This window comes from Aquarana catesbeiana, linkage group LG10 (genome assembly GCF_042186555.1).
Source record: "Aquarana catesbeiana isolate 2022-GZ linkage group LG10, ASM4218655v1, whole genome shotgun sequence".
Lineage (NCBI taxonomy): Eukaryota > Metazoa > Chordata > Amphibia > Anura > Ranidae > Aquarana > Aquarana catesbeiana.
Genome location: NC_133333.1, coordinates 204,034,861 through 204,092,042, shown reverse-complemented (window position 1 = coordinate 204,092,042; position 57,182 = coordinate 204,034,861). Strand labels below are relative to the sequence as shown.

General features: G+C 45.4%; 1 long non-coding RNA gene across 1 annotated transcript; it reads left to right on the top strand.

Annotated features, from left to right (window-relative positions):
* Window positions 1–37,810: 37,810 nt before the first annotated feature.
* On the top strand, window positions 37,811–46,123 carry LOC141111130 (uncharacterized). The gene is made up of 3 exons (XR_012236385.1): window positions 37,811–37,932; window positions 38,478–38,551; window positions 46,050–46,123. It is a non-coding gene; the product is annotated as an uncharacterized lncRNA (long non-coding RNA).
* Window positions 46,124–57,182: the final 11,059 nt, after the last annotated feature.

Below are 57,182 nucleotides of genomic sequence, written 5' to 3'. Positions count from 1 at the left end.
GCCAAATCACGAGGTACAGCCATTGCATTCCACAAGTCTTGCCCATTTCAACTCTCAGAGAGCCGAGTTGACCCACAGGGTAGATACGTCTTTGTGAAGGGGGTCTTGGCCAACACAAAATTTACATTTGCGACTCTCTACGCACCCAATGCCCAACAACTCTCTTTTATTGACTCTGTGCTAGATAAGCTGAACGAATTCAGGGAGGGACACTTAATTCTAGGAGGGGACTTTAACGTGAGCCCAGACCCGCTCGTGGACACATCCCGGGGCCGCCCCACCCACTCCCAAGCCTTCCTCAAGCATTTTCGCAAATCACTGCAGAACAGCTTCCTTATAGACACGTGGAGAGCTCTTCATGCCTCGGAGAGGGACTACAGCTACTACTCGGGGGTGCATGACGTATATACGCGCATAGATTTTATGTGTGTGGGCCACGACACCCTTGAGCTGTTGCAGTCAGCTGAAATGGGCAATATCACTATTTCAGATCATGCTCCAGTGTGGGCCGTTTTACGAATCCCAGATGAAACACAGAGGGTCTGGTCTTGGAGGCTTAATTAAAACCTCCTGGATGATGCTTCGGTAGTAGCTAAGGTCTCTGAGACCATTACACACTATTTTACAGAGAATGTGTCTGAGGATATGGCAGACGGAGTGGTGTGGGAAAGCCATAAGGCGGTACTCAGGGGTGAGCTGATCTCCCTGGGTTCTAAACTTAAAAGGGAAAGACAGATAGACTTCAAGAGGGTACTGACAGCTTTGCAGGAAGAGGAACTTAAACACAAACGTCAGGGAGATGCTCAGGCCCGCGATCGGTTGATTGAACTGAGGGAACTGTTCTCACGCCTCCTTGACCGCCGCGCGCGCAGGCAACTACGCTACCTTTCACATAAATACTACGAACAGGGAAATAAGTGCGGCAGAATGCTCGCTAGAGCGATTCGGAAGAAAAGACTGACAGCTCACGTGCACTCGCTCCGGTCCCCTAACGGTACGGCTACATTACACTCCTCCGGGATTGCCTCTATCTTTAGAGATTATTATGCAGATTTATATCACCTAGATAAGGATATATCCCACACAGGGCGGACAGCAAAAATGAAAGCTATTGGCGACTACCTCGCCTCAGCTGGACTTCCCTCCCTAACACCCGAATAGCAGCTAGACCTCGACGCCCCCGTCTCCCCTCAGGAGATCATCTCGACAGTGAAGGACCTACCTAATGGGAAGAGCCCTGGCCCGGATGGATATTCCAAAGCGTATTATGTAAAATTTCTCCCGTTACTACAAAACCATATGTGTAGGTATTTTAATTCCTTAGCCACAAATCACCAGATTCCCCCTGAGGCATTATTAGCCCACATCACTGTACTCCCGAAGGAGGGCAAGGACCCCACTCTCCCACAAAGCTATCGACCAATATCACTTCTTAACGTCGATATAAAAATCTTTGCTAAGATCATGGCAAATCGACTTAAATTTGTCTTGCCCGCCTTTATACACCCCGATCAAACGGGATTTATACCAGGTAGAGAAGCTAGGGATAATTCCATCCGGGCTATGCAGCTCATACAATGGGCATGTTCCCATAGGAATTCCACCCCCTACCTTATTCTGTCCATGGATGCCGAAAAGGCTTTTGACAGAATAGATTGGTCATACCTTAAGGCGGTTCTGGAGGCTTGGGGACTAGGCCCTCACATGCTCAGATGGATCATGGCTCTTTACACGACCCCCAGTGCGAGGGTCAAGGTAAATGGCCACCTATCACTAGGGTTCCCCATACGGAATGGCACGAGGCAGGGGTGCCCCCTCTCCCCCCTCCTGTTCGCTCTGGCTATGGAGCCACTGCTTCGAACAATACGGGCAAACGCTGATATCAGAGGGGTGACGGTGGGGTCAATGGAACACAAACTGTCGGCCTACGCTGACGACGTGCTCTTCCACTTGACTCAGCCCTTGGTGTCACTGCCAAACCTTATGAGGGAACTAAAAACTTTTGGTCAGGTGTCCAACTTTAAAATACATTTTTCAACATCTGAAATCCTGCCCATTACCATCCCTGTGAAGATGGCCACTGACTTACAACAAGCTTTCCCATTTAGTTGGGCTAAAACATCTATTAAGTATTTGGGTATCCAACTTACAAATCGATTCGATATTATTTATTCAGCTAATTTTCCCACCCTTATGAGCATGGTGCGTAGAGACTTACAGAACTGGGCCAAGACCTCCTTTACATGGCTGGGCAAACTTAGCATACTCAAGATGAACATCCTTCCTAGGGTGCTTTTTTATTTACAAATGCTGCCAGTCCCCATCCCCAGGAGCTTCTTTATACAGCTTCAAAGCTTAATGATTAATTTCATTTGGCATGGTAAAAAGCCAAGACTGGCTGCATCTTTATTATAGAAGACCAAGAAAATGGGAGGCCTGGGCCTCCCGGATATAAGGCGATACTACAGAGCCATTGCGATCCAACATATCCTTAACTGGCGTCATCACGGGGGCACAAAAATGTGGGTCTCCTTAGAAAAGAGCTTGGCTGGCCGCGACTTGTCATATGCACCTTGGCTACCTCGTGAATTTAGAGGACTCTCACAAACGTCCTCCCCACTAACCACTCACATTCTGCGGGTCTGGGACCGCACGAATGCCCTATATGCTTTGGTGCCCCTGGGCTCCCCACTGGCACCGCTGGGGGGGTTTAGTTGGTTCCCTCCAGGGGAGCAGAGAACCTTTTTTGGTACTTGGGTTACAGACGGCAATTATAGCTGCGGCAAATTTGTAGATAGGGGTAGTTTGATACCCCTAGATGTCTTGCGGAATAGTCATGGCAGATTCCCCATGGATTGGTGGAGACACCAGCAGCTCCAACACTTCATTGCGACAGAAGGGGCCTCGATGAGAGGGCTAGACTCCATTACCACATTAGAAAGACTTTTCATAGAAGAAGAACCAACTCCTCATCTGATTTCTGAGTTATATAGACTACTGGGTTCAGTTTGTGCCGCTGGCAAGCCAGCTTTCATAAGGGAGTGGGAACGGGACCTAGGGATGGAGTTCACGCCAGAACAGCGTCTACACATGTATAAATTAGCACACTCTAGCTCCATAGAGTCCAGAACGCAGGAAACTAATTACAAGCTTCTAACTCGTTGGTACCGTGTACCAGCTGTCATAGTGCTTATTTACCCCTCGGTTTCTGACCGATGCTGGCGAGAATGCGGTCAGAAAGGCACCCTCCTTCACGTATGGTGGGAATGCCCAGTAATCAGGCCGTTCTGGACTGAAGTACAGACTACCATTAAAAATGCCTTGCAGATTGAGATCCCGCTCACCCCGGAGCACTTTCTCCTGCACCTCCCCACCCTTCCTCTGAGCCACTACAAAAAAAGCGCCCTTCCTCATCTATTAAATGCCGCTAAAAGGCTTGTACCTCTCCATTGGAAGAGTCCACGGATTCCTAACTTAAAAGAATGGTTACAGAAGGTGGAGGATATCAGAGAGGCGGAGGAGTGGGTGGCGAGGTGCAAGGATAGGAGTGAGCGCTTTGATAACATCTGGGCCCAGTGGCGGAGATTCACCATCGACACTAATCCTGTGTCCTCTAGCCTGGAGGTCGCGTTGTTGGAGTTAGCGGAGCCCTCCTTGAAGCTAAGGAGGCCGGTGTACGGTGATGCGCATGCCTGAATGACTTGTTGTTTTTGTCTAAATGTCTAGATCTGCACTGTAAGAATTGCACTGTTTTTTTGGTAAGACTGACCATGGACTATATGTTTGTATGTTCCCTTTAATATATAAAATATAACAAAGATTAAAAAAATAAAAAATAAAAAAACCATAACAGCACAAGTAAAAATGTTATCAGCACAAACGTAGCACTAACCAACGAGACCAGTTTCGTGTAATTTGGGTGTTGTAGGGGGGCTGACTGACCTTTGGTGACCTTTAATAAATCATTAATAACGCAAAAACGATAAAAGATAAAACGGAATTTTTAGCAGCACAAACGTAGCACTAACCAACGAGACCAGTTTTGTGTCATTTGGGTGTTTTTAGGGGAGCTGAGTGACCTTCGGTGACCTTTAATAAATCATTAATAACGCAAAAACGATAAAAGGTAGAACGGAAATTTTAGCAGCACAAAACAGCACAAATGTAGCACTAAAAAAACACACTTGAGTTTTTATTTGTGCAGATTGTAGTGTGGGCAAAGTGAGTGGGGTTTGAAAAAAAAAAAAAAACTGTTATAACTTAAAAACCATAACAGCACAAATAAAAAATTTATCAGCACAAACCAGCACAAACGTAGCACTAACCAACGAGACCAGTTTCGTGTCAGTTGGGCGTTGTAGGGGGGCTGAGTGACCTTTGGTGACCTTTAATAAATCATTAATAACGCAAAAACGATAAAAGATAGAACAGAATTTTTAGCAGCACAAAACAGCACAAACGTAGCACTAACCAACGAGACCAGTTTTGTGTCATTTGGACGTTGTAGGGGGGCTAGGTGATGTCATGGTCTGGAAAAAACAGTTGCTAATATCTTAAAAATAAAAGCAGCACAAATGTAAATTTTTACGGCACAAAACAGCACAAACGTAGCACTAAGACTCGGTTCACACAGGGGCGACTTGTCAGGCGACCTAGTCGCCTGACAAGTCGCCTCCCGTTCTGTACAATGGAACCGTTCTAATCGGAGCGACGCAAGTCACTCCGACTTAGAAAAAGGTTCCTGTACTACTTTGGGGGTGACTTGGGGTGACTTGCATAGACTTCTATACAGAAGTCGTTTTGCAAGTCGCCGTGGCAGTCGTGTGCAGGTCGCCTCGGTGAGGCGACCTGCAAGTCGTGCCGCCCCTGTGTGAACCGAGTCTAAAGAAACACACTTGAGTTTTTATTTGTGCTGATTGTAGGGGGGGCCAGCTTCGCTGAGCTCTTCTGTGGAGCGACTTCTCTTCTCTCTGGGCAGCCTGCCAAGTCTGACAAAAGAAACTAAAAAGATACAATGTTTCCACTTGTCAATGAACTGAACTCCATGTGTAGGAGTTCTCAGTTTAACCATTTAAAGACTAAGAGGGTCATTTACTATAGCGCCACGGCGCTAATTTGCGCAAATTGCAGCAAATTAGCGCTAATTCGCGGCAATTTATCGCGAATTAGCGCTACTAGTACTAATTCGCACTAAAACGGTATTCACTATAGCGCTGGTGAGAAAATACTGCCAAAATCGAATTTACTATAGTTCCCTGAAACCAAATAGCGCCCAAACCCTTACTCTGCTAAAACCTGGAGAATTGCACATGGAAATAATGTTTAGATCATGATATAATTGCCTAAATGGTACTGAAATATGCGGTATATTATTTAAAGATAATCTGCTTTTAAACTGTGTGAAAAAGTGATTTCTACACTGAAATATCTTTAAAAGTCTGAAAAGTGAAAAATTCCCCGTTTTGGACAACTAGGTGCCAACACAACTGAGCATGCTCAGACCTGAAAATAACTCTCATTTTAACTCAAGTGTCTTTTTTTAGCCGGTGTTCTGCCGAGAAAGTTTCGCTCGGCGGATAAGTTCCCCCCTCTACTGCGCTGCGCTGCGCCTGCGCAGTAGGATCCGGCGGAAATAACCGAAGCGGAATAGCTGAAAATCAACTGTACACGGTGCCTGTAAGAGGGCCCCTCGCGGGCTCGCTTCGCTCGCCACGCTTCGGGCACGGCCTCGCTTCGCTCGGCTCTTTTAGATTCCCCCTCTAGGTTCACTTGGATGGTGGGGAAGGAACCTGGACCTAGGGCGCAGGCGCCGTGTACAGCTGATTGAAGAGTTTGAGCTTCGGCTATCTCCGGCGGCTGACAGTGGTTCGTACTGCGCAGGTGCTGCGCCTGCACAGTACAGGGGGGAACTTATCCGCCGAGGGAACTTTCTCGGCAAGACACCGGCGCTATAGTAAATACCAAAATGAGAGCTAATTAGAGAGAATTTTTTTTAAAATGAAAATCTGCTCTAATTTAGTCAAAAATGAAGTTTCAGCCATTGATTCTAATGGAACAATTCTAACTTTCACAAAAAAAACCTTTTAATGTTGAGATGAAATGTATCTTTCTGTGAAATAAATTTTCCTTTGCAACATTGTTGCTTCTACTTAAAATATTTTGTTTTTAAGAATGCTACAATGTGGAATGTTTTGATGTTTTGGTAAAATATATTTTTCTCTGTCACTTTCACTTGTTACTCTCCATCTCACAACAATCTTTACCCAAACTCACACAGGTGTCTTTATAATCCACAAACAATACCATTGCTGATGCAAATTTAAAATGAATCACAATTTTTTTTTGCTTTTTATTATTTCCAAATATTCATAATTTGAGCCCAAAAAATGTGTACCAACATCAGAAAGCAAAATGTAATTAGTTAGTTTGCCTGAGAAGGTCAGGTTTTTTTGCTGTGATTTGTGGGGGAGAAGGAATGATATTGGGAGATTTGATGAAATTCTTGTGCATTTTTTCAATCAAAAGTGGGTTTATGTGGCCATGTTGTCAATGTTGTGTGTGTATTGTTCCTGTCTGATCATGCAAACATCGTTTGGAAGCATCTGCTGACCTACTCTTTGATCTCGTTTAATCGTGTACACTGAAATGCAGCTTCCAGCAGAACATGGTCACCAATGTGGTGGGTGTTTTGAATAAGTCTTTTAATATTATGTTGGAATGCTTTGTAAGAATGACTGTTAAGTATGTTTCTATAATCTTGCAGATAAAAATGTGATGTGTTGCCCGTTATACATGAAATTAAATCTGTGTCCACTCTAAGGTTTTGTCAAATTTTAGATTGTAAGCTCCTATGAGCAGGGCCCTTAAAATCCCATTGCTAAATGTAGCACTGTATATCCTGTCCAAATGTTTTTGAAGCTAGTAAATGAATGTAAATTTTTTTTTTTTTTCTGCTGGTAAAATCAAAGTACATTATTGAACTTTGTTGTGGTGTTTTGTTTTTTTTTTCTTGTACTTTTCTTTCTCTTTAGTTTTTGTGGGTGGTGGGTTTGGGAAAATGCAATATCTCATATTTTATTTCAATATGTAGTTGTGCACCAAAAAACAAATCTCTTTGCCCTGGTTCACATTGATGCTACTTTGCAATTGTGCTACTTCACTTGAAGTAGCACGATTTCAAAGTAGCAAGGTCAGCATGATTTCAGGTGCGACTTGATAGACATCCGTGTGGCTTCATACACAAATGTCTATTGAAGTTGTACCTGAAATCGGCAAAAGTAGTGCAGGAACTACTTTAGCAAATTGGTGCTGCGCCACAAAAAAAATGTGGCATCGATTGGAACAGTGCCCTTGCTGCCAATAGTCATGCGATTTGATCTCTCAAAGCGCATGACAAATCGCTCCAATGTAAACCTAGGCTTCTGCACACCTGCAAGTTAATGATAAAGGTGGAATCTTTATATTTAACAGCTGTGGAGAATTGCAGGTAATTCAGCTGGTGGATAGGCAGTGTTGTATGTGTCAGCTTTAGTTCAAATCGGTGGGATTTGACATGTCAAAGCGGTGACAATTGCACTGTTTTAATTGGTGTGACTTTGGGGTGCAATTTGTATTGATATCAGTGCAGAAACCTGCACAGATGTCTCTGAAATTCCCCCTGCAGTTGGCACTGACATGTGGGAATGAAAGTGTGTGATTTCAGCTGAATGACTTCCTCCCTCTGTCAGTGTGAACTAGGGCTCAAACTGGGCTAACCCAGGGACACCATTTCTTATCGAACGCCTTTAAAAATCATAAGTGGAAATACAAATTTGCATATCTGCAAATAAACAAAAATAATAAAATTCTAATAGTGGTTGCGATCAAATATTCGCAGCAGCAATCAAAAGAGTGTGGTTTCGCCTTCTGACCCAGAAATAAGTCATTGTAATCACTCGGAAGTTCCTGTGCTGGTCAGGCTCTCCATTTAGGTGGACATGGTGAGGTCCCTCTTTAGCAAAGAGGAGGTGCTGCTCATTTTCCATATAAGGTTATGATATGTACTTGTGCTTACTCAATGTGGGGGTGGATGTGGTAGTTAGATTTGGTGTAGGTGGGGTTCATTGATTTGTTTGGCATCCCCACACATTTGCTTCTGGCCCATGTGCACACATCACTTCCTGCATTTGTTCTGCTGATGTAAATGCAAGTATAAATGAGAGCTCCTTTCTATTAAAATATCTATGACTTGTTTCACAGTTGGGCGACTTTGGACCTCCGAGTTGCTTGACAAGTTGTACCCCATGATTCTCAATGATAACTAGGGATGGGCCGAACATCCTCCCTGTTCGGTTTGCAGCAGAACATGCGAACAGACAAAAAATTTGTGTGAACACCGTTAAAGTCTATGGGACACGAACATGAATAATCAAAAGTGCTAATTTTAAAGGTTAATATGCAAGTTATTGTCATAAAAAGTGTTTGCAAAAAAGTTTTAAAAATGGCTGTTTTTTTGGGAGCAGTGATTTTAATAATGCTTAAAGTGAAACAATAAAAAATGCTTAAAGTGAAACAATAACATTTCGTACCTGGGGGGTGTCTATAGTATGCCTGTAAAGGGGCTCATGTTTCCCGTGTTTAGAACAGTCTGACAGCAAAATGACATTTCAAAGGAAAAAAAGTTATTTAAAACTACTCACGGCTATTAATGAATTGTCTGTCCGACAATACACATAAAAGTTCATTGATAAAAATGGCATGGGAATTCCCCAGAAGGGAACCCCGAACCAAAATGTAAAAAAAATGGCGTGGGGGGTCCCCCTAAATTCCATACCAGGCCCTTCAGGTCTGTTATGGATATTAAGGGGAACCCCGGCCAAAATCTTTTTAAAAAATGGCGTGGGGCCCCCCCAAAAATCCATACCAGACCCTTATCCGCAACCTGGCAGGCCACAGGAAAAGAGGGGGGGACTAGAGAGCGCCCCCACCCCCCCTTTTGAACCGTACCAGGCCACATGCCCTCAACATTGGGAGGGTGCTTTTGGGGTAGCAAGGGCCTCATCCCCACAACCCTTGCCCGGTGGTTGTGAGGGTCTGCAGGCAGGGGGCTTATCGGAATCTAGAAGCCCCCTTTAACAAGGGGACCCCCAGATCCCGGCCCTCCCCCCTGTGTGAAATGGTAACGGGGTACAATTGTACCCATACCATCTCACAAAAAAAGTGTTAAAAATGACGAGTTTTTGACAATTCCTTTATTTAAATGCTTCTTCTTTCTTCTATCTTCCTTCGGTTTCTTCCTCCATCTTCTTTTTCTTCTGGTTCTTCCTCCGGTGTTCTCGTCCGGCATCTTCCTCCGCGGCGTCTCTTTCCCTTCTTCTCCTCGGGCCGCTCCGCATCCATGATGGCATGGTGGGAGGCTCCCGCTGTGTGATGCTTCTCGTCTTCTGACGGTTCTTAAATAACGGAGGGCGGGGCCACTCGGTGACCCCGCCCCCTCTGACATCACGGGGAATGCCACAGGGAAGTCCCCGTGTGTCAGAGGGGCGGGGTCACCGGGTGGCCCCGCCCTCTGTTATTTAAGAACCGTCAGAAGAGGAGAAGCGTCACACAGCGGGAGCCTCCCATCATGCCATCATGGATGCGAGGGGTGGGAGGAGAAGGGAAGAAGATGCCACGGAGGAGATGCTGGATGAGAAAACCGGATGAAGAACCAGAAGAAGATGGAGGAAGAAACCGAAGGAAGATAGAAGATAGGAGAAAGAAGAAGAATTTAAATAAAGGAATTGTCAAAAACTGTCTCTTGTAATTTTTAACATTTTTGACACTTTTTTGTGAAATGGTAGGGGTACTTTTGTACCCCATTACCATTTCACACAGGGGGAGGGCCGGGATCTGGGGGTCCCCTTGTTAAAGGGGGTTTCCAGATTCTGATAAGCCCCCCACCCTCGGACCCCCACAACCACCGGGCAAGGGTTGTGGGGATGAGGCCCTTGTCCCCATCAACATGGGGACAAGGTGTTTTGGGGGCTACCCCAAAGCACCCTCCCAATGTTGAGGGCATGTGGCCTGGTACAGTTCAGGAGGGGGGGGCGCTCTCTCATCCCCCCTCTTTTTCTGCGGGCTGCTGTGTTGCGTGCTCGGATAAGGGTCTGGTATGGATTTTTGGGGGGACCCCACGCCATTTTTTAAAAAATTTTGGCGCGGGGTTCCCCTTAAAATCCATACAAGACCTGAAGGGTCTGGTATAGCTTTTGAGGGGGACCCCACGCCATTTTTTTTTTAAATTTTGGCGTGGGGTTCCCCTTAATACCCATACCAGACCTGAAGGGGGACCCCCCCACAGCATTTTTTTTAAATTTTGGTTCGGGGTTCCCCTGTGGGGAATTCCCATGTCGTTTTTATCAATTAACTGTTATGTGTATTGTCGGACCGGCAATTCATTAATAGCCGTGAGTAGTTTTAAATGACTTTTTTCCTTTGAAATGTCATTTTGCTGTCAGACTGTTCTAAACACGGGAAACATGCGCCCCTTTACAGGCATACTATGGACACCCCCCAGGTACAAAATTTAAAGGAATATTACACTTTTATTGTTTCACTCAAAGCATTATTAAAATCACTGCTCCCGAAAAAACGGCCATTTTTTAAAAAATTTTTGGCATTGATCCATGTTCCCTGGGGCAGGACCTGGGTCTCCAAACACTTTTTATGGCAAAGAACTTGCATATATGCTTTCAGTGAGAACTTTGGATTTTGCAGGTTCGAGCCCCATTGACTTCCACTATTCCAGCATATGTGATCTGACAGGCATTATTGCCGCAATAGCGCTGCTTTCCATTTGCATTAGCGCTGACTTTCTGAGAGTTGAAGTCTTTCAGGCCTTTTTTTTATTTTTTGGTACTGCAGGAGAATTTTTTGGCGCTATAGTAAATGACCCCCTATTCCTTTACTTTGCAGGGAAGAAGAAAGGAAGCCCATCAGAAAGCCCATCAAAAACCCATCAGGGTTTACTTCCTCTTTAAAGATTAGCAAGCTGTAAAAAAATCTGTGTTTATGTAACCTTTAACCTGTATCAGAAAAAACAATGGCTGCTGCCATGTATCAAATATCATAAGGTGATTTTTTTTAAACCTACCTCCTTCCCCATCAGTAGGATTGTGCCAAAGCCTCTCAAATACCTGATACTTTTGACATATATGTACAGCACTGGTTGTTGCTTCAGTGGCAAAGTCTAGGGACCATGATCCTTTACATTAGGGGGAAGGAAAAGATTGTAAGGATTTTATTTTTATTAAACAAATATGTTATACTTACCTGCTCTGTGCAATGGTTTTTTACAGAACAACTCAGATCCTCCTCTTTGGTCCCCCTTGGCGCTTTTGGTTCCACCCCAAGCCAAGTGCCCCCATAGCAAGTTACACACAGAGTGAAGCTTGGCCCCACTCCCTCATCATGTTCTGATTGACAGCAGGAGCCAATGGCCAGATCCAGATCGCTGGATCGAGATCAGCTCATGTATGTATTTAGGGGGGCTGCGGGGGGGGGGGGAGCTGCATGCAGAAGGTTTTTTACCTTACTGCATAGAAACATCCTCTAGATAGGCTGCTGGGTACATTGAGTTTTTGGCTCCATTGTACTGAGTGAAGCAGTAATTGATTCTTTTAGTCTCGGGGTTTCCTGAGCTGAGAGTTTTATTGCTTCCCCTGCCTCTGAAAGAAGTTTCCAGAGCATTGGGCTGGGAGATTCAAATAATAAGTTGAATATTTATAATGCCACAGCCAATCCTTAGAAGGAGGCCTCCAGAGGGTGGCTGTGGAGGTGATACTGTAAATGTGCAGGAGGCCTGAGAAAAATGTTCTTTCCTCTCCATGGAAGGTTCCTGGTGCACCTGGGAGATAGCTGGAGACACAAGAAGCTGCAGCCTGGGCCTCAGCAACTGCTGGGCTGAGGGCCTAGAGAAGATTGCCCGAGGTTTACATATGCTGGAGGACAGTGCACTGAATGGGGCTGGAGAAGGATCTAGTTAATTTATCTCACTAATAATCTGTCTGTGGATGCTAAGTGGCAGACAGCTCCTGAGAAACTGAGTGAGTAAACACTTTGCTGTAGACTGCTAGCTAGTTGTACAAATGCCATAAGAGAACTAAGTGTCAGAAGTTGCTGTATGTTCTGCTGCAGTGGGGTCCTAGATATAGTGGCCATTCCATGCTACCTCCAGAAGAGTTTATATTTGAAGATTAGTGAGAAGTTTGTCCTTGCATTATTGCTATTGATTGCTTTGGAGTATCCTGTGACCCTAAAACCCTTTCCTGTTAAAGTTCTTCAACAATAAATCCTAAAATGACATCCCTCAGACTGAACCTGAATTGTTGGTGTGTGTGGGTCTGTGCTTGTGTAACTGGCAGCCTCTGTACGATACTGAGAGATCTGTCTAGAGTCTCAATGGCCTTTCAGGGGTAAGTACTATACGTGGGGGCTCGTCCTTGGATTATCCCTGCAGTACGTACTGCTATTGCCAATAGCAACTGACAGAAGATTGAGAAGTTGGGGTGTTTCCATGGACTGTTCGGCATATGCATAACAGGAGAGCGCTGCTACAGTGCCTATTAGCTGGGAGGAACAAAGTTTGCCTGAAAAATAGCTGAAGGGCGGAGCTGCCAACCACAAACCAAGGGGCCATAGCTTAGCCGCGAGACTGTGCATGTGGAGCTTTCCAAGATGGCACATTACTGCTGCTTTAGCAGGTATTGTGGTGAACCTCAACTGAACTTGCTGTCAAGTGATCCTAAACCCCTCTCCTATTAAAGTTCTTCAGTAATAAATCCTGAAAAGACATCCCCTATATCAGGAGTGTCAAACTCAATTTCATCACGGGCCGCATCAGCATTAAGGTTGCCCTCAAAGGGCCAGTTGTATCTGTAAAATTAGATGTCCAGAGCACTTTCCCACTCCTTATATCAGATGTCAAGAGCCCCCCACCATCAGAAGACAAGAGTCCTCCACCCTCCCTCATATAACATGTGCTGCTGCCGGGAAGAAGCTGGGGGTGGAAATGGGAAGCAGGAATTGTAGGGTCTGGAGTAGGGATGAGCTTCATGTTCGACTCAAACATTGTCTGTTCGGCCGTTCACTGAATTTCGAACATTATGGGCCGTTCGCGTAAAATTCGAGTGGCGCATCACGGTCCATAATCCACTGCGGCATCGCAGTGCATTGCTGGCTGATGATTGGACAAGCATGCACTATGACCCGCATGCTTTGGCCAATCACAGCGCCGTCAGCACAGAGATATATAATTGGCCAAAGGAAGGGTGCCTTTGGCCAATCATGGCTCAGGGGAGTAGGTACACGCCCCACACTATATAAGGCCGCCTGCGTGTCGGCCTTGTGTAGTGTGTTGTGGCGTGTGAGAGAGATAGAGAGAGAGTCAGAGTGTCATTTCATTTCAATTAGATAGAGCAGGCAGGTGATTCAGGTAGCTGCAGTCAGTGTATTTAGTATATATATGCATCCCAGGAGTTGTGTATATATATATACACTGTATTCAGTTTAGCTAGATCTCACTTCAGAGTGTTCCTGTTATTCTCGCTGCAGTTTATTAAGTTAGTGTACTGTATACTGGGCTCAGTGTGCAGGTAAAGCTGACTGCAGACTATTCCTGTTCTATTCCTAATAATGCAGGCAGTTGATTGAGCTAAGCTGCAGTTTATTAAGTCAGTGTACTGTATACTGGGCACAGTTTGCAGCTAAAGCTGACTGCAGACAATTCCTGTTCTATTCCTAATAATACAGGCAGTTGATTGAGCTAAGCTGCAGTTAATTAAGTCAGTGTACTGTATACTGGGCTTAGTGTGCAGGCAGAGGCGGCTATAGGCTTTGTGAGGCCTTAGGCAAAATCTAGACATAAGGCCCCACTCACGCCCATAATGGGAAAAATAATTCAAACGATAAAAATGAACTGTATATATTGTATATATTAAGAGCCTTAAACACTATGAACTATAATTTCACAGTTTCTAGAATTTTCTCTAGCAAATTTTCATTAAACATATATATATTACATGCACACAAATATAAATACAATTTGTGCAGCTGCTACTAGTAATGTGTAGTAGTAGTAGTAGTAGAATAAAAGTCGAAAATCATATTTCTTCATTCACATGAAGCTCAGGTTAATATAACCCAGCACAGAGTTCCCCCTTACATCAGAGTCTGCAAGATTTCCCCTTACAGTGCAAGGGGAAATTTGATGTAAGGGGCAATGCTGCAGACTGGAGTAAGGGGGAACTCTAAAGTAAGGGGGGCTCTGGTGACCAGAGATCACCTTATACCAGAGTGCACAGCATTCCCATTTACATCAGAGTTCCCCTTTTTATCAGGGTCCGTGGAGTTCCAACTTGCATGTAAAATGAGAACTCCAATGTGGGGGATATGCTGGTGACCACAGACCACCCGCAGAGTGAATGCACTAAGGTAAAAGGGCAGGGTTACTAATATAAGGGGGAACCTTTATATCAGTGCCCCCTTACCTTACTGTATTCACTCCCCCCTTACATCACTGACCCCCATCAGACTATCCTTGCAGTGCTGTCACTGACCTCCTCTCAGGTGCACCATGCAGGGCTCAGCCAGATGGTCCTCTCTGGGCTCCAGCTTGGTGGCTCTAGTTCCATCCTATATTATCCTCTCCACAGTCCACACAAGTCCAACTCCTTATGTGACCCCCATCCTAGCAGCGCTCCAGCTCTTGACTCCTCTGTAGCCTCCCCCCCTAGAGACTGCAGACACAATAAAGAAGATGGTCAGAGACTGTGCAGACATGATACAGAAAAAGGTCTGAGACTGTGCAGACATGATACAATGATACAAGAGATGGTCAGAGACTGCAGACATGATACAAGAGATGGTCATAGACTGCAGACATGATACAAGAGATGGTCAGAGACTGAAGATATGATGCAAGAGATGGTCAGAGACTGTGGACATGATACAAGAGATGGTCAGAGACTGCGGCATGATACAAGAGATGGTCAGAGACTGCGGAAATTATACAATAGATGGTCAGAAACTGCGAACATGATACAAGAGATGGTCGGAGACTGCAGACAGGATACAAGAGATGGTCAGAGACTGAAGATATGATAAAAGAGATGGTCAGAGACTGCAGATATGATACAAGAGATGGTCAGAGAGTGCGGAAATGATACAATAGATGGTCAGACTGCAAACATGATACAAGAGATGGTCAAAGACTGCAGACATGATACAAGAGATGGTAAGAGACTGTGCAGACATGATACAAGAGATGGTCAGAGAATGCAGACATGATACAAGAGATGGTCAGAGACTTCAGACATGATACAAGAGATGGTCAGAGACTGCAGACATGATACAAGAGATGGTCAGACTGCAGAAATGATACAATAGCTGGCCAGAGACTGAAGATATGATACAAGAGATGGTCAGAGACTGCAGACATGATACAAGAGATGGTCAGAGACTGTGCAGACATGATACAATAGAGGGTCAGAGACTGCAGACATGATACAAGAGATGGTCAGAGACTGCAGGCATGATACAAGAGATGGTCAGAGACTGCAGACATGATGCAGGAGATGGTCAGAGAATGCAGACATGATACAGGAGATGGTCAGAGTCTGCAGACATGATACAGGAGATGGTCAGAGAATGCAGACATGATACAGGAGATGATCAGAGACTGCAGACATGATACAGGAGATGGTCAGAGACTGCAGACATGATACAGTAGATGGTCAGAGACTGCAGACATAGAAACAGGAGACGGTCAGAGATTGCAGACTTAGAAACAGGAGATAGTAAGAGATTGCAGAGATAGAAACAGGAGACGGTAAGAAATTGCAGAGATAAAAACAGGAGACAGTCAGAGATTGCAGAGGTAAAAACAGGAGACGGTCAGAGATTGCAGGGATGAAAACAGGAGACATTCAGAGATTGCAGAGGTAAAAACAGGAGACGGTCAGAGATTGCAGGGATGGAAACAGGAGACGGTCAGAGATTGCAGAGATGAAAACAGGAGACGGTCCGAGATTGCAGAGATAAATATAGGAGACGGTCAGAGATTGCAGAGATGGGAAACAGGAGACATTCAGAGATTGCAGAGGTAAAAACAGGAGATGGTCAGAGATTGCAGAGGTGAAAACAGGAGATGGTGAGAGATTGCAGAGATAAAAACAGGAGACCGTCAGAGATTGCAGAGATAAAAACAGTCGACGGTCAGAGATTGCAGAGGTAAAAACAGGAGACGGTCAGAGATTGCAGAGGTGAGAACAGGAGATGGTCAGAGATTGCAGAGATGAAAACAGGAGGCGGTCAGAGATTGCAGAGATGAAAACAGTAGGCGGTCAGAGATTGCAGAGATAAAAACAGGAGACGGTCAGAGATTGCAGAGGTGAAAACAGGAGACGGTCAGAGATTTCAGAGATTAAAACAGGAGACGGTCAGAGATTGCAGATGTAGGAACAGTCGACGGTCAGAGATTGCAGAGGTAAAAACAGGAGACGGTCAGAGATTGCAAAGATAAAAACAGGAGGCGGTCAGAGATTGCAGAGATGAGAACAAGAGACGGTCAGAAATTGCAGAGATGAGAACAGGAGGCAGTCAGAGATTGCAGAGATGAAAACAGGAGACAGTCAGAGATTGTAGAGATAAAAACAGGAGACGGTCAGAGATTGCAGAGATGAGAACAAGAGACGGTCAGAGATTGCAGAGATGGGAACAAGAGACGGTCAGAGATTGCAGAGATGAGAACAAGAGCAGGTCAGAGATTGCAGAGATAAGAACAGGAATCGGTCAGAGACTGCAGAGATAGAAACAGGAGACGGTCAGAGATTGCAGAGATAAAAACAGGAGACGGTCAGAGATTGCAGAGCTGTAAACAGGAGATGGTCAGAGATTGCAGAGATAGGAACAAGAGACGGTCAGAGATTGCAGAGATAGGAACAGGAATCGGCCAGAGGTTGAAGAGGTGAAAACAGGAGATGGTCAGAGATACTGAGATAAAAACAGGAGACGATTGCAGAGATAAAAACAGGAGGCGGTCAGAGATTGCAGAGGTGGAAACAGGAGACGGTCAGAGATTGCAGAGGTCGAGACAGGAGACGGTCAGAGATCACAGAGATGAGAACAGGAGACGGTCAGAGATTGCAGAGATAGGAACAAGAGACGGTCAGAGATTGCAGAGATAAGAACAGGAATCGGTCAGAGATTGCAAAGATAAGAACAGGAATCGGTCAGGGATTGCAGAGGTGAAAACTGGAGACGGTCAGAGATTGCAGAGATAAAAACAGGAGGCGGTCAGAGATTGCAGAGGTGGAAACAGGAGACGGTCAGAGATTGCAGAGGTGGAGACAGGAGACGGTCAGAGATCGCAGAGATGAGAACAGGAGACGGTCAGAGATTGCAGAGATAGGAACAAGAGACGGTCAGAGATTGCAGAGATAAGAACAGGAATCGGTCAGAGATTGCAGAGATGAGAACAGGAATCGGTCAGAGATTGCAGAGGTGAAAACAGGAGACGTCAGAGATTGCAGAGATGAAAACAGGAGACGGTCAGAGATTGCAGACATAAAAACAGGAGGCGGTCAGAGATTGCAGAGATGAGAACAAGAGACGGTCAGAGATTGCAGAGATGGGAACAAGAGATGGTCAGAGATTGCAGAGGTGAAAACAGGAGACGGTCAGAGATTGCAGAGATAAAAACAGGAGACGGTCAGAGATTGCAGGGGCAAAAACAGGAGGCGGTCAGAGATTGCAGAGATGAGAACAAGAGACGGTCAGAAATTGCAGAGATGAGAACAGGAGGTGGTCAGAGATTGCAGAGATGAAAACAGGAGACAGTCAGAGATTGTAGAGATAAAAACAGGAGACAGTCAGAGATTGCAGAGATGAGAACAAGAGACAGTCAGAGATTGCAGAGATGAGAACAAGAGACGGTCAGAAATTGCAGAGATGGGAACAAGAGCAGGTCAGAGATTGCAGAGATAAGAACAGGAATCGGTCAGAGACTGCAGAGATAGAAACAGGAGACGGTCAGAGATTGCAGAGATAAAAACAGGAGACGGTCAGAGATTGTAGAGCTGTAAACAGGAGATGGTCAGAGATTGCAGAGATAGGAACAAGAGACGGTCAGAGATTGCAGAGATAAAAACAGGAGGCGGTCAGAGATTGCAGAGGTGGAAACAGGAGACGGTCAGAGATTGCAGAGGTCGAGACAGGAGACGGTCAGAGATCACAGAGATGAGAACAGGAGACGGTCAGAGATTGCAGAGATAGGAACAAGAGACGGTCAGAGATTGCAGAGATAGGAACAGGAATCGGCCAGAGATTGCAGAGGTGAAAACAGGAGACGGTCAGAGATTGCAGAGATAAAAACAGGAGACGGTCAGAGATTGCAGAGATGAAAACAGGAGGCGGTCAGAGATTGCAGAGGTGGAAACAGGAGACGGTCAGAGATTGCAGAGGTCGAGACAGGAGACGGTCAGAGATTGCAGAGATAGGAACAAGAGACGGTCAGAGATTGCAGAGATAAGAACAGGAATCGGTCAGAGATTGCAGAGATAAGAACAGGATTCGGTCAGAGATTGCAGAGGTGAAAACAGGAGACGGTCAGAGATTGCAGAGATAAAAATAGGAGACGGTCAGAGATTGCAGATATAGAAACAGGAGGCGGTCAGAGATTGCAGAGGTGGAAACAGGAGACGGTCAGAGATTGCAGAGGTGGGGACAGGAGACGGTCAGAGATCGCAGAGATGAGAACAGGAGACGGTCAGAGATTGCAGAGATAGGAACAAGAGACGGTCAGAGATTGCAGAGATGAGAACAGGAATCGGTCAGAGATTGCAGAGATGAGAACAGGAATCGGTCAGAGATTGCAGAGGTGAAAACAGGAGACGGTCAGAGATTGCAGAGATAAAAACAGGAGACGGTCAGAGATTGCAGAGATAAAAACAGGAGACGGTCAGAGATTGCAGAGATAAAAACAGGAGACGGTCAGAGATTGCAGGGATAAAAACAGGAGACGGTCAGAGATTGCAGAGATGAAAACAGGAATCGGTCAGAGATTGCAAAGATAAGAACAGGAATCGGTCAGAGATTGCAGAGGTGAAAACTGGAGACGGTCAGAGATTGCAGAGATAAAAACAGGAGGCGGTCAGAGATTGCAGAGGTGGAAACAGGAGACGGTCAGAGATTGCAGAGGTGGAGACAGGAGACGGTCAGAGATCGCAGAGATGAGAACAGGAGACGGTCAGAGATTGCAGAGATAGGAACAAGAGACGGTCAGAGATTGCAGAGATGAGAACAGGAATCGGTCAGAGATTGCAGAGGTGAAAACAGGAGACGTCAGAGATTGCAGAGATGAAAACAGGAGACGGTCAGAGATTGCAGAGATAAAAACAGGAGGCGGTCAGAGATTGCAGAGATGAGAACAAGAGACGGTCAGAGATTGCAGAGATGAGAACAAGAGATGGTCAGAGATTGCAGAGGTGAAAACAGGAGACGGTCAGAGATTGCAGAGATAAAAACAGGAGACGGTCAGAGATTGCAGAGATAAAAACAGGAGGCGGTCAGAGATTGCAGAGATGAGAACAAGAGACGGTCAGAAATTGCAGAGATGAGAACAGGAGGTGGTCAGAGATTGCAGAGATGAAAACAGGAGACAGTCAGAGATTGTAGAGATAAAAACAGGAGACAGTCAGAGATTGCAGAGATGAGAACAAGAGACAGTCAGAGATTGCAGAGATGAGAACAAGAGACGGTCAGAGATTGCAGAGATGGGAACAAGAGCAGGTCAGAGATTGCAGAGATAAGAACAGGAATCGGTCAGAGACTGCAGAGATAGAAACAGGAGACGGTCAGAGATTGCAGAGATAAAAACAGGAGACGGTCAGAGATTGTAGAGCTGTAAACAGGAGATGGTCAGAGATTGCAGAGATAGGAACAAGAGACGGTCAGAGATTGCAGAGATAAAAACAGGAGGCGGTCAGAGATTGCAGAGGTCGAGACAGGAGACGGTCAGAGATCACAGAGATGAGAACAGGAGACGGTCAGAGATTGCAGAGATAGGAACAAGAGACGGTCAGAGATTGCAGAGATAGGAACAGGAATCGGCCAGAGATTGCAGAGGTGAAAACAGGAGACGGTCAGAGATTGCAGAGATAAAAACAGGAGACGGTCAGAGATTGCAGAGATGAAAACAGGAGGCGGTCAGAGATTGCAGAGGTGGAAACAGGAGACGGTCAGAGATTGCAGAGATCGAGACAGGAGACGGTCAGAGATTGCAGAGATAGGAACAAGAGACGGTCAGAGATTGCAGAGATAAGAACAGGAATCGGTCAGAGATTGCAAAGATAAGAACAGGAATCGGTCAGAGATTGCAGAGGTGAAAACAGGAGACGGTCAGAGATTGCAGAGGTAAAAACAGGAGACGGTCAGAGATTGCAGATATAGAAACAGGAGGCGGTCAGAGATTGCAGAGGTGGAAACAGGAGACGGTCAGAGATTGCAGAGGTGGGGACAGGAGACGGTCAGAGATCGCAGAGATGAGAACAGGAGACGGTCAGAGATTGCAGAGATAGGAACAAGAGACGGTCAGAGATTGCAGAGATGAGAACAGGAATCGGTCAGAGATTGCAGAGATGAGAACAGGAATCGGTCAGAGATTGCAGAGGTGAAAACAGGAGACGGTCAGAGATTGCAGAGATAAAAACAGGAGACGGTCAGAGATTGCAGAGATAAAAACAGGAGACGGTCAGAGATTGCAGAGATAAAAACAGGAGACGGTCAGAGATTGCAGAGATAAAAACAGGAGACGGTCAGAGATTGCAGGGATAAAAACAGGAGACGGTCAGAGATTGCAGAGGTAAAAACAGGAGGCGGTCAGAGATTGCAGAGATGAGAACAAGAGACGGTCAGAGATTGCAGAGATGAGAACAAGAGATGGTCAGAGATTGCAGAGGGGAAAACAGGAGACGGTCAGAGATTGCAGACATAGGAACAAGAGACGGCCAGAAATTGGTAATGACAAGCAGACTCCTCTCACATTGCTGCAGCAGCCACCAAACACTACAGCCACAAACAGCATCTCTTTGATTGGGGGGGGATGATATGTGATAGGGGGTTCTTTGGGAGGGGGATGGATTTCATATCCATCCCCCCTTGTAGCACCAAGTCTTCTACAATCCTAAAGTGCCCATATATAATCTCCCCCAAACCATTTCAAGTGTACTGTATGTTTACCACCCCCCCTCCCCGCAAGTCTCACTTTTAGCCCATTAATAAAGACCTCAGATCAGTGCTGTCCCGCAGAGCTGCATGGCGGTGCTTCCTCCCCGCCTCCTCCTCTGTGTCCAGGAAAACATCACAGCAGGAGGAGGAGGGGGCGGGGTCAGTGCGCAGAGCTCCGTATGTGTGTGTCAGCCGGGGAGAGATGCCACTTTGCGGCTGCCATACGAAGCGTTGCTCGTGGGAACCAAGACACCCCGCGGGTATTCCGGGACTCACCAGGACTATCCTGGGGACGTTGAGCTACAGGCAAAATTAGGCTTTTGCGAGGCCCCTGGGATTGCGAGGCCTTAGGCAAACGTCTAATTTGCCTAATTAGAGAGCCGCCTCTGTGTGCAGGTAAAGCTGACTGCATACAATTCCTGTTCTATTCCTAATAATACAGGCAGTTGATTGAGCTAAGCTGCAGTTTATTAAGTCAGTGTACTGTATACTGGGCACAGTGTGCACCTAAAGCTGACTGCAGACAATTCCTGTTCTATTCCTAATAATACAGGCAGTTGATTGAGCTAAGCTGCAGTTTATTAAGTCAGTGTACTGTATACTGGGCTCAGTGTGGAGGTAAAGCTGACTGCCGACTATTCCTGTTCTATTCCTAATAATACAGGCAGTTGATTGAGCTAAGCTGCAGTTTATTAAGTCAGTGTACTGTATACTGGGCACAGTGTGCAACTAAAGCTGACTGCAGACAATTCCTGTTCTATTCCTAATAATACAGGCAGTTGATTGAGCTAAGCTGCAGTTTATTAAGTCAGTGTACTGTATACTGGGCTCAGTGTGGAGGTAAAGCTGACTGCCGACTATTCCTGTTCTATTCCTAATAATACAGGCAGTTGATTGAGCTAAGCTGCAGTATATTAAGTCAGTGTACTGTATACTGGGCACAGTGTGCAGCTAAAGCTGACTGCAGACTATTCCTGTTCTATTCCTAATAATACAGGCAGTTGATTGAGCTAAGCTGCAGTTTATTAAGTCAGTGTACTGTATACTGGGCTCAGTGTGCAGGTAAAGCTGACTGCAGACTATTCCTGTTCTGTTCCTAATAATACAGGCAGTTGATTGAGCTAAGCTGCAGTTTATTAAGTCAGTGTACTGTATACTGGGCTCAGTGTGCAGCTAAAGCTGACTGCAGACAATTCCTGTTCTATTCCTAATAATACAGGCAGTTGATTGAGCTAAGCTGCAGTTTATTAAAAGGGAAGTAAACCCTGATGGGTTTTACTTCCTCTTTGCTTCCCTGCAAACGTAAAGCATAATGGGCTACTATGCATCGCATAGTAGCCCATTATGTGTCACTTACCTGCCACAGCAGCCTGCGATGTCACCGCTGTCCCCTCTTCCACGAAGCGTCCATCTTCCTTCCGGGTATCGCGGCTCCGGCACTGTGATTGGCCGCAGCCACAATGAGGTCACTCCCGCGCATGCGCGCGTGAGCCACCACTAACGGCACGATCGCCGTTAGAAACGGCGCGCTCAGTGCGCCTGCGCACCATTGTCTATGGCACATGCGCCGTAGACATAGGTGCCTGTCTTTTGTCCCTGTCCATGTAGGTTTAGGAGATATTTCTTGCACCTACATTTAAGCTTTAATCTAGGCTTACCTGCAGGTAAAAGTGGTCTGTAAGGGTTTACAACCACTTTAAGTCAGTGTACTGTATACTGGGCACAGTGTGCAGCTAAAGCTGACTGCAGACTATTCCTGTTCTATTCCTAATAATACAGGCAGTTGATTGAGCTAAGCTGCAGTTTATTAAGTCAGTGTACTGTATACAGGGCACAGTGTGCATCTAAAGCTGACTGCAGACAATTCCTTGTGTACCTATTCCAATACATCAAAGACAGTATGTCTGGAAGGCCAACAAGGAGAGGCACACACATGCCAATAAAAGAGGGCAAGCAGGCTCTGTGTCTAGAGGCAACAGTGCTGGTCGTAGACACGGTGCATCCTCATCAGCACGTGGCCCTGGGGCACGCTTGTCCTTTTTTTCGGCAGCTGGCCGTGTTGAGCCGCAAAATGCAGAAGAGTTGGTAGAGTGGATGACCAAGCTGTCCTCATCCTCTCTCACCCAGGCTCAGGGTACTTTGTCTGCCAAAGCAGCTGCCAAAGAGGCCTCTTCCCTCGGCTCAATGGCATCAGTCACTCCTTCCCTAGCCCCACCATGCCCTCCTGAGGAGTCCCCCGAACTGTTTGACCACAGTGTTGAGTACATGCTGCAGGAGGATGCGCAGCGTTTTGAGGGCTCCGATGATGGTACCCAGCTTGAGTAAGGCAGTTACATGAGCCCAGAGAGAGGGGGTGCCCAAGAAGGACAGCAAACTGGCAGTCATGTTCCCCCAGCTGCAGCATACTGCCAGGTTTGCTACAGTGATGAGGAGGGAGGGGATGATGAGGTCACTGACTCTACATGGGTGCCTTATAGGAGAGAGGAGGAGGAGGAGGCACATCTCCAATGAGGCAGGATGCCCTCCAGGGGCCAGCTTAAAGGCAGCCAACTGACTGCATCACACCGCAGAGCTCCGCATATGCAGGGTGCTGCTGTCTCTGCGCGTTATTCCAAAAGTTCTTTGGTGTTGGCCTTTTTTGAGACATGTGTAGCAGATCGCACCATTGCTATTTGCAACATATGTCTGAAGCGTATCTCGCGTGGCCAAAACAGCAGCCGCTTGGGCACCACATGCTTGACCAGACATATGTCGACCTGCCATGCAGTCCGTTGGCAAGCATACATAAAAGACCCACACCAAAGAACAAAGCGGACCTCTCCTTGCTCCTCATCAGCTGGGACCTCCAACCCCACTATACCTTCAGTCCTCTCAGAAACCTGCATTGAGAGGAATGAAGGTGTAGAATTAGCTGTGTCACTGCTAAGTACTTGCGGGCAATCTGCTATCGGTACACCAACGTCCGATTGTACCAGGCAAATTTCCCTGCCCCAGCTGCTGCACCGTCGAAAGAAGTTCGCTCCCAGCCATCCACATGCCCAGCGGTTGATGCTAGCTTGGCTAAATTGCTAGCACTTCAACTGCTGCCTTTTCAGTTGGTAGACTCTGCCCCCTTCCCTGAGTTTGTGGAATGTGGCAGGTTCCCAAACGCCACTTTTTTTCACGGAAGGCAATTCCGGCTCTCTACCGGCATGTGGAAGGCAATGTCTTGGCCTCGCTGGACAGGGCAGTCAGCAGTAAGGTGCATATTACCACTGACTCATGGTCCAGCAGGCATGGACAGGGACGTTACCTATCTTTCATGGCCCACTGGGTGACTCTGCTGGCAGCTGGGAAGGATGCAGGACAGGGTGCAGTAGTGTTGGAGGTTGTTCCACCACCATGCCTCCAAAATGCTACTAGTGGTGATTCTGACACACCTCTCTCCTCCACCCCCTCCTCTTCTTCTTCCTCCATGGCCTCTTCCTGTGCTGATTTGTCCTCGGAACCAGTGGTGCTCCGTAGGCGTTCAAGGGGCTATGCAAGTACGCAGGCAAAAAGATGCCATGCGGTGCTTGAGCTGGTGTGCTTGGGGCACAGGAGCCATACTGGGGCAGAGATTCTGTCAGCTCTGCAGGGGCAGGCTCAGAGGTGGTTGACGCCATGCCACCTTAAGCCAGGAATGGTGGTTTGCGACAATGGCACCAACCTCCTCTCCGCCCTCCGACAGGGACACCTGACCCATGTGCCCTGTTTGGCTCACATCCTTAACTTGGTGGTGCAGTGGTTCTTGGGCAGGTACCCGGGCTTACAGTCTGTGTGCATTTCCGCCGGTCATATAATGCCGGTGCTCGGCTGGCTGACCTCCAAAAGGAATTTAACCTGCCCAAGAACCGCCTAAACTGCGACATGCCCACCAGGTGGAACTCAACGTTGGCCATGCTGCAGCGGCTGCATACGCAGCAGAAGGCTATCAATGAGTACCTGTGCGACTATGGCACCAGGACAAAGTCAGGGGACCTTGTTTTTTTTCCCCACACCAGTGGGTCATGATCAGGGATGCATGCACTGTCCTGTCACCAATTGAGGTGGCCACGAGGATGGTGAGCAGTGACAGTGCATGCATCGGTGACACTGTCCCTTTTGTCCACCTGTTGGAGCACACACTGCGTGGAATAATGGACAGAGCACTTGACGCAGAACAGAGGGAGGAAGAGGAGGACTTCCTTACCTCTCAAGGCCCCTTTATCCAGACAGTGTTCCTGCTGGCCCGCCGATCACACAAGAAGAGGAGGAGGAGGATTGTGTTAGCATGGAGGTGGAGCCTAGCACTCAGCATCAGCAGCAGTCTTCAAGGGATCATTTACAGTCCCAAGAAACCCATGGACTTGTACGTGGCTGGGAGGAGGTGGCTGCGGATCATGTCGCCCTTAGTGACCCAGAGGTCTCCGGACCGAATGCCTCAGCAAACCTACCCTGCATGGCCTCCCTGATCCCGCAAAGCATGTGGAAGGAACCTCGTATCCGTGGTATCAAGGAGAGGGATCATTACTGACTGGCAACCCTCCTTGATCCACGTTACAAGGGTAAGGTTGTGGACCTTATCTTGCCGTCGCAGAGGGAGCAGAGGATGAAACATCTTCGGGAGGCCTTGCAGAAAGGTTTGTGCAACGCGTTTCCAGAGCCTGGGAGAATACAAATTCCTGGTCCTGGACAACGTGTTGCTGAGGCTTCGGTCAGTCACAGAAGGAGCGGTGGGGAAGGTGGCCGTCTGACCGATGCGTTCAGACAATTTTTTAGTCCGCAGCCCTAAGGTATTATCGGTTCCAGCAACCATCGCCAGCGTCTGATTCACATGGTGCAGGAATACCTAGAGGGAAGATCAGACTTGGACACCTTTCCCATCGAAAATCCTCTGGGTTACTGGGTCTTGAGGATGGATCACTGGACAGAGCTTGCACAGTATGCAATTGAGCTACTGGCCTGTCCTGCGTCCAGCGTTCTTTCGGAACGCACATTCAGTGCTGCTGGAGGCTTTGTAACCGATCACAGGGTGTGCCTGTCCACCGAATCGGCCGATCGGCTGACCTTCATAAAAAATGATTCAGTCTTGGATCACCAGCTACCAAGCACCTGATCCTGATGTAACCGCATAATTTGTTTTTTAATGTGAGATCCCTTCAAGACTGCCTATGCTGATGCTGAGTGACTATCCTGTTATGCTGAGTGACTATCCTCTTCCTCCTCAATTTTCATGCTGATAGCTTGTAAGAACATTTTTGGTTCTGGGCACCACCATCAGTGGCTAAGGCCCAATTTTTCTGCGCCTGTTTAACAGGGGCGTGCAATTACAATTTTTGATGCAATACTTTGCAGCAGGGCTCATTCCTGTGCTCCAACTAGAGTATCTGTGAGGGGTTGCAGTGTTGTGGCACCAGCACCAGTGCCTAAGGCCCAATTTTTCAGCCCCTGTTTAACAGGGGCGTATAATTAAAATTTTTGCTGCAATAATTTGCAGCAGGGCTCATTCATGCGCTCCAACTAGAGTTTCTGTGAGGGGTTGCAGTGTTGTGGCACCAGCACCTGTGCCTAAGGCCCAATTTTTCTGCCCCTGTTCAACAGGGACATGTAATTACAATTCTTGATCTAATATTACACCAAGAGTAACTGTGAGGCCTTACAGTGTTGTGGCAGCACCAACATCTAAGGCCCAAATTTCTGCAGAGAATATAGGGTAGGCCCCTACTTTCAAACATCCAACTTACAAACGACTCCTACTTTCAAACAGGAGACAACAGGAAGTGAGAGGAAATCTACCCCTAGGAAGGGAAATTCTCTCCTGCAAGAGTTCCTTGTTTCACTAAAACCCCCAAATTTCAAAATCCAATTGTCATTGGGACAGAAAGTGAGGTGAAATCTTCTGAACAGGTGCACAGACAGCAAAACAAAGGTTACAGGGGTGATAACCCTTCCCTATGTTTTCCAAAAAGCTTAAAAATAGATTTTTTGGCTGGAGCTACACTTTAAAAATGTACCAGTTCAAAATTACAAACAGATTCTACTTAAGAACAAACCTACAGTCCCTGTCTTGTTTGGACTGCCTGTATACTGCTGTTCAGAGTACATAGGGCCTGGGGGCCCCACGCCTTTCCTTTTTTTAATTTGGGTGCGGGGTTTCCCTTAATATCCATACAAGACCCCCAGGGGCTGGTAATGGGCTGGGGGGTACCCATGCCTTTTTACTCAATGATTTTCATCCATATTGCCGGGACCCGACATTACATTAAAGCCGCAAGCAGTTTTAAATGACTTTTATTCCTTTAGAAATGTCATTTTGTGCAGGGACTGTTCTAAACACGGGAAACACGCGTCACTTTACAGGCATACAATAGACACCCCCCAGGTACGATATTTAAAGAAATGTTTCACTTTTATTTTTTCACTTTAAGCATCATTAAAATCACTGCTCCCGAAAAAGCGTCCGTTTTTATAACTTTTTTTTGCATTGAGACATGTCCCCTGGGGCAGTGCCCGGGTCCCCAAACCCTTTTTAGGACAATAACTTGCATATTAGCCTTTAATATTTGCACTTTTGATTTTTCACGTTCGAGTCCCATAGACTTTAACGGGGTTCTAATGTTCGCACGAACTATCGGTCCATTCGCAAGTTCTGGTGCGATCTGAACCGGGGGTGTTCATCTCATCCCTAGTCTGGAGGAGGACCAGAGGAGGGCTGAAATCAAATGCTGGAGTCTACTGAATGCAGGGACAAGGGGGTGCTATGGCTGCACAGGATCTGTAGAAGGGAGTTCCGTCCTCATCTCTGCTGCTGATTGCTGAGACAGGAGGATGGCAGAGACGAGCCTCTCCACAGCTGCATGGGGAAGCACAGGATCTGTAGGAGGAGTTCTGCCCTCCTCCCTGCTGCTGACTGCTGAGACAAGGTGGAGACAGAGATGAGAGGGGTTCCACAGCTGCAGGAGAGGTGTGAGGGCCACATGGAATGGCCTGGCAGGCCGCATTCAGCCTGCGGGCCTTGTGTTTGTCACGTGTGCCCTCGATTAAGCCTGAATTGCAGTGGGTCTTTGCTTGTGTGACTGCCAGCCTCTGTTCTATATTGGGAGACCTGGGTACACCCTTATGCCGCGTACACACGAGCGGACTTTACGGCAGACTTTGCCCGGCGGAATTTTCGACGGACTTTATGACGGACTTTCTGAATGAACGGACTTGCCTACACACAATCCACCAAAGTCCGTTGAATTCGTACGTGATGACGTACGACCGGACTAAAACAAGGAAGTTCATAGCCAGTAGCCAATAGCTGCCCTAGCGTGGCTTTTTGTCCATCGAACTAGCATACAGACGAGCAGACTTTTCGACCAGACTCGAGTTCGACGGATTGATTTAAAACATGTCTCGAATCTAAGTCCGTCCAACTTTTGAGAAAACAAAGTCCGCTGGAGCCCACACATGATCGAATTGTCCGACGAAATCCTGTCCGCCGGGCAAAGTCTGCCGTAAAGTCCGCTCGTGTGTACGCGGCATAAGGTGCCACTTTGATATACTCAATTACTGGAAGACTTTTGTAAGGAAGAATGGGCAAAGATACCTCAAACAAGAATTGAAAGACTCTTGGCTGTCTGTCACGCACTGGGCTGTCTGGGCTGGGGGTTGAGGTCAGGACTCTGTGCAGGCCAGTCAAGTTCCTCCACCCCAAACTCGCTCATCCATGTCTTTACAGACCTTGCTTGTGTACCTTACCTACACTGCCCTGTTGCTATGTTCATCCATCAGGTGTGAGCAGAAAGCCCCATGTAAGCTGAGTGTTGCCAGTAGCTCAGACAAAGCATGGACTTCCCAATGAGAGCACTGACTGGTCCATCATTGGGCACATACGTATTCCACATAAGTGGAAGTACCAGGTGTCTCCATGTTTGCTCTAAGGTGGACCTAAATTATCGTAAAACCCTTATGCCCTGTACACACGATCGGACATTGATCGGACAAGGATTAGGAGTGTGTCTGACCATTCTTCCAGAAGTGCATTTGTGACGCCAGGCACCGATGTTGGACAAGAAGGCCTGGCTCTCAATCTCCGCTCTAATTCATCCCAAAGGTGTTCTATCGGGTTGAGGTCAGGACTCTGTGCAGGCCAGTCAAGTTCCTCCACCCCAAACTCGCTCATCCATGTCTTTATGGACCTTGCTTTGTGCACTGGTTCAAATTATTTGGTGGAGGGGGGATTATGGTGTGGGGTTGTTTTTTCAGGGATTGGGCTTGGCCCCTTAGTTCCAGTAAAGGGAACTCTTAAGGCGTCAGCATACCAAGACATTTTGGACAATTTCATGCTCCCAGCTTTGCAGGAACAGTTTGGGGATGGCCCCTTCCTGTTCCAACATGACTGCATATCAGTGCACAAAGCAAGGTCCATAAAGACATGGATGAGTGAGTTTGGGGTGGAGGAACTTGACTGGCCTGTACAGAGTCCTGACCTCAACCTGATAGAAGACTTTTTGGATGAATTAGAGCTGAGACTTAGAGCCAGGCCTTCTCATCCAACATCAGTGCCTGACCTCACAAATGCACTTCTGGAAGAATGGTCAAACATTCCTATAGACCAGGGGTCTTCAAACTTTCTAAAGAAAGGGCCAGTTTACAGACTTTAGGGGGGACAGACTGTGCCCAGTGGGAGTAAACAATGCCCGATATTTGGCATTAGGGAAGAAATAGTTGGTGTCATTGGGAGGACTAGTGCCCTATATTTTTTGTCAGTGGAAGGAATCATGCCCCATCGTTGGTGTCAGTGGAGGGAATAGTGTCCCAAGGGCCGGATAAAGGCAAGCAAAGGAACATATCCGGCCACAGGGCCGCAGTTTGGAGACCACTGCCATAGACACTCTCCTAAACCTTGTGGACAGCCTTCCCAGAAGAGTCGAAGCTGTTATAGCTGCAAAGGGTGGGCCAACTCAATATTGCTCTTGGCACAGTGACCAGCGGCTCACGGAAAGTTCCCGATCGCCGTTTGCGATCTGGACTTTTCTGATCATATGACCACCGTGACAGCCAATCACAACTGTCATAAGCCCCACCTCGGGGTTTCGTTAAAGGGCCAGGGGCAGCTGGCGCCAAGAGGTTAAAGTGATTGTAAATGAATGGGTGTAAAAACAACCTATTCAGTTTAAAATAGAAATGAAAGGCAAAACATTTTTTGTATAGCTATAAAAATACATTATAAATACCTTTTTTTTATAAGTAATCACATTCCCTCTGTTCTCAGCTGCATAAGAGCTGAGGGGAGAAGAAGCAGCAGCACACTGAGCTTCCCAGTGAATGGCTGTGCAGCAGAGTCATGTCAGGACAGGTCTGCTCATTTGAGAGCAGGTTGAGTTCCCAGCATAGCTAGAAAACTTACTACGGTGTGCCCTAATGCCTAGGTTGGTCAGTTTTTAATAGGAGGAAAGCGAGGGGACTGACAGGGGGACTGGCAGGAACATCAGTGATTTCACACAAAGGAAGCAAAACAAAGAGAACAGGATACTTTCTCATAGTTACATGGTACAACAGGCACATATCAGGAATAAGAAGTGTTGAGGTAAAGAATGCTTTAAGTTTCACTTCTTAAGAAATGAAAGTTGGGTTGTGGACATTGTCACTGAACAGGTTTCTATACTTATAAATAGTAACGTGTTGCGCTGTCATGTATGGTATACGTGATACAATGCCTTATCTAGGATTAGGCAAACAAAAGTCTATCTTTAGAATAGATGTATAAACATATAAAAAATTATATAAAAAGTAAAGTCCAAAACCAATTGCAGATCCAAAAAGTGGAAGTGAAAAGTGTCCTTACAATTTCGATCGGTGCAAACACCCAGTGCTCCACACAGGATGGATAGTGCAAATATATCTGCTTACCAAATCTTAAAGTGGTCTTCCGCCAAAAAAAAAAAAATTAAAAGCCAGCAGCTACACATACTGCAGCTGCTGGCTTTTAACAATAGGAATAAAAAAATTATTTTGCGCTAGCAATAATGTGATTAAGGAAAAGATGCCTAGAAGACACAATGTGTGTGTGAATCACAGCGAAAAAAAAATAAATAAAAATGACAGGTGTATGAAATCCTTTATCAAGGATCCAACAAAATATTTACATATTCTAAATATAAATTATAAATAATCACACATCCAAATAACACCTATAATCAGTCCATAAGTAGGTTCAACTAATAAGGTAGAGAGAAAAAGTCCATTTGATATATCTCATCACAAAATCAGGAAAATAATGAGCTGAAGGGACTATTTCCGGATACACATTGATTGCAGGAAAAGGAGTAATAGATGTGCGCTTACCCCAATCGTTGGACCTCCTCTGTGGCAAGGTCGTATGGGCTTGCAGATATAGCCCTCTGCAGGGACAGATGGGAAGTTGATGTCCGGGTCTTGTCAGCGTGTGCCACCAACTCCAATATGGTCCGGTCAATCTAACTGCTCCAACATCAGAGGGGGGACTCAGAATGGAAGAGTCTGACCCCAATCCTTCTCCGTCCGGTGTTCTATTGAGAAGTGAGGAAGGAGTAAACACTTCTCAATAGAACACCGGACATCAACTTCCCATCTGTCCCTGCAGAGGGCTATATCTGCAAGCCCATACGACCTTGCCACAGAGGAGGTCCAACGATTGGGGTAAGCGCACATCTATTACTCCTTTTCCTGCAATCAATGTGTATCCGGAAATAGTCCCTTCAGCTCATTATTTTCCTGATTTTGTGATGAGATATATCAAATGGACTTTTTCTCTCTACCTTATTAGTTGAACCTACTTATGGACTGATTATAGGTGTTATTTGGATGTGTGATTATTTATAATTTATATTTAGAATATGTAAATATTTTGTTGGATCCTTGATAAAGGATTTCATACACCTGTCATTTTTATTTATTTTTTTTTTTTTTCGCTGTGATTCACACACACATTGTGTCTTCTAGGCATCTTTTCCTTAATCACATTATTGCTAGCGCAAAATAATTTTTTTATTTATATGTTTATCACTTCATGGATATTTGGAGTTTTTTTTTTTTTTTTGCAGCTGCATCTTTGTGAATTTAATCTTTTATCACGTTTGGCTCATTAGCGCAGGTTTCTTCCACTATTTCTTAAGTTTTAACAATAGGACACTTACCTGTCCTGGAGTCCCGCGATGTCGGCATTGCAGCTGATGTTTACATTAGCTGTCGGGTGCTGCCGCCACCATTGCAGGTAAGGGAACCCGGCAATATAGCCTTACGGCTTCACGCCGGGAACCCTATTGTGCATGTGTGAGGCCCCCGCTCCTCTCTCCCACTGGCCCAACGACAGGGGGAGGAGGAGGGAGCCCCGCGGTGATGTCACGGGCTGCAGCCCAGACTCACGGAAGTGGGAGCAGGATACCTGTCGAAGCGTCTACAAACTATGATATATAATTTATATATAATTTTATTTATTTTTTTTTTTTTACTAGTAATGGCGGTGATCAGCGACTTATAGCGGGACTACGATATTGCGGAGGACAAATCGGGTACTAACTGACACCTTTGACACTTTTTGGGGACCAGTGACACTAATACAGTGATCAGTGCTAAAAAATGTGCACTGCCACTATACTAATGACACTGGCTGGGAAGGGGTTAACATCAGCGGAGATCAAAGGGTTAAATGTTTGCCTAGGTTGTGCTTACTCACTGTGGGGGAGGTGCTTTACTGGGGAAAGGCAAAGGTCCCTGTTCCTGCTTTGCAGAAACACAGGATCAATACTTTCCCTGCTGACAAAACGACAGTCTGCCTTGTTTACATAGGCAGATCTCTGTTGTGCCTGTGTCCTGTGTAATCGGCGGGCACCGGCAGACATCGAGTCCGCTGTACCCACCCCTGGGCTCCCGCTGTGTATAATCAGGCATGCAGTATTTCACATGACAAATACTTTGCATTGGATGAAGTGCCTAAAAAGATCACATGAATCCTATGAAGTTTTGTATTGTTAGTGAAAGGGCATAGTCTAAAAAATTCAAACAGCCACAATACAGGAAAGAAAACTAAAACCACCAGATGAGATCCACTTATAGAATTTGAAATGCAGATAACCAGATTACAGACTGAATAAATCCGGTTCCTTTTTTTTTTTTAGTCTGTGGTATGTGAAGGGGGATTTCCAATTGTGAACATAATTCCAATACACCGATAATTTAGTATATAATGTGTTAAGTCATTTTAAAAGTGAACACTTTGCTCTAAGCTAGGTAAAAGAACAAAGAATTCTTGTATAACAAGATGACAAGGTACTGGTAAGAAATGCATGGACTTTGTAGAGTATTACAATAAAACAACATACACCAGAAGCCACACTATATTCAACATTTTAACTACTTTAGTACTGGGCACTTACACCCCCTTCCTGCCCAGGCCAATTTTCAGCTTTCAGCGCTGTCGCTGTTTAAATGACAATTGCGCGGTCATTCTACACTGTACACAAACTAAATTTTTATCATTTTGTTCCCACAAATAGAGCTTTCTTTTGGTGGTATTTGATCACCTCTGCGTTTTTTATTTTTTTGCTAAACAAATAAAGAGACCTAAAATTTTGAAAAAAAAAAAGTTTTTCTTTTGTTTTTGTTATAAAATTTTGCAAATAAGTACGTTTTCTCCTTCACTGATAAGGCGGCACAGATAAGGTGGCACTGACGATGGGCACTGGTAGGCGGCACTGATGGGTGGCACTGATATGCAGCACTGATGGGCATTGATAGGCGGCACTGATGGGCACTCAAGGGTGGCACTGATGGGCACTGATAGGCGACACTGATGGGCACTGAAAGGCTGCAATGATGGGTACTTATGGGTGGCACTGATAGGCAGCACTGATAATAGGCGGCACTGCTGGGAACTAATACCTGGCACTGATGGGCACTGATATGCGGCACTGATAGATGGCATTGATAGGCATCACTGATGGCAATGGCACCGGCAGGCATTGGGGATTGGCACTGATTGGCAGCTGCCTGGGCACTGATTGGAATTTTCCTTGTGGTCTAGGGTGGCATACCTGGTGGTCCAGTGTGGTGGCAATCCCTGGTGTTCCTGGTGGCACCCTGGTGGTCCTGGGTGGGCATCCGAGGGGGGGGGGCTGCACTGATAAACAATCAGCACAGACCCCCCCTGTCGGGAGAGCAGCCAATCGACTCTCTTCTACTCGGGTCTGCGAGTGAGGAAAAGCCGATCAAGGGCTCTCCCTGTTTACATTGTGATCAGCTGTGATTGGACACTGCTGATCACGTGGTAAAGAGCCTCCGTCAGAGGCTCTTTACCGAGATTGGTGTAGCGGTGTGTCAGACTGATGCGCGCCCCCACGGGCGCGTGAGAGCAGTCATTCTGGAGGGCCGTCACATGACGTCCACCCAAAACGAGAGCCGCGTCGCCAGCCGTCATTTGACGGCCGGCGGGCGGGAAGTGGTTAAAGTGGTAGTAAAGTCCACTTTTTTGATTTATACCTACAGGAAAGACTATAATAAAGCTCACCTGTAGGTACAGTAAATATCTCCCAAACATGCACCGTTGAGGAGATATTTACTTTAGTAGCACCTGGGGACATCACCGGTGCATGCGCACTCCGCTCTAAATGGACTATGCCATCCAGTCAGAGATCTGTGTGGTTGGCTGTGACACTTGTGATGAAGCCCGCAAACCCAGAAGATAGACCAGGTGAAGACGAAAGCCCCAGCAGCATTGACAGCGCACTGCTGGAGGTCTTCTTTTTAAGGTACACTATATTACTAAAAGTATTGGGACACCTGCCTTAGACACACAAGAACTTTAGAACATTAATAGCATCCCAGTCTTATGCCCCGTACACACGGTCGGATTTTCCGATGGAAAATGTCCGATCGGAGCGTGTTGTCGGAAATTCCGACCGTGTGTAGGCTCCATCGGACATTTTCCATCGGATTTTCTGACACACAAAGTTTGAGAGCTTGCTATAAAATTTTCCGACAACAAAATCCATTGTCGGAAATTCCGATCGTGTGTACACAAATCCGACACACAAAGTGCCACGCATGCTCAGAATAAATAAAGAGATGAAAGCTATTGGCCACTGCCCCGTTTATAGTCCCGACGTACGTGTTTTACGTCACCGCGTTTAGAACGATCGGATTTTCTGACAACTTTGTGTGACCGTGTGTATGCAAGACAAGTTTGAGCCAACATCCGTCGGAAAAAATCCTAGGATTTTGTTGTTGGAATGTCCGAACAAAGTCCGACCGTGTGTACGGGGCATTAGTCTGTAGGGTTCAATATTGACTTGGCCCACCCTTTGCAGCTATACCAGCTTCAAACCTTGTGGGAAGGCTGTCCACAAGGTTTAGGAGTGTGTCTCTGGGAATGTTTGACCATTCTACCAGAAGCGCATTTGTGAGGTCAGGCACTGATGTTGAACGAGAAGGCCTGGCTCGCAGTCTCCACTCTAATTGATCCCAAAGGTGTTCTATCGGGTTAAGGTCAGGACTCTGTGCAGGCCAGTCAAGTTCCTCCATCCCAAACTTGCTCATCCATGTCTTTATGGACCTTGCTTTGTGCACTGGTGTGCAGTCATGTTGGAACAGAAAAGGGCCATCCCCAAACTGTTCCCACAAAGTTGGGAGCATGAAATTGTCCAAAATGTGCTGGTATGCTGACGCCTTAAGAGTTCCCATCACTGGAACTAAGGGGCAAGCCTAACCACTGGAAAATAACCCCACACCATAATCCCTCCTCCACTAAATGATTTGGACCAGTGCACAAAGCAAGGTCCATAAAGACATGGATGAGCGAGTTTGGGGTGGAGGAAATTGACTGGCCTGTATAGAGTCCTGACCTCAACCTGATAGAACACCTTTGGGATGAATTAGATTTAAGACTGCAAGCCAGGCCTTCTCGTCCAACATCAGTGCCTGACCTCACAAATGCGCTTCTAGAAGAAAGGTCAAACATTCCCATAGACACACTCCTAAACCTTGTGGACAGCCTTCCCAGAAGAGTTGAAGCTGTTATAGCTGCAAAGGGGGGGCCAACTCAATATTGAACCTTACAGACTTAAGCCTCATAGACACGAATGGACTTTCCGACGGGAAATGTTCTATGACAGGCTGTTGGCGGAAAATCCGACCGTGTGTATGCTCCTTCGGACAATTGTTGTCGGACTTTCCGCAGAAAAATGTTGGATCGCAGGTTTTTAAATTTTCCGCGAACAAATGTCTGTTGTCGGATTTTCCGTGTGTGTGTACACAAGTCCATCGGACAAAAGTCCAAAGTACAAACATGCATACTCGGAAGCAAGGACGAGGCAGAAGCGGTCGGTCTTGTAAACTAGCGTTCGTAATGGAGAATTAACATTCGTGACGCGGCAAATTATGAAATCTGGAAATGCAGCGCACAATTCTCTTCTTCTTTAATGGGATAATAATGAAGCTGCTTTGCTGGTGATACTGATGGAGTTTTTGCAAACGAATTTTCAAAGGCTTTTTTTTTCTAGTGATATCAAGAATAATATTATTATGCTTTTTTTTTATTTGGGCAAGTTACCACAACACCATTATCCCGTAGTTTTTAAGATCAAAGATACAATTATGTTGGTGTCCCTTGTCAATTTTACATGTACATGTATTTTTTTAAATGTAACTGCCTACTCCCAAATTGTCATTTGAAGTAAAACACATAGCCAAGTATTATTCTACACAATTTTTTTTTATTGTAGATTAAAAAAAGAAAAGAAATAAAATTAGACATGCTATCTGCCAATAGAACTAAAGCAAAAAGTGAATTCTATGCATCCAAAAATATAGAAAATATACCAAATCAAATCATTATTCAACCAAAAAAATAATGTCAAAGCAATAACTCCAAGGTCAATAATAAATAACATGTTATCTCCTCCGATTCCGCAACATGTCTGGTTGACGAACGGCTGTTCAGAAACAAACTGAAAAGCGCAAATTGAAAAGTGTGAAATGAAAAGCGCGAATCAACAATCACCAAACTTCAACTAACACGAATTTAGCAGAAGGAGCCCAAAGGGTGGCGCTAAAGAGCTGAAAAACATCGTCACTACGTTCGTAATTGTTGGCCAACAATTGTGTGGCCGTGTGTATGCAAGACAAGTTTGGACCAACGCCCTTTCGGACAAAATTCCACGGTTTTGTTGGCCAACAATCCGATCGTGTGTATGAGGCTTAAGACTAGGATGCCATTAAAGTTCATGTGCGTGTAAAGGCAGGCGTCCCAATACTTTTCGCAATATAGTGTATGTAATGTATTTACTTCCACTGACCACCAAACCTTGTTTATTCTTATTGAATCCAGGACATTTTCTACCCTATCCGGCCACAATCTGGCTCCCCTAAAGTCTGAAGGCAAGTAAACAGGCCCTTTGGTTTAGAAAGTTTGGAGACCCCAGTTGTAGACAATAGGTAACTACAAGATTCATTTTTTGCTGTTTCCATTCATCTTCTTTTACAGTATGTGCTATTTATTAAAAGATAACCAAGCAATTGATTACTGTGTTTTCTTTAAGAGAAAAAAAAAGGTGCTTTAAAAACATATAACACGACAGATGTAAAAACGGAAACTGAAACTAATCAGAGACCTTATAAAAGTCAGAGACATCTGGAAAGTATGCATACACTAGAGTCTTCAACCGCCAGGTAAGTTCCTACTTGGAGTAACTTGAGTTTATTTCTACTTAGAGACTTTTTGAGAATCATTTTTTTCAAAATGTGTGACCCCATTGTATACATTACTTTCTGTTATTTAGTTATTTACAAATTTGCTCTTACCGTAATTTTCATATACAATGGAGTTTATCATGTTAATTACGAATGTACCATGGATGTCCTACAGCAGTTACCTGGTAGGCACATGCCCATGGCTAGAAATGCAGGGATCTCTGTGAAAGAGAACCATTGCCTGCATTTTTTAAAAAATGTTTTGCAATGATTGCTGTAATGATGTAACAGTGTTAAAAAAAAAAAAGGTTACATTGTAGTTAATGTCACCTAAGTGAACTATTTTTTACTCAGTTCGTTATCATAGCATATCATATATTTCAAGCATAGTATAATAGTTTCTATAGTACATTTGGGGGAAATTGGATGTAGTAATACTAAATAATCTGATTTCACTCCATTTGGAATTTTCTTTGTGTCCTGTTTTACTGTTCATTCTTTTTTTTTTTGATCATGTATTCTAGCCTTGTACCAAAGGAAGGAGCTGTTGTAGTGAAGAACGGTGCTGTCATAAAGTGATATCTAATCCAAATTCTAGGTAAAGTAATTTTCAGAATTCATCTTTTATCAAAATATTTTAATTACTCTCTTTTGTGAAATAAGCACACAAGGAAGGCGCGTTCTATGATTTTCAACTGTGAACTATTTTGTGGAATATTAACTGGAGTACAAAGAACAGGTAGTCAGGCAATACTCCTTCTGGGTAATTCCATAGCTTACATGGCAGGTGTGCAAGTAAACACCTCACCCACAGGTAGGTGTTCTTGTTCAGGGGTGACTTAAAGGACAACTGTACTTTTGGTACAAGTTGTTCTTTATTATACGCAGTCCTACAGTTGGCGCTATTCTAACCTTCTTCCCCAATCCAGTGATATTTTCATTCCTACAGGTAGCTGTACTCATGGTGGTCTCCAGCTGTCCTGCAGAGTGCAGCTCTTCCCATAGGAATGAACATCACACATGTCCAGACTGAAATGGACCCAGAGAGGACATTTTAAGAAGCAAAGCCATGCAGTGCTTCTGGGATCCACACAGACAGTGAGGATTGCTAGATAGAGGATGAAGGTGAGTATAGAACCAGGTGGACTACACTCCGGAGGATACACTATATTACCAGAAGTATTGTGATGCCTGCCTCTACACACACACACAAACTTTACTGACATTCCAGTCTTAGTCCGTAGGGTTCAATATTGAGTTGGCCCACCCTTTTCAGCTATAACAGCTTCAACTCCTCTGGGAAGGCTGTCCACAAGGTTTAGGAGTGTGTTTATGGGAATGTTTGACCATTCTTCCAGAAGCGCATTTGTGAAGTCAGGCACTGATGTTGGACGAGAAAGCCACCCCAAACTCGCTCATCCATGTCTTTACAGACCTTACTTGTGTACCTTACCTACACTGACCTGTTGCTATGTTTAGCCATTAGGTGTGAGAAGAAAGCCCCATGTAAGCTGAGGGTTGCCAGTGTTGCCAGTAGCTCAGACAAAGCATGGACTTCCCAATGAGAGCACCGACTGGTCCATCATAGGGCACATGCTTATGCCATATACCTGGAAGTACCAGGTGTCTCCGTGTTTGCTCTAAGGTGGACCTAAATTATCGTAAAACCCTTAGTTATTCTATGTCCTTCCACCTGCTGCTCTTTACCCTAAACAAACCCAAATACCACAATACTTCCCATTTTGGAGCTTCAGTCTTCTCTGGTGTTTTTAAGACACAACCATGGTGAAGTGATGGGATCTGTTTTTAGCCAAAGCCCCTGCTTGACCAGCCATTAAGTACCTCTGCCTACATACTGATTTTGCGTTTCTGTGGTTGTAGCCCTGAACCTGGCCTACAAAAACCTGAAGGAAGACTACTCAGAAAAGGTAAGTATTACAATGGTGTTCAGGTTAGTTTAAAGAGAAGCAGGTATGTGGAAAAATAGGGATGAGCCCAATGTTCAACTCGAACATCGGGTGTTCGCCTGTTCGCCGAATAGTGAACAATTTCGGGTGTTTGCGGCAAATTCAAAAGCTGCGGAACACCCTTTAAAAGTCTATGGGAGAAATCTAAAGTGCTAATTTTAAAGGTTAATATGCAAGTTATTGTCATAAAAAGTGTTTGGGGACCTGGGTCCTGCCCCAGGGGACATGGATCAATGCAAAAAAAAGTTTTAAAAACGTCAGTTTTTTCGGGAGCAGTGATTTTAATAATGCCTAAAGTGAAACAATAAAAGTGAAATATTCCTTTAAATTTCGTACCTGGGGGGGTGTCTATAGTATGCCTGTAAAGTGGTGCATTTTTCCAGTGTTTAGAACAGTCCCTGCACAACATGACATTTCTAAAGAAAAAAGTCATTTAAAACTACTCGTGGCTATAATTAATTGTCTATGGGAGAAATCAAAAGTGCTCATTTTAAGGGTTAATATGCAAGTTATTGTCATAAAAAGTGTTTGGGGACCCGGGTCCTGCCCCAGGGGACATGAATCAATGCAAAGAAAAGTTTTAAAAACAGCCGCTTTTTCAGGAGCAGTGATTTTAATAATGCTTGAAGTAAAACAATAAAAGTGAAATATTCATTTAAATTTCGTACCTGGGGGGTATCTATAGTATGCCTGTAAAGTGGCGCATTTTTCCCATGTTTACAATAGTCCCTGCACAAAATGACATTTTTAAAGGGAAAAAAAGTAATTTAAAAGTAATAGCGGCTATAGTGAATTGTCAGGTCTCGGCAATACAGATAAAAGTCATTGAAAAAAACGGCATGGGATCCCCCCCAGTCCATTACCAGGTCCTTTGGGTCTGGTATAAATATTAAGGGGAACCCCGAACCAAAATTTTTAAAAAATTGTGTGGGGTTCCCCCCAAATTCCATACCAGGCCCTTCAGGTTTGGTATGGATATTAAGGGGAACCCTGCGCCAAATTTAAAAAAAAAAATGCCATAGGGGTCCCCCTCAAAATCCATACCAAACTCTTCAGGTCTCGTGTGGATTTTAAGGGGAACCCCGCACCAAAATGTAAAAAAAAATGGTGTGGGGTCTCCGCAAAAATCCATACCAGACCCTTATAGGAGCACGCAACCTGGCAGGCCGCAGGAAAAGAGGGGGGGTGAGAGAGCACCCCCCCTGAACCATACCAGGCCACATGCCCCCATGTTGATGGGGACAAGGGTATCATCCCCACAACCCTTGTCCAGTGGTTGTGGGGGTCTGCGGGTGGAGGGCTTATCAGAATCTGGAAGCCCCCTTTAGCAAGGGGACCCCCAGATCCCGGTCTCCCCCCGTGTGAAATGGTAACGGGGTACAAATGTACCCCGTTACCATTTCACCAAAAAAGTGTCAAAATAGTACAAAAGACCAGACGCAGCTTGGGGACAAGTCCTTTATTAAAAAATAAAAAAATTAAAATATCCCACGAATTCCATTCATCTTCTTCTCTCGCTCTGCCGACGGACCGAAAAAGAAAGAAAAAACAAAGCCGCGACCGACCCGCCTCTACGGGAGGCACCTGCCGTATGACGCGTCTTCGCTTTGACAGTTCTTATATAACTGAGGGCGGGGCCACACGGTGATGTTCCCGGGTAGACCCACCCCCCTCTGACGCACGGGGACTTCCCCATGGCTTTCCCGTTGCATCAGAGGGGGTGGGGTCACCCGTATACGTCACTGGGAAACCCGGCGTTTCTCCTTGTCAGAGGGGGACAGGGTCACGTGACGGGTGGCCCTGCCCTCAGCTACATGAGAGCTGTCAAGCTGGCACCGCGTCATTGCATGGGTGCCTCTGGTGGAGGCAGGATCCTGTGCGTGTTTGTCGCTGGAGATCATCCATCGCTGGAGATCGAGAATTTGATTACATCGCTGGAGTAGGAGCATGGATTTATTGGATTACATTGCTGGAATCTCTTTTTTATTTTTTATTTTTTTTATTCTTAATAAAGGACTTGTCCCAAGCCTTCTGGTGTGGTTTTTTAACAATTGGACACTTTTTTTTGTGAAATGGTAGGGGTACAATGTACCCCTTACCAATTCACATGGGGGGGCCGGGATCTGGGTGTCCCCTTTATTAAAGGGGGCTTCCAGATTCGAATAAGCCCCCCGCCCGCAGACCCCCACAACCCCCGGCCAACAGTTGTGGGGATGAGGCCCTTGTCCCCATCAACATGGGGACATCCACCCCATGTTGAGGGCATGTGGCCTGGTAAGGTTCAGGAGGGGGGGCTCTTTCTTCCCCCCCTCGTTTCCTGCAGCCTGCCAGGTTGCGTGCTCGGATAAGGGTCTTGTATGGATTTTTGGGGGGAACCCCACGCCATTTTTTTTTATTTTGGCGCGGAGTTACCCTTAATATCCATACAAGACCTGAAGGGCCTGGTAATAGCATTTTGGGGGACCCGCACGCATGGCACTTTTAAATGACTTTTTTTTCCTTTAGAAATATAATTTTGCTCTCGGACTGTTATAAACACAAGAAACATGCTCTACTTTACAGGCATACTATAGACACCCCCCAGGTACGAAATTTAAAGGAATATTTCACTTTTATTGTTTCACTTTAAGCATTAATAAAATCACTGCTCCCGAAAAAACGTCCGTTTTTAAAACTTTTTTTTGCATTGATACATGTCCCCTGGGGCAGGACCCAGGTCCCCAAACACTTTTTATGACAATAACTTGCATATTAACCTTTAAAATTAGCACTTTAGATTTCTTCCATAGACTTTTAAAGGGTGTTCCGCGGCTTTTCGAATTTGCCGTGAACACCCCAAATTGTTCGCTGTTCGGCGAACAGGCGAACAGCCAATGTTCGAGTCCAACTCATGTTCGACTGGAACAGATATCCCTATTCATGAGTACTACTCATTTCCTGGAGAAGAGGATGTGGCAGAGGATGTGAAGTTGTAAGCGCCGAGGCGTTTTATATGCAATGTATCAGTACAGCTAGGCGGGTTATTGTTAAAGGGGCAAAATAAACAAAAAAAAAAATTTTTAAATAAAAAATGTATTTATTGTACAGAATTTCTTTTTAAAATAATAGGTGTTGCCATCACATACATCACACATCCAGGGTGATTATTTCTCAATTACAAAGGAATTTTGGTCAAAAGTTTTTCAATAAAATGTTGGAAGTGTGACGGGGTCATTTAAAATATGGGCTGTTGGGCTTTCGCATTCTATTTTTTTTTTATGTTCTGATATCCTTTCTATGCTGGCCAGCAAAAATTCCCTTTTTCTTCAGTCTGTCTCCCAGCATCACAAGTTAAAACGTTTTACTTTTTAAGTTCCAGCATCTAAAGGGTTACCAACTCTCGCTCAAGTTTCTGCTCATTAAGCAGGCTATTTTTTAGAAAGTTTTACATCTCTTACGGGTTTTTGAGTAGGATATCTTTGCTTTATACTCATGTGTATGTATATTAAATGGTAAATATTGCATAAATGATGTTGAATCTATAAATAATTGGAGTCTATTCAAATCACACTGCTCTGCTGCCATGCATTTAACATTTTTATCTGCGTTGCCTTTCCAATGCTTCTTGCTGCAGTGACCAGTTACAGGTGGGGGCAGTAACCACTTGTTTGTACTATGAATTATATTGGCCAATAAGGATGAGTTTAGGTGTGTTCACAACTCCACGTGCCCGCCAGGAAGCTGACACTGCGCAGCGCTAATCACAGACAGTGAGACCTTTCCCGAACCCCCGGCTGCACAGATCGGGAAATGTCTCACTGTGATTAGCGCTGTGCAGTGTCAGCTTCCTGGCGGGCGCGGGCACGTGGAGTTGTGAACACGGCTGAGCCCATCCTTATTGGCGAGGCACCGCACGCTGCCATAGTGCTGTAGGCTGGGTATTCAGTGTGTTCCTGTGCCTTTAAGAAGGGGTGGGCTCCCTTCAGGTTTATCTTCCCTACACCTGTCCATCTAAGGCCTGATTCACACCTATGCATATCTAGTGCTTTATACATTTTCCAGATTTGCACTACAGTCCATTTGACCGCTTGCCAACCAGCCGCAGCAATTTTACTGCCGCAGGTTGGCACGATCCCGCAAAACGTCGTAGCTATATGTCGGCACGCGCCCGCTGCACTACTGGGGTGCCGATGAAACACACGGAGGGAACACAGTTAACCCCTTGATCGCCCCTAGTGTTAACCCCTTCCCTGCCAGTGACATTTTTACATTAATCACTGCATTTTAATAGCACTGATCGCTGTATAAATGACAATGGTCCCAAAAATGTGTCAAAAGTGTCTGATGTGTCCTCTGATCCAGTTCACCTAGACAGAGGGGCGTGAACCCCTTTGTTTTTTTTAGCAGACCAGGTCAGATAGGAGGTAGGCGGGTGTAAATAGACACAAGTCTGTTTACACCCTCCGGTCCCCATAAGGATACATGGACCATGCAATCAGGTCCACATGAAAAACTGACAGGCAGACCCAATTGGATCGCCCATGTGAAAGGGGTCTAAATCTTAATGCTCTGTGTAACACCTCCAAAAATGATAAGACCTAGTTGCTGCAAGCTTCTGTAGCCGGGAAATGGAAACAAACACACAGTACTGCAACAGCGAACTGAGCAAAGATAATCTAATTTTTGTTGGCACCTTTAAAGCTACTAAAATCCCAAATTAGTTGAATTAAGACACCCCAAACATTTAATGACTATCATTATTTTTAATTATTATAAGCATTTGAATGACAGTTTCCTTAGTACAATAAGAAAAACATCAGGCAGTACCAGCCGCCACCATTATACTGCGACAGGTTTGCATGGCTGCGCGAATTGCCTTATGTGTATGTCGGCTGCTTTAAGAGCTCTAGGAGGCGGCCGCGATGTCCGCCAGCCACCCGCGATCGCTCTACAGAACGGGGATCTGTCAATGTAAACAGACAGATCCCCGTTCTGTCAGGGAAGTAGAGAGAGATCTGCTGTTCCTAGTGATCAGGAACATTGATCTCTGTCTACTCACAGTCAGTACACTCCCCCCCCCCCACAGTTAGAAACACCTCCCTAGGAAACACTTAACCCCCTTGATCGCCCCCCTAGTGTTAACCCCTTCCCTGCCATTGACATTTATACAGTAATTAGTGGCTATTTTTAGCTCTGATCACTGTATAAATGTTAATGGTCCCTAAAAAGTGTCAAAAGTGTCCGATCTGTCCGCCACAATGTTGCAGTCCTGCTAAAAATTGCTGATCACTGCCATTACTAGTAAAAAAAAAAAAATTATAATAAAAATGCCATAAATATATCCCCTATTTTGTACACGCTATAACTCTTGTATAAATCAATCAATATACGCTTATTGTGATTTTTTTTTTACCAAAAATATGTAGAAGAATACATATTTGCCTAAACTGATGAAGAAATTTGTTTGTTTTTTTTGTTGGATATTTATTATGGCAAAAAGTAAAAAATATTGGGTTTTTTTCAAAATTGTCGCTATTTTTTTCTTATAACGCAAAAAATAAAAACCGCAGAGGTGATCAAATACCACGAAAAAAAATTCTATTTGCTGGAAAAAAAAGGACATAAATTTTGTTTGTGTACAACGTTGCATAACCGCGCAATTGTCAGTTAAAGCGACGCTGTGCCGTATTGCAAAGAATGTCCTGGTCATTAGGGGGTAAATCCTTCTGGTCCTTAAGTGGTTAAGTGATCTGATTTCATAGGTGTGCACAACCTATTGCATTAGAAAGTGTGCACCCCAAAGCGTAAACACATATGTGTTGTGTGAGCATGTGTATATACGCTGCTGATGTCAGTAGTGCAGAGATTGGTGTCAGTAGAGCAGTGGACGGTGTTAGTAGTTTTTATTATTTTTTTTTATTATTATTTTTGACAAATTTTTTTTTGACAATTTTGTTTAGGAGCCCCGCTAGGGGGCTTTGGTGAATAATCGGGGGTCTAAACAGGGGGGATCTGCGTCATACGGGTGATTAGGGTGTGCCCAGGCACACCCTGTGTGCGCACACCTATGTCTGATTTTAATTCTTTATGGACATTTCTGTTTGTCCTATTTCAATGTTCCCATCCTGTTTTTTTTTTCATGTATTCCAGCCTTTTTCCAAAGGAAGGAGCTGTTGGAGTGAAGAACAGTGCTGTCATATACTGATTTCTACTCCTAATCCTAGGTAAAGTGGTCTTCAGAGTTCATATTTTATCAAAATATTTCAATTACTCTGTTTTGTGAAATGAGCATGCAAGAAAGGAATGTTGAAAAACAAAAAAACATTTAACACTGGTTGTGAACAAATTTGGAATGTATCAACTTAGTGTGTATATACATGAGTCTAAACCAAGGGTCTCCAAACTTTTTAAACACAGGGCCTGTTAAATGTCCTTCTAACTTTAGAGGGGCCAATCTGTGGTCAGTGGGAGTGATAAAATGACATGTGGTCAGTAGGAAAGGGAATTGTGCCCCATAATGGGAATAAAAGGCCCATCATTGGTGTCAGTGAGAGGAATAGTGCCTCATCATTGGTGTCAGTGGAAGGAATAGTGCCCCATCATTGGTGTCATTGGAAGGAATAGTGCCTCATCATCGGTGTCAGTGGAAGGAATAGTGCCCCATCATTGGTGTCAGTGGAAGGAATAGTGCCCCATCATTGGTGTTAGTGGGAGAAATAGGGCCCCATGGTTGGTGTCAGTGGGAGGAATAGTGCCCCATCATTGGTGTCCGTGGGAGAAATAACACTTTATATCTGTGGAAAACTCCCTAAGGGCCAGATAAAAGCAAGCAGAGGGCCGTATCCAGCCCGCGGGCCACTGTTTGGAGACCGCTGGTCTAAACCAATGTGTTGAATCACTTCACTTATTATACAAAAAACATATAAACATCACAAATTCAAATTGTCTAAAATAAATCTCCACATAGCTCAGTCAGAATCTGAGTGCTCTCAAAAATACTGTGTGATCTTAATAACACATGTTATACCCGGCGGACCCAGGAATTACCCATTTTGGCCTAAAGTGCTTGTAAATATTGTAAATGTAGTTCCTTCTCGTGGATCCATTTGTTCAAAAAAGAGCAATCCCTCTGCACAGTGTACTGTTATGCTGTAGCAAAAAGAGATGACATTTATTGCTTCGCTTTGACATAGGACAAAGATCATCTAAACTGGAGCTAGTGGAGGGATATATGCCATCCTGACTTGTTTCACCGGTTCTCCCGGCTGTATCAGGTACAGCTGTTTTGTAATGCCGCGTACACACGATCAGAAATGCTGCCAGCAAAACTCTGATGAGAGCTTTTGGTCGGAAAATGCGACCGTGTGTATGCTCCATCGGACTTTTGCTGGCGGAATTCCAGCCAGCAAAAGATTGAGAGCATGTTCTCAATTTTTCAGTCGGAAAAAGTTCCGATCGGAAATTCCGATCGTCTGTACCAATTCCAACGCGCAAAATTCCTACGCATGCTCGTAAACAATTTGACGCATGCTCGGAAGCATTGAACTTCATTTTCTCGGCTCGTCGTAGTGTTGTACGTCACCGCGTTCTTGACGGTCGAAAGTTCAGCGAACTTTTGTGTGACCGTGTATATGCAAGCCAAGCTTGAGCGGAATTCCGTCGGAAAAACAATCCAAGATGGAAAACCAAGATTTTTCCGACGGAAATTCCGCTCGTGTGTACGCGGCATTAGTGTATCAATCATCTCCTATCATTCTCTGCTTCTGGACGGGATTTGCTGTGCAATATAAGCCTTCACATTGCTAAATTGGATGTGAACACAATATATGAAAAACGCAAGTCCTATGTCAAAGCGAAGCAATACATGTCGTCTCTTTTTGCTACACTATACCAGTACACTGTGCAGAGGGATTGCTCCTTTTTGAACAATTGGATCCATGAGAAGGAACTCATACAGTATTTATAATATTTACAAGCACTTTAGGCCAAAGTGGGTGATTCCTGGGTCCGCCGGGTATAAGGTGATATTAAGATCATACAGTATTTTTTAAGAGCACTCAGATTCTGACTGAGCTATAAGAAGGTTTATTTTAGACAATTTTAAATTGTGATGTTTATATGTTTTGTGTATAATAAAGTGTTAAAGAGAATTGGACAGACTGAGCGGACTTTACCGGTACCAGAGAAGGACCAATACTACATAATAAAAACGAAATCTCTTACAAAAATTATTTTACAATAAAATTATTAGATTAAAACATGTGTTAGTACACTATAAAAACAAATGGATGCTGCTATCTATTTAATGGAAGTGGTGTGGCCGAACGATCTGATGTAGATGTGAAGAGGATTGGTGGCCATATAACATACATATTTACTGTATATCTATTTGGATCCCTGGAAACTGGTCTGTTGACCCCACTCAACAGAAGATTCTGGTAAAAGATATCAAGTCCCCGTTGAATATCTTTATTGATTGCCACCTCAATATTTTTGAGATTCTCTAGGGCTCATGCTGAGACATTAGGCAGGAGGAATATTGCAGCAAGAGAATAGCTTGCTGACTCCTCTCTCTTTACTTTCTTTTTTGGGGTCCGGTACCCAGACCATTTGGTCAATTCTATCTGTTGGTTTATCCATCTTTAGAAGACACATGTTTGTCAACCGCTTTTGGATGACACTAGGCACGCCACCTTTATGAGTGCTCTTCTCCACCTGATCTCTGTCTATAGTCAAGGGAATAAGGTCCTGAGGAAGCATAAAGCGAAACGTCGACCTCTTTTGACCTAGTAGTAACAGAGATCTATTATGATATCTAATAAGTGGTCATATTAATGACAGCTCTATTCTTTTTGTTTTTATAGTGTACTAACACATGTTTTAATCTAATAATTTTCTTGTAAAATTATTTTTGTAATAAAGAGATTTAGTATTATTATGTAGTGTTGGTCTATCTCTGGTACCGGTAAAGTCTGCTCAATCTGTCCAATTTGATTTAAATCTTTATATGGATGAGGTACCCTCTTAGCCGATACATTATATATATATATATATATATATATATATATATATTTATATTAAAGTGATGTGATTCAACACATTGGTTTAGACTTATATATATATATATATATATATATATATATACACACACACACACACACACATACATTAAGGTGACCCATTCCAGATTTTGTTGAGTCTACATCTAGTGTGAAATTTTTTTTGGTTATTCATGTAGTGATGGCTAGGGACTCCCAGATCATTTTCTGATGTCAGATACTGACTATTTGTGGAGGTAACTTATAAAGTGGGCTTTGAGGGCATTTTGTGTGTCTCAGGAACGTAGTTTTCCACGATCTTCTAACTGAAGTATTTTGTGGCTAAAATTAAGTGAAGTACAAAGAACAGGTAATGAAAATATTTTCCGGCGATGCTCCTTCTGGGTAATGCCATGGCTTACATGGCAGATCTGCAACTGATCATCTCACCCACAGGTAGGTGTTCTGATTTGGAGGTGTCTTAAAGGACAACTGTGTCTTTTGTAAAAAAAAAGCTGTAATTTATTGAATTCAGCTCCAAAGTTCAGTCCACCTGGTCCTATATTCACCTTCCTGATCCAGCACTATTCACTCTGTGGCCCCCATTTATTCCTATGAGCAGCTCTACTCATTGTGGCCTCCAGGGGTCCTTCAGTGTACAACTCTGCCCCATAGGGATGAATAGGGAGCAGCATGTATGTGCAGAGTGAAAAGGGCCCATCAAGGGCATTTTAAGAAGAAAGGCCATGCAGTGCATCAAGAGTAGGGATGAACTTCGTGTTCGAGTCAAACCCATGTTCGACTCGAACATCGTCTGTTCGCCCGTTCGCCGAATTGCGAACGATATAGGCCTTTCGCGCCAAATTCGTGTGGAGCGTCACAGGCCATAATTCACCGCGGCATCGCAGTGCATTGCTGGCTGATAATTGGCCAAGCATGCGCTATGACTCGCATGCTTGGCCAATCACAGCGCCGTCTGTAGAGAGAGCTGTAATTGGCCAAAGCCAGGGTGGCTTTGGTCAATTATGGCTCAGGGGGTTTAGTACACGCCCCACACTACATAAGGCCGCCTGCACGGCGGCCCTGTGTAGTGTGTTCCGGCGTTGAGAGACAGAGACAGAGACACAGTGTCATTTGATTTAAGTTAGATTAGGCAGGACAGTCAGTCAGTTACATGCACTTACAGTGTATTGTGTATATATATATGCATCCCAGGTGTTGTGTGTGTGTGTGTGTGTGTGTGTGTATATGTATATATATACTGTATTCAGTTTAGCTAGATCCGTTCCTGTTACTATCTTCCTACTGACAGGCAGGCAGGTGTTGTTAAATTACAGCTACCTGAAGAAAATTGCTGGTGTTCTTCTGATCATATTAGTACCACAGTCAGGCCGCTACACTATTTACAGTTAGTGTAGTGCGTCCTCCTCAGTGTTCAGCTAAAGCTACAAGTTAGTGTAGTGCACAGTGTTCAGCTAAAGCTACAAGTTAGTGTAGTGCGTCTTCCTCACAGTGTTCAGCTAAAGCTACAAGTTAGTGTAGTGCGACCTCCGCACAGTGTTCAGCTAAAGCTACAAGTTAGTGTAGTGCATCCTCTGAACAGTGTTCAGCTAAAGCTACAAGTTAGTGTAGTGCACAGTGTTCAGCTAAAGCTACAAGTTAGTGTAGTGCGTCCTCTGAATAGTGTTCAGCTAAAGCTACAAGTTAGTGTAGTGCGACCTCTGCACAGTGTTCAGCTAAAGCTACAAGTTAGTGTAGTGCGTCCTCTTCACAGTGTTCGGCTAAAGCTATAAGTTAGTGTAGTGCGACCTCTGCACAGTGTTCAGCTAAAGCTACAAGTTAGTGTAGTGCACAGTGTTCATCTAAAGCTACAAGTTACTGTAGTGTGTCCTCCTCACAGTGTTCAGCTAAAGCTATAAGTTAGTGTAGTGCGACCTCTGCACAGTGTTCAGCTAAAGCTACAAGTTAGTGTAGTGCGTCCTCTGAACAGTGTTCAGCTAAAGCTACAAGTTAGTGTAGTGCGACCTCTGCACAGTGTTCAGCTAAAGCTACAAGTTAGTGTAGTGCATCCTCTGAACAGTGTTCAGCTAAAGCTACAAGTTAGTGTAGTGTGTCCTCCTCACAGTGTTCAGCTAAAGCTACAAGTTAGTGTAGTGCAACCTCTGCACAGTGTTCAGCTAAAGCTACAAGTTAGTGTAGTGCACAGTGTTCATCTAAAGCTACAAGTTACTGTAGTGTGTCCTCCTCACAGTGTTCAGCTAAAGCTACAAGTTAGTGTAGTGCATCCTCCTCACAGTGTTCAGCTAAAGCTTCATGTTAGTGTAGTGCGACCTCTGCACAGTGTTCAGCTAGAGCTACAAGTTAGTGTAGTGCACAGTGTTCAGCTAAAGCTACAAGTTAGTGTACGGCGACCTCTGCACAGTATTCAGCTAAAGCTACAAGTTAGTGTAGTGCGTCCTCCTCACAGTGTTCAGCTAAAGCTACAAGTTAGTGTAGTGCGACCTCTGCACAGTGTTCAGCTAAAGCTACAAGTTAGTGTAGTGCATCCTCTGAACAGTGTACAGCTAAAGCTACAAGTTAGTGTAGTGCGTCCTCCTCACAGTGTTCAGCTAAAGCTACAAGTTAGTGTAGTGCGACCTCCGCACAGTGTTCAGCTAAAGCTACAAGTTAGTGTAATGCATAGTGTTCAGCTAAAGCTGCAAGTTACTGTAGTGTGTCCTCCTCACAGTGTTCAGCTAAAGCTACAAGTTAGTGTAGTGCATCCTCCTCACAGTGTTCAGCTAAAGCTTCAAGTTAGTGTAGTGCGACCTCTGCACAGTGTTCAGCTAAAGCTACAAGTTAGTGTAGTGCACAGTGTTCAGCTAAAGCTACAAGTTAGTGTACGGCAACCTCTGCACAGTGTTCAGCTAAAGCTACAAGTTAGTGTAGTGCGTCCTCTGAACAGTGTTCAGCTAAAGCTACAAGTTAGTGTAGTGCACAGTGTTCAGCTAAAGCTACAAGTTAGTGTAGTGCGACCTCTGCACAGTGTTCAGCTAAAGCTACAAGTTAGTGTAGTGCGACTTCTGCACAGTGTTCAGCTAAAGCTACAAGTTAGTGTAGTGCACAGTGTTCAGCTAAAGCTACAAGTTAGTGTAGTGCGACCTCTGCACAGTGTTCAGCTAAAGCTACCTGTAGAAGGTTGGTGGTGTTTTCCTGATCCTATCACTACCGCAGGCAGCTAAATTATTTACACGTTAGTGTAGTGCATCCTCTGAACAGTGTTCAGCTAAAGCTACAAGTTAGTGTAGTGCGTCCTCCTCACAGTGTTCAGCTAAAGCTACAAGTTAGTGTAGTGCGACCTCTGCACAGTGTTCAGCTAAAGCTACAAGTTAGTGTAGTGCACAGTGTTCAGCTAAAGCTGCAAGTTACTGTAGTGTGTCCTCCTCACAGTGTTCAGCTAAAGCTACAAGTTAGTGTAGTGCATCCTCCTCACAGTGTTCAGCTAAAGCTTCAAGTAAGTGTAGTGCTACCTCTGCACAGTGTCCAGCTAAAGCTACAAGTTAGTGTAGTGCACAGTGTTCAGCTAAAGCTACAAGTTAGTGTAGTGCGACCTCTGCACAGTGTTCAGCTAAAGCTACAAGTTAGTGTAGTGCGACCTCTGCACAGTGTTCAGCTAAAGCTACAAGTTAGTGTAGTGCACAGTGTTCAGCTAAAGCTACAAGTTAGTGTAGTGCGACCTCTGCACAGTGTTCTGCTAAAGCTACCTGTAGAAGGTTGGTGGTGTTTTCCTGATCCTATCACTACCGCAGGCAGCTAAATTATTTACACGTTAGTGTAGTGCGACCTCTGCACAGTGTTCAGCTAAAGCTACCTGTAGAATGTTGGTGGTGTTTTCCTGATCTTATCACTACCGCAGGCAGCTACATTATTTACACTTAAGTGTAGTGCGACCTCTGCACTGTGTTCAGCTTAAGCTACCTGTAGGAAGGTTGGTGGTGTTTTCCTGATCCTATCACTACCGCAGGCAGCTACATTATTTACACGTTAGTGTAGTGCGACCTCTGCACAGTGTTCAGCAAAAGCTACCTGTAGAAGGTTGGTGGTGTTTTCCTGATCCTATCACTACCGCAGGCAGCTACATTATTTACACATTAGTGTAGTGCGACCTCTGCACAGTGTTCAGCTAAAGCTACCTGTAGAAGGTTGGTGGTGTTTTCTTGGATCCTATCACTACCGCAGGCAGCTACATTATTTACACTTAAGTGTAGTGCGACCTCTGCACTGTGTTTAGCTTAAGCTACCTGTAGGAAGGTTGGTGGTGTTTTCCTGATCCTATCACTACCGCAGGCAGCTAAATTATTTACACGTTAGTGTAGTGCATCCTCTGAACAGTGTTCAGCTAAAGCTACAAGTTAGTGTAGTGCGTCCTCCTCACAGTGTTCAGCTAAAGCTACAAGTTAGTGTAGTGCGACCTCTGCACAGTGTTCAGCTAAAGCTACCTGTAGAAGGTTGGTGGTGTTTTCCTGATCCTATCACTACCGCAGGCAGCTAAATAAGCTACAAGTTATTTTTTTGCGAGCTCTGCACAGTGTTCACCTAAAGCTACCTGTAGAAGGTTGGTGGTGTTTTCCTGATCCTATCGCTACCTCAGGCAGCTACATTATTTACACGTTAGTGTAGTGCGACCTCTGCACAGTGTTCAGCTAAAGCTACCTGTAAAAGGTTGGTGGTGTTTTCCTGATCCTATCACTACTGCAGGCAGCTACATTATTTACATGTTAGTGTAGTGCGACCTCTCCACAGTGTTCAGTTAAAGCTACCTGTAGATGGTTGGTGGTGTTTTCCTGATCCTATCACTACCGCAGGCAGCTACATTATTTACTCATTAGTGTATTGCGACCTCTGCACAGTGTTCAGCTAAAGCTACCTGTAGAAGGTTGTTGGTGTTTTCCTGATCCTATCACTACCGCAGGCAGCTACATTATTTACACGTTAGTGTAGTGCGACCTCTGCACAGTGTTCAGCTAAAGCTACCTGTAAAAGGTTGGTGGTGTTTTCCTGATCCTATCACTACCGCAGGGAGCTAAATAAGCTACAAGTTAGTTTTTTGCGAGCTCTGCACAGTGTTCAGCTAAAGCTACCTGTAGAAGGTTGGTGGTGTTCTCATACTACAGGCAGGCAGTTGGTTTTGCTAGCTGCAGTATCAGTATATATATATATATATATATATATATATATATATATATATATATATATCCCAGCTTAGTGCAGCTACAGGCCATTAGTATGTCTGGAAGGCCAACAAGGAGAGGCAGACAGTCACAAGCCAATAAAAGAGGGCAAGCAGGCTCTGTGTCTAGAGGCAACAGTGCTGGTCGTGGAGACGGTGCATCCTCATCAGCACGTGGCCGTGGGACACGCTTGGCCTTTTTTTCGGCAGCTGGCCGCGTTGAGCCGCAACATGTGGAAGACTTGGTCAAGTGGATGACCAAGCCGTCCTCATCCTCCTCATCCTCTCTCACCCATGCTACTTTGTCTGGCAAAGCAGCTGCCAACGCAGCCTCTTCCCTCGGCTCAATGGCATCAGTGACTCTTTCCCTAGCCCCACCTTGTCCTCCTGAGGAATCCCTCAAACTGTTTGACCACAGTGTTAGGTATATGCTCCAGGAGGATGCCCAGCGTTTAGAAGGCTCTGATGATGATACTGAGCTAGATGAAGGCAGTAACGTGAGCATGGACAGAGGGGGTGCCAAAGAAGGACAGCAATCTGGCAGTCATGCTCCCCCTGCTGCAGCATACTGCCAGATTTGCTCCAGTGATGAGGAGGGAGGGGATGATGAGGTTACTGACTCAACGTGGGTGCCTGATAGGAGAGAGGAGGAGGAGGAGGAGGAGGAGGCACATTACCAACGAGGCAGGATGCCCTCCAGGGGCCAGCCTAAGGGCAGCACACTGACTGCTTCACACCCCAAAGCTCCGCATGTGCAGGGCGCTGCTGTCTCTGCGCATTATTCCAAAAGTTCTTTGGTGTGGGCCTTTTTTGAGACGAGTGCATCAGATCGCACCGCTGCTATTTGCAACATATGTCTCAAGCGTATCTCGCGTGGCCAAAACATCTCCTGCTTGGGCACCACATGCTTGACCAGACATATGTTGACCTGCCATGCAGTTCGTTGGCAAGCGTATCTAAAAGACCCACACCAAAGAACAAAGAGGACCTCTCCTTGCTCCTCATCAGCTGAGATCTCCAACCCCACTATACCTTCAGTCCTCTCTGAGACCTGCATTGAGAGGAATGAAGGTGTAGAATTAGGTGTGTCACGGCCAAGTACTTGTGGGCAATCTGCTTTCGGTACACCGACGTCAGATTGTAACAGGCAAATTTCCCTGCCCCAGCTGCTGCACCGCCGAAAGAAGTTTGCTCCCAGCCATCCACATGCCCAGCGGTTGAATGCTAGCTTGGCAAAATTGCTAGCACTTCAACTGCTGCCTTTTCAGTTGGTAGACTCTGCCCCCTTCCGTGAGTTTGTGGAATGTGCGGTTCCTCAGTGGCAGGTACCCAAACGCCACTTTTTCTCACGGAAGGCGATTCCGGCTCTCTACCGGCATGTGGAAGGCAATGTCCATGCCTCGCTGGACAAGGTGGTCAGCGGTAAGGTGCATATTACCGCTGACTCATGGTCCAGCAGGCATGGACAGGGACGTTACCTAAGTTTCACAGTGCATTGGGTGACTCTGCTGGCAGCTGGGAAGGATGCAGGACAAGGTGCAGTAGTGTTGGAGGTTGTTCCGCCACCACGCCTCCAAAATGCCACTACTAATGATTGTGACACAGCTCTCTCCTCCACCCCCTCCTCTTCTTCTTCCTCCATGGCCTCTTCCTGTGCTTTGTCCTCTGAACCAGCGGTGCTCCGTAGCCGTTCAAGGGGCTACGCAAGTATGCAGGCCAAAAGATGCCATGCGGTGCTTTAGCTGGTGTGCTTGGGGAACAGAAGCCACACTGGGGCAGAGGTTCTGTCAGCTCTGCAGGGGCAGGTTCAGAGGTGGTTGATGCCACGCCAACTTAAGGCAGGAATGGTGGTTTGCGACAATGGCACCAACCTCCTCTCTGCCCTCCGACAGGGACAAATGACCCATGTGCCCTGTTTGGCTCACAGGGCACTTGGTGGTGCAGCGGTTCTTGGGCAGGTACCCGGGCTTACAGGATGTCCTGAGGCAGGCCAGGAAAGTCTGTGTGCATTTCCGCCGGTCATATAATGCCAGTGCTTGGCTGGCAGACCTCCAAAAGGAGTTTAAACTGCCCAAGAACCGCCTAATCTGTGACATGCCCACCAGGTGGAACTCAAAGTTGGCCATGCTGCAGAGGCTACACACGCAGCAGAGGGCCATCAATGAGTACCTGTGCGACTATGGCACCAGGACAGGGTCAGGGGAGCTTGTTTTTCTTTCCCCACGCCAGTGGGCCATGATCAGGGATGCATGCACTGTCCTGTCACCATTTGAGGAGGCCACGAGGATGGTGAGCAGTGACAGTGCATGCATCAGTGACACTGTCCCCCTTGTCCACCTGTTGGAGCACACGCTGTGTGGAATAATGGACAGGGCACTTGAGGCAGAACAGAGGCAGGAAGAGGAGGACTTCCTTAGCTCTCAAGGCCCCCTTTATCCAGACAGTGTTCCTGCGTGCCTGCCGATCACACAGGAAGAGGACGAGGAGGAGGATTATTGTGTCAGTAGAAGGAGAAGGACCAATACTGGCTGGCAACCCTCCTTGATCCACGTTACAAGGGTAAGGTTGCGGACCTTATCTTGCCATCGCAGAGGGAGCAGAGGATGAAACATCTTCGGGAGGCCTTGCAGAAACGTCTGTGCAACGCGTTCCCAGAGACTGGGAGGTTACAAACTCCTGTTTCTGGACAACGTGTTGCTGAGGCTTCGGTCAGTCAAAGAAGGAGTGGTGGAGAAGGTGGCCGTCTGACCGATGCGTTCAGACAATTTTTTAGTCCGCAGCCCCAAGGTATGATCGGTTCCAGCAACCATTGCCAGCGTCTGTTTTACATGGTGCAGGAATACCTAGGGGCAAGATCTGACTTGGACACCTTTCCCACTGAAAATCCTCTAGGTTACTGGGTCTTAAGGTGGATCACTGACCAGAGCATGCACAGTATGCAATTGAGCTACTGGCCTGTCCTGCGTCCAGCGTTCTTTTGGAACGCACATTCAGTGCTGCTGGAGGCTTTGTAACCGATCACAGGGTGCGTCTGTC